General features: G+C 39.4%; 1 protein-coding gene and 1 long non-coding RNA gene across 2 annotated transcripts; one reads left to right on the top strand and one right to left on the bottom strand.

The window, feature by feature from the left end:
* Positions 1 to 2,866: 2,866 nt before the first annotated feature.
* Positions 2,867 to 38,634, top strand: LOC311486874 (uncharacterized protein; the record flags this gene model as incomplete). The annotated part of the gene is made up of 15 exons (XM_084542891.1): positions 2,867 to 3,047; positions 8,747 to 9,070; positions 9,652 to 9,690; positions 10,532 to 10,810; positions 22,430 to 22,708; positions 25,168 to 25,260; positions 27,504 to 27,533; positions 28,652 to 28,705; positions 30,275 to 30,304; positions 31,423 to 31,476; positions 33,047 to 33,076; positions 34,195 to 34,248; positions 35,818 to 35,847; positions 36,966 to 37,040; positions 38,612 to 38,634. Exons 1-15 carry the CDS (start codon positions 2,990 to 2,992, stop codon positions 38,632 to 38,634), a joined length of 1,452 nt encoding a protein of 483 aa, XP_084399017.1. The 5' UTR covers positions 2,867 to 2,989.
* A 6,118-nt stretch (positions 38,635 to 44,752) lies between these two features.
* On the bottom strand, positions 44,753 to 45,897 carry LOC311487572. The gene is made up of 2 exons (XR_014699040.1): positions 44,865 to 45,897; positions 44,753 to 44,832 (listed from the first exon to the last, which is right to left on the bottom strand). It is a non-coding gene; the product is annotated as an uncharacterized lncRNA (long non-coding RNA).
* Positions 45,898 to 63,563: the final 17,666 nt, after the last annotated feature.

Below are 63,563 nucleotides of genomic sequence, written 5' to 3'. Positions count from 1 at the left end.
ATGACTTTTTATTTTTTGTGGAAAAAAATGTTTTGCCCCACCTTTTGAGAGCTTGTGGGTCCCTGATGACATATCAAAAAAAAAAAATTGACACCCCGACCCCCCCAAACCAGAAATCAGTACGTTGCCTCAGGGCAACAATGCGCAACAAGGGTAGTAAAACGTCAAGGTTTTATATGTTCAGTTTTGTAATGAAAATGGAACAAAAAAAGGGAAATTATGCAAGATGTATATCAACAATGTTTATTTTGTGCCATCAAGTTCATTTCCATACATATCAGTTATAAAAAAAAATCTAAATTGATACTGTTTACATGTATATTTGTGTATCTTTAACTGTTCTGACCTGTATCTACAGTACTGACCTCTGACCTGTATCTACAGTACTGACCTCTGACCTCAATCTACAGTACTGACCTCTGACCTCTGACCTCTATCTACAGTACTGACCTCTGACCTGTATCTACAGTACTGACCTCTGACCTCTGACCTCTATCTACAGTACTGACCTCTGACCTCTGACCTCTATCTACAGTACTGACCTCTGACCTGTATCTACAGTACTGACCTCTGACCTCTGACCTGTATCTACAGTACTGACCTCTGACCTCTGACCTGTATCCACAGTACTGACCTCTGACCTGTATCTACAGTACTGACCTCTGACCTCTGACCTGTATCTACAGTACTGACCTCTGACCTCTGACCTGTATCTACAGTACTGACCTCTGACCTGTATCTACAGTACTGACCTCTGACCTGTATCTACAGTACTGACCTCTGACCTCTATCTACACTACTGACCTTCATGCTCAATCCTCCCATAAAAAGTTCTCGTATCCATTTCCTGTAAGTTTATACAAGTTCTTATTACATGCATAGTTTTTCTTCACTATTGTCACAATCACTCAATGATCAATCATGGTACTAAAACTCCAGTGGTTCTCAACTTCACTGGGGTCCATTTTTACCTGTTCTACACCTTATCGATATAGTTATAACATTCTGCCACTGTTTCATAAGAATTGAATTATTTGTGTCAGTATTTTGTAGCAGGGAGGACTCAAACATGCAGAATATGTGGTCCCAAAGACCAGAGTTGAGAAGCACTGCTTTATCATTATTGCCTTTAGCAAAGTGACCTAACTGCACAATGTTGCCCTCAGGCAACGTACAAAAAAGATCTGTTTTAGTAAATAAATAAAAACAAATTTTGTATTAAAACAACTAAATATGGTTATTTATATGTTCATGTACATGCATACATTTTTGTTTATTAGATTATTTCATATAAAATAAGTAAAAAAAAAATTATCTTACCTCTTGTGGGTGCAGCGCACCATGCGGCTTCGCTTCCTGGAAGACTTGACCCACCCCCTAGACAAAGGCCAAGCCCACTTCTACTCATGATTTTATTGAACAGATACATGTCATGTGACATAGTATTTTTTTAAAAAATGAAATAAAATTTAAAAGGCCACTGTAATGACCAAAAAAGTGGTGCGTTGCCTGAGGGCAACACCATGCCATAGAGTGTTTTAAGAAGCTTCAGGGACCAGAAAAAGGTCAACGTCAGGTGTTTACTGACATCAAATTCAGAGCAAGAAGCAACAAATGTAAAGACAGTTCATTTCCTCCTTGAACTCTTGTCTTTTCAAGCAGATCAACATGTTCTTAATGGTTTTTACTGGCAGCTCTCGAATAAATGAGGAGGAGCTTCTTCTTCACCAAAAAGAGACGCTTCCAGCCTAATCAAAACTCTACTACTGCCACCTATTGGTCTAACAGTGCTACAGCATGAAATTATTTAGTGGACAAATAGCTAATACTGCTCCAAAAAGAGGTCAATATTAAAAATAAAATACAATAAAAACAAATGTGATCATATTTTGTGTGGGTCACATATTATTAGTTTTTTCTTTCTCTCTATATTCTTAAAATCCCTCCAGGTGATCACACTTTCATACTTCTCTTTATGGATAAATCATCCAGCCTTCTTTTCAGATAATTCCATACACATATGCTGTAAAATAAAATAAGATTAGAATTAGGTTTTATTTGCCACATCCACAGTTATACATAGTACAATGCACAGTGAAATGTATTTTAGTACCTGCAGCCAGTAGTAAAAGAACAAAACAGTAATAATTTCACTAATAGTTTCACCCAGCGCACAAGGTAAAAAAAATAAGTATAAATGTACAGAGACAGGAAAATATAAAATTAAATAAAGGAGAATAAAATAAAATATAAACTGTAAACTTAAAAGGGGTAGCTGTTGTATACGTACATTTAGAGTGTTGCAGTTGTGTGAAAACCATACAAACCACATGTATGCTGATATTACTTAATGACAGCTGAGACAGTTCAGGGAAAGGAGAGACATTTATGCCACATTGATTGACTTTCTTTGAAATGATGTGCCTTGTTATCACACATGTACAAGTTCACACTCTGAAATCCTATAGATGTTAAAATATGGAATGAAAGTTGAGACATCCCAGTTATGTCTCCACATAAAAACTAAAAACCAGGCTCAGGTTTTTGCAGCACATGTTCTATGTTGGACAGAAGTTCCCTGAGAATCTCCAGGTTTTAAATATTTCTCCAGCATCAGAGTAAGTCAGTGATATTTGTCAGTACATCCAACAGTACACAGCAAAGAATGAACAACAGATAGAAAACAGGACTCATGTTGCTGCCTGCAAAGCTGCTCACTGAAAGTTTAAATAAAGGTAAAAGTATCCATGGCAAGACGTTACTGTTCAAACTAGCAGAAACGTATTTGTTTATTTAATGATTTTTATAATTTGCTGGGAAAAAAACAGCTCTTCTATCGATGTCCACGCTCATGTTCGTTACATTAGACGTCATACGAGCTGACGAGCTTTTATTTTGAAGAAATTTAAGTGAGAGAAAAACGAAACCGAAACTCACCTAGTCTAATCTAACTAGTCTCCATTTTGTCTTGGTGAAAATACGCAGCATCATGGCGCTTCTAGTGTTTTATTTTCTGACTTTGGCTGGAATAATATGTTGTCAAGAAGGTAAGAGTTACTTCTTAAAGAGTCAAACGGTCTTTTACGGTCATATATTTAGTAATTATTGTTAAAATAATCTGACAGTACTCTATATCGTGTTGTAGGAGTAGGCCTATAGTATATAGTAGAATAATTCTCCATTACTGAAGTAAAACTCCAGTATTCCTGTGTGAGGTGTAGTATCCTGGTATCGACAGATAAATGAAACATGAGCTCTGAGGTTCGTCAGGCTCCAGGATTTATGAAAGTTATAAAGTAGAAATAAAAGAGGAAGTCAAGTAAACCTCGTCATACTGAGGTGTTCCTGACTTTATTTATTTCAGTCTCGTTACAAATATACTCATCAAGGTTCTGTGTGAATGTGGTGTGACTACAAAAGATCTCCTTTACTGAGAGAAAACGTTTTATGTTTACAGACATTTTAGTGACTTCATGCTCGTCTCTGTTTAACGGTACAGTCTATGTGACACACCCGTCGCGGGGCCGCGCACAGTTAAAGCGGAAGCTGCTGTTTTATTTGAGTCTAAAGTTACTGTTTGAGTCTGAAGAGAAATACAAGCAGGAAGAATCAGCTGCAGAAACAACTCTGCCAAATAATACTCCACATGAATTTCAAACGTAACAAGAAGGAGATGATGTAATGAGAGAACACCTGCACCATGTTGTAACTTTATTTCTGTTGATTAACACGATACTGTTACAATAAAATCTGAACAAACAAATATGAAACAGAACTAAAAGTCAAATCTGACTGAAAATCATTGGAGCTATGTGGTTTTTAAACTTAAACTTCATACTTCAAACACTATAAATAGGACATGGAATTGATTCTTCAGTCTGAAATTTAATTTTAAAAACAACAGTAATTTTAATTTTCATATTGAAAATAAAAACATTATGTTGTAAAAGTGACAAATGAACTCTGTCTCTGAATAAATCAGATGTTTTAGAGTTAAATCTAAACTTCCTACCAACTCTCTTAGTGTCATTCTCTGTGTTTGTTCCAAAGTGAAGTCAGCAGTCCTGTCTGTGTTAACAGTGGATGGTGGTGAAGCTGCTCTCAACAACACCAGCAGACAACTGAACTTAAACAGGGTGATGTTTAACCCTTTCCACCCTGGAGGTCCCTTTATCTGTTCTTAAAGCCTCTGTCATTTCAGGAGGATGCAGAGTGTGCTACATGCTCATTGTTGTGATGCATCAACTTTGGTGCAGTTGCAGATTTCTTTAGATCAGGTTCAATAACATCAGTGACTGGTTGTTATCAGGATGTTAGAAGGATGATGATTTGATTTAGTGGAAGTAAAAATGTCTCTTTTTCAGATGTCTCTCTGTTCTGCTGATGGAGACACAGATTTATTGGATTTCAGCCACAGAGCCCACGTTGTTCAGTTTGATGGAAGTTTGATTTTTAACATGTGGAGATTTAATAAAAAGCTTCAGTTTAAAGCAGGGGTCGCCAACACGGTGCCCACGGGCACCTGGTCGCCTGCAGGGGATGTTCTAAAAACAATACTTGTCGCAAGTGCCTCTAAAATTTGTATTTAATTGTGTCGCTGTTCTTTTTATATCAGTAACACTTGTATTACTGTAGAGTTGAACATGGTATTATTTAATATAAAATTATATATATGTTTTATTTATATATGAACTCTGACCTCATCTGGTGTCAAAGTTCAACATCAAGTGTAAGACAAACCTCCATCTTTGTATGGAAGCGGCCGCGGCTACGTTGAGGAGCTAGATGAGGGTCAACAACATAAAAACTGGGAAGTAAAGCAAAAGATAACGAACCATGTTGTGGGACGTCCCAGCAGGGGCGCCGAAAAGGGGGGGTAAAGGAGACGGATTCTAGGGGCCCATGATTGAGGGGGGCCCAGAGAGGCCCCTAATGATGATGAAATTATAATACAGAAAAAATAATGACACTAAGTTATTAACTAACATATAATCACAAATGTTTTATTTTCAGTGTCCTGGTAACAATAACTTTATTTGTTTTGGAAACATCAACGCCTGCAGCCCCCCCCCCCCCCCCCATTTATGTAAAATGGTTCAGTCCGACTGGATCAGCTGCAGGTAGCGCACCGGCGGTTTGTCACACAGCGCCACAGCGGGCAATGAGGAGGAGACGGCAGTATGCCTCAAAAATCAGGCAGCCACAAAAAAAAAGAAAAGAAAAGATTAAGAGAGGAGAAGGAGTTGAAGGGTCGACAATATGTTCACCCAGTATTTAAAAAAAAAAAAGGTGGGTTTGTTAGTTGTGGTGGAAAGTTATGGAATATTAACTTTGTCCCTGTCTGTGGTCGCTTTGCGCATATTTTGCACCCTGTCAGTTACTGTTGCTGGTGGTGAGAGAGCGTTCAGTAAACCAAAAATGATAAAAAACTATTTGAGGTCCACAATGTCTCAGGAAAGACTTTGCAGTCTTGCCATGCTGTCAATTGAGAGTCTGATGGCTAGAAAGCTGGACTTCAAAGACCTGATAAGTGATTTTGCACGTGAGAAGGCTCGGCATTGGGCTTTTGGTGAAAAACGTTGAGCAAGGACCAGTGATTCAAAGGTTGCAAAAGGAAGCTGGACTCAGTCGGCAACGTTATGTATTTGCCATTCTTTCATATATTAAGTTCTACTTAAATGATGAGAAATCATATATGGCCATTTTGTATTTTGATGGAGTTTTTGTTTTTGCTGAGGTTTTTTTCTCTCCACTGATTATAATTGCTATTTTTTTCATGGAGTTTATTTCCAATTTAAGAATCAGTGTTGCAGCAAATAAATGAATCAAAATGAATTCCATTGTATTCAGAGTGCTCAGTTCTTCCCCTACTGTAACATGTCAACTGTCATGTTGTTCTTCTTTCACAAATATTGTAATGATAGTCAAATTATGCAATTAAAATGCATAATTGTATGTAAAATAGCATCAAAAATTTTCGCCGCTGTGTTGGGGGGCCCTGTAAAGATTCTTTTCATGGGGCCCAAAATCCCTAGCGACGCCCCTGCGTCCCAGTGAGTGGGAAGAAGCGTTCTTTTTTACCACAGTAAAAGAAACGTGCGTATATCTCATTTATGGGGTTATGGGGTTACTGTGGCAACGGCAAAGCGCACAATGAGGAGAGACACTTCAGTTCAGGACGTGTCCCGCTAGCTTCCATGCTAACTGCTAACTCCCCTCCTGGCAGCGCACTAGGGCGGGAAAAGGCTGTGAGTTAAAGGAATGTTTCAGAAGATGTCAGTTCATGGTCCTAGCCTATTTTATTAGATTATTGTGGTTTGATTGGTTGTTTAGGACAGTGGTGTCAAACTCAATCAGCGGAGCTAACCACGGGGCTAAGTTAGCATGCTAATGCTAATACCGTGTTAAACATGCTGCTGTTATTTAGCTAACGGTCACTTTCAGTGTGTCTGTATGTTAGCATCTATGCTAACAGACTGGTGTTTAGCTGCAGTGGTGTTGTCATTTATAGTCAGTTTCCTGTTAGCCGTGTGTGCTAACTGTCTGCTAACTGGTACAGCGTTACTGCGTCTCTGTGTCAGGATCTCCGTTAACATATTTTAGTATTTAGTTCTCTAATACTTGTAGCAGAGCGCCGCGCTGCCGTACCGATATGCTGAGCGGTTGCCATGGCAACAATGAGACTGACGAGTTTGTCAGTAAAGTTGGGAGGAGGAGCTAAATGACGTACCTACCTGACGCACGTAAAACACCTGCGGGTCAGTTGTGATAGATATAAATATTATCTACCCTGATACAGTTATGGGCCTTGAGTTTGACATGTGGTTTATGAATGATCATTTATTAATATACAGTAGAATTAGACAATATAAATATTATATATGGTCATTTAAAAAAACAAATACTAATAGATTAACAGTTATTAAATAAACAAATAAATAAATAAATACAATTTTGTTAAAAAGTTAATTGGTACAGATTTCATTTAAGATTTAATTAGCTGCACTTTATAAGAGAATGTGTTTATTGTTAATAAAACATTTCAAGCTTTAAATATGACTAATTGCTTTCTTGATCATCCCTTTACTAAAAACACCAGCACTAAATAAAACATGCCACTGCTGCGGGCCCCCTGCCCCACAGGAGTCGTCCCGTGGTGGTCATGGCCCCGAGGAGCCGTGGTGGGCGTCCCTCCCTTATTTTCATTTCTGAAAGGTGGCAACCCTAAGTCTAACAGATGTAATGTTTTTGTTAAAATGCTACAGATTTGTACAAATGTGATATGATTCATTTAAATATGTGAAAGAATGTGTGTGTTTTTTAATATTACATTACTGGTAGATTGTACAGACATGGGACAAAATTCATGATTTGTTCAAAAATGTCATAAAGGTGTAAATTTGAACAAAAATAAAACAGGTGACTTTAAACAAAGTTCTGCAAATGTGCTCATTGATACAGAGCAGTGAAGAAAGAGAGATGAGTCAGAGAGACATGATAGCTCAAATGTTGAAACTGAATTATAGGAACAAAAATAATGAAACATGTTGTATGTTTAAATAATTAGGTTTCTACCATGTAAATCATTACTAATATTTATTGTGAGGATTCATTAACAACAATATGATATAACAGCAACCACTAACATGAGCAGACAGCCTCATTATTATTATTATTACTGTTCTAATTATTAAAGGTGAACTCTGTTATTCAGTAAGTTTGTATCAAAGGTAGCCCTTCTAATTACTCGGTACCCTTGAAGTAGCTCTCAGTTTCAAAGAGGTTGGTGACCCCTGGTTTAAAGGGTTGACACCATGTTTGACATGAAGCTGATACTGACACAGAAGTTCTGTCAGTGACTGTTGTTGACATTTTGTCCTGGTTCTTCTGAATATAGTCCAAACAGCATCAGGCTGTGTTTCATGGAGTACTGCTGCTCTATCCATTTCAATATGGAAATGCTAATCACATGGTTCCCACATGGTTCTTACAGACACTGACATTATTTTTGTAACTGCATATAGACAATGCAGTGCAATCTGAATGGGTTGATGGAGAGTTGGATTAATGTGCTTTAGTCATACTGGTCATAGATAGAGAACTAGTCAGGAACATGTCTGATTACTAATCATTTTACTGCTTTGAAAGAGAGACGAGCAAAGATTCAATATCAGTGACTAATGTGATTACTCTTATTGTAAATCAAGTAAAGTGGTTGAGTTTTAAATGGATGAATTCATTCCACATTATCAACACAAAGTCCCCTGCTCTTTATTCTGGATCTGCTGCAGCTACAATGAAACATGATGAACTGAATCACACCAGTTATTTCATTCATTCTGGTCGTCTTTACATCCAAAGTTTCTGATCAATGGAAACCATGTGTTGATTGAACTCATTCTAGATTCTGACAGTGTCCACAAATAAGGTTTAGTTTGGAGCTTCAGGAGAAATCTTGTGTTCTGCCATCTAGTGGTGACTGGTGGAATCAACTCACATAGCAAATACCAGTTAACACAAGGAGAATCCAGTTCATTCAAACCAGATGAACATTTAATGAAGCTGTTGTCCAGTTGTTAACTGAACACTCATATGATTTATATAGTGAAATATAATAATAGTCAAATATTTGTAATATTCTAATAGAAAACCCAATAACGTTGGTGAAACATGTAAACTGTGTTACTGACTGATCACTCTGGATGTGAACACACTGATTAATACAATAAATGTTTTTGTCTTCCAGTCATCAAGATGACAGTGAAAGAAGATGAAGATGTCATTTTACCCTGTTCCTTAGACTCTACCAACATTAGGTCTGAGACCTTTGACTGGAAGACAGATGATCAGAAGGAGGTGTTCATGTACGTTCAAGGCAGTCATTATAATAACGGTCGTACAGGTCAAGATCCACAGTTCAAAGGTCGAGTCTTTCATTTTGAAGATCAACTGCAGTCTGGTAATGCCTCCATAGTTATCAGGAAAACAAAGGTGACAGACAGTGGAAATTACAGCTGTATTTTTCCACATCATCAGCCAAGGATAAGATCCACCATTGAGCTCCATGTTGGTGAGTATTTCCATGAAACAGTTAAAGACTCCTGATTATTTCCAGCAGCGACTGGTTCATGTGTCCCAGATGGACTCAAGTCAAATCATCATCAAACAGTCACAATGACACATCTAACATGGTCCAGGTCCTGCCTCATTGACAGGCTGCACAACATCTTCATCTCCATAATATCAGCTCCATTAGTTGTTCCTGTCTAACAGTGTTTGTCTGGAAATAATCAAAACCCTCTACTGTTTATGTTCTGAGAGTTCTCACTGAATGAAACCACTTTTTGTGTCTTCAGTGACCAAAGTTCCAACAGTTTCATCTCATCTCAGATTCAATTTGAGCCTCTGCTCTTGATCTGTTGCTGTTAGACCCAACTCTGTGACTATAAGCCACTAAACACTGATAGAAACCAGTCTCTTCTGGAAATGTGACAGGACGTTGATGACATCTGTTAATATGACTTTTTTTATCATTAAATATGTCTGTTATAAACAGGATGATAATTTCTTTTCTTGTCCTCAGTTTTATTTACTGTCAGGTTGATGATTTCACACAAACAACTCTAACATATTCTTTCTTTTCTCTTTTAGATTGTACCTTAAAAGACAGAACAGAGGAAAAAATTGCAGGTGAGTCCTGATTGTGATGACGTCACTGATGAATGGATCTCACCTGGATGTGATGGAACTAATCACTGATTATTGGACACATTTATACACCAACATCTCTTTAGTTTGGACCAGTTTTAATCATGTAGAAGGTTTGTAAATAGTTTTATAGAAATGAAGTGACCTGAAACTATAGAAAGTACATTTTTGACGTCTGGATGATTCTCAATACTTTATTTATGATGCACTAATATTGATAAAGGTTTTCTAAACTGGTGTAGCTGTCTAAGTTCAAATCAGATGATCTTTACATCTCCATGTATCACTGATGGAGACACATTAACATCTTTCTGGTTAAATGTTAATGATATATTTCTTAATATTTTACACATCTGTACTAGTGATGTTCTTTATTTCCATTCTAATCAATCCAGTATCAGTCAGTGTATCTGTAATGATCCTCTGACATTGATTTAGTCTCATTTGTCAGTTTCTCCTTTATAAAAGTACTTCAGTCTAATTCTACAGTTCTCCAGTGTTCAGGTCATAATGTTTAGTTGTATGATAATGTGGGTGACTATTTGACGATATTATATGGATTTATTGTGTATTATAAATATCTATTCTATCCTTGGTGATACAAAATAATAATAGTTCACTCTATAAAATGTTAAGATGAAATTCTGTTCAAATATCAAGTTCAAACAAAGCTGAGAGGTTCAGTTCAGGTATATATTGAGTTTTTATTTACTCCTAAACACGTTATAATCCACATATATAGAATCAGAAAGGATGAACCAAAACATTTTACTGTTATATGTCAAGTGTTGTTTTCAATCTGTTGTTTATTCTGTGTTCACAGGTTCATCTCCAGAACCGTATGTCACAAACCTTGATCAAACAAAGGACCAGGCTCTACTGGAGTGTAAAGTTCAAGGTGTTTTTCCAAAACCTAAAGTTGAGTGGTTGGACAGTGAGAACAAGACAGTTCCTGCTAAAGAACCACAAGTCACAGAAAGTGAAGGAAAATACACCATTATCCTCAACGCCATTGTGACAAGGTCTGATTTCTATCGCTGTGTTTCCACACAAGAAGAAATCCATCATCAGATTGATCGAACGATATACGTAGCTTTGCATGGTGAGTGTTTATTTAAATCTTCAGTTGTTCTCATTTATTTTTTTAACTCCATTTTCTCATAATTTCTACTTTTACAAAGTTCATAATGTTTTTGTTGTTAAGCTGTCAGAAATGTGTAAACATGTATTTAATACTGAGGTCATAGTTGAAGTTAGTGTTGTACTAGATTATATTGTATTGAGAGGTGTTCCTAATTTTGTGGCCATCCCATATTAATACATAAGTGGAGCAGTTCCTATTATTTTGACATTGTAGTCAGTGGGCTAGACTAAATAACAGAAACACTTTAGTGTTTGATTCAATCCAGTTTATCATCACCACAAACTCCATCCTCCACAATGATCATCCAGGTGAATCACCACCTTTCTGACACTGATTCAACATCAACTGAACATTAGAACAGTCATGAAGGAGGATTTAATGCAGGACTGTTAGATTAAGATGATTAATTTCTCTAGAATGAACAACCACCTCTATAATATCTATTCTCAATTTTTTCTCAACATGTCAGAAACATTAATTTAATAAAAGATCAGTCGGAGACTTTAGTCTTAGCCTCCTGAGGAAATAGAGACGGCTCTGACCTTTTATGTATATTGAGTCTAGGGCTGGGCGATATGGCTGAAAAATGTATCACGATGTAAGTGTTTAATATCGGTCGATATCGATAATTATTGACTCGTTTTTTTAACCTATTCTAAATGAGGACCAGGAGAAGAAATGCTGAATTTAAATACCTTTATTTTAAACGTAACCTTTAACCTTTATAAAGAGGTCAACACCACTATGAAAAACAGTCAAATAAATAAACATACTGGTCAATGTGCAAATATAGACATTAAATAAATGCGTAATCCAACAAAATGTGCAAAGTATTTTGTGCTTTGCTGACAACATCTCCTTTTCCACAGATTCCTTGCACATCATATAAAGCTTAGGAATAGCGGTTAAGGGTGGGCGATGTGGCTGAAAAATGTATCACGATATAAATGTTTCATATCAGTCGATATCGATAATTATTGATTCGTTTGTTTTAACCTATTCTACACAGACTTCTCAACTGTGCTGAACTCCTAAATCAGTCCTTCGCTAAATGATTCGCCACTGCATCCGTTATTTCTTTATATCGCTTTGATGTTTTGTCGTATGGCACTGCTGCCGTGTACCTCTTGATCAGAGGTTGCGCTAGACTTTTTCGTTGTCAGTCATTTTGACTGACAGGATCATAAAAATCCCGTCATAGCCCATTTTTACCCGTCACTTTAATTTTTTTTTAAATGATAACAATGCATATTCAATAGGATTTAATTTTCATTCATTTTTAATTAATATTCAGTAGCGGTGAAAAAAAAGATTTGGCTCATATAACCGGCCATCAAAGACATGTTGGGTTAACAAGCAAGTTTCAGGAGGAGTTCCTATTTAAACCTCAGACTTCCCACCAGACCCCTAGAACTGAAGAAGCTACTCGGATGAGTTGTGAAACATCTTCTCAAAAAACTCTACAAGTCCAGTTGCCTTTTTTGAACCTTTTTGTATATACCATGACCTGGATGACTGAGAACCTTCACAGACATGTTGTTGTTGTTGATGATGATGCCACCAACCTGGCTTTGCTGGGCCGTGATAGGTCGAGAGGCTAAAGCCCTTCCTCCGCCTACTTCCCCAGAATGACTTGCATTACTGGCTCAGGGTTTTCTCCCTACTTTTCTCTAACGGAGTTCAAGTGAAATTATCGTACATTCTATCGAACGTACAGAACGTTTTCTATTGATATTGATCACGTGTCTATCATGATAGATAGATAGATAGATAGATAGGTAGATAGATAGGTAGATAGGTAGATAGATAGATAGGTAGATAGATAGGTAGATAGATAGATAGATAGATAGATAGATAGATAGATAGATACCCTTACCCTTGACCTTCCTTTATTGGTCCAATATTTCATTCACAATAAAATCACAGGTAAATGTAATACATATAATCATACACATCAACCCTACATGTATTCACTCACCCCTCCATTTTTTTTTTTTTTTCCCTCAGAAAGTCAGAATAGCAATTCATCCATTACACGACATAAAACATCTCCACCTCCCCAAATAGAAATAAATTTGTTCAAGTCTGACACCATCTTGTAATACGCAAACTCTATCTTCAGACGTGCAGCCACCAGACTTCTGAACATCAGTTCAGCGTCTACAGACCCTGTCTCCTTCATTTTATTTCTCCGGGTGAGCCAGATGCTCATCTTCGCTTGACCCAACAAAAAGTTCACCAGACAAATAGTCCTTCGTTGTGCTACAAAGTATCTGGGACCAAAAATAAACAGTTCGTCTCCAAAAACGTGTCCAAATTCACCCACCCACCACCCTAACAAAGAGAAGAGAGGAGCTAGTTTAGAACATCTGAGCCAGAGATGTTGTAACGTTTCCTCATCCTGACAAAAACCACACTGACTTCCTGTTCTATGGTCTTTGTGTGCCACATGTCTGTTTGTGGCCACGGCCCCATGCACCACCCTCCACTGGAGATCCGCAATGCGTTTCTCTATGGGAGGTTTGTACAGGGACCTCCAGCTACCTCTGGGAGATGAACCTGGCGCCAACACATCAACCCACCTCGACTCTCGGACACCGGCCAACATCGCTCTGTTTAGAACCTTCACAGACACAGCATACAGGCTCTTTTTTGATGCTTCAGAGAAGTTCGGTAGTTCAGGTGTTCTGAAAGATAGCAGAACCCCGTCCTCTTCCTCCTGCTCCTCCACTGCAGCACGAATGGACAACTCGGGAAATGTGATCTGGTGCTCCTCTGCAGACTCTGCCCCTAGTGCTCTCCTTAAAGAACCTGGAAGTGTGTTCATGACCTCCTCCAGCAGTTTGTCCATGAAACGCAGAGACTTTATACCAGTATCTTGACACAGCCGAGCAGCAGTTTTCCATTGACCCGCTGACCTCAGTCCTGCCAGCTTCGTCAGCCCAGTTGTTGTAAAGATCCTCTGAACACTGACAGAACTGAGACACCTGCTCTGTATGGCTGGGTTATAGAACAGAGGTTCTTCACCAACAGTCCCATACAACTGAGAGCAGTCTCTCCTCGCGTTTAAAACTGTTCTCCAGGTATGGAGAACCGACTGGTAAAACCTGGAAGTCTGTGATATGTCCACACCATCCAGATCCAGAAGAAACAAGTGCTTGTCATAAGCCAGGGTCTTCACTCTACGCAGCAACGACGATGCTATTTCAGTCCAGGGTTGCTGCGTTCGATAGAGCAAACGCTGTGCGGTCTGAAGCCGAAATGCAGTTATGCGACTCTTGATGTCAATCAATCCCTGACCCCCCTCTGATACAGGTAGAAACAGCACAGCCGATCTAATCCAGTGATATCCATCCCAGAGGAAATCCACCAGTCTTTTCTGTATCTGTGTTATGAGATCGTCTGGAGGAACTACAACAGTGACACAATGCCAGAGCATAGACGCAACCAGATTGTTGGCAACCAAAGTCCTCCCCCTGTAGGACAACTGGGGCTGGACCCATTTCCATCTAGACAATCGGGCACTCATTTTCTCAACTAGACCCTCCCAATTTCTTTTCTGAAATTTCTCATTGCCTAGAAACACACCTAAGACCTTCATCCCTTCTGTGCTCCACTGCAGCCCAGCTGGTAAAGTTGGCTGCTCTTTATTGCTCCACTCTCCCAGTAGAAGTCCCTCACATTTTGACCAGTTGACCCTAGCAGAAGAAGCCTGTTCGTATAATTTTAGTTTCTGTTCAAGAATCTGAATATCATTTTGTCCTTTTATAAAAACTGTGATGTCATCAGCATATGCTGACAAACTAACTGTATTTGTTGTTTTGTCTCCCAAGTTTAACCCTGACAGACTCTGCCTGAGCTTATGTAGGAGAGGCTCAATAGCTAGAGCATATAGCATCCCAGATAACGGACATCCCTGCCTGATTCCTCTCTGAACAGATACTGGTCTGCTAAGTCCACCCCCCACCTTTAACAGTACTGTGGCTCTTGAATACATTAACTCAATCCATGAAATAAAACTTTTTCCAAACCCAAATGTTTTAAGTGTTTTAAACAAATAATTATGATCAACTCGGTCGAAGGCCTTTTCCTGATCAAGAGAAAACAAACCCACATCTAGTTCCTGTAATTGTGATAAATCAACAATGTCTCTAAGTAAAAACAAATTATCCATTATTGTCCTTTCAGGGACACAGTATGTTTGGCTGGCATGTACAACCATGTGCAGACACTCTTTAAGTCTATTCGACAAACATTTTGCCAAGATTTTATAGTCTGTGCACAGAAGTGAAACGGGTCGCCAGTTCTGTAGGAGGCCCAAATCTCCTTTCTTTGGCAGCAAAGTCAGGACTGCCCTCGTACAGCTCGTTGGTAAGGTCCCAGAGTCCAAACATCCTTGAAAAACTTCCATAAAGTCTTCACCCAGTAACGTCCAGAATGTTTTGTAGAACTCTGTAGGAAGTCCATCAATACCAGGAGACCGACCACAGCTGAGCTGTTTCACTGCTGCAGACAGTTCATCAAGGGAAATGATGGACCCCAGTGAGGTTGCATATGCTTCCTCTAGCCGAGGCAGTCCCTCCAGTATCTCATCCACACAGTCAGAGTCACAAACATCAGCACTGAACAGGCTGCTGTAGAAGTCCGTGGCCAGCTTCCTCATCTCTGATGGCTCCGTGGTCACAGACCCATTCGAGTGCTTGAGATGTAACATCTGGTTATGTTTCTTGACCTTCCTTTCCAACTTAAAAAAGAAACGAGTAGGTGCATCTATGTCTCTGATAGACAGGATTCTAGATTTAATCAGAGCACCTTTTGCTCTTTCATGTAGAAAGCTACTTAAAGCTGCCCTCCTTTTCTCCCGAGTTGCATTATTGTTATCTGAGCCATTAATTATGCCATCTTCCATTAAACTGATTTCTTTCTCCAACAGTTCAAAATGATCCCTTTCTGTTGCTCTAGTGTGTGATGTATACTGCTGACAAAATATTCTAATCTGAGTTTTCCCTACCTCCCATCATTGACCTAAATTTTCAAAACCTGGTTTTCTGCGTCTCCATTGATCCCAAAAATCAGAGAAAGACTGACAGAAGGTCTCGTCATTAATCAGTCTGATGTTAAAACGCCAATAAGGAGATCTTTGGGGATGCACCATTAAAGAAAAATGAACGGTTACTAAATGATGATCTGAAAAACCAACAGGTGATATGGTGGCTGCAGTTAACCTATTGCTGTATGTTTTATTAACATAGAACCTATCCAGTCTGGCTGCACTAACCCTGCCCTCAGTGATTTTCACCCAAGAATACTGTCTGCTAGTTGGATGGAGTTTCCTCCAAACATCCACAAGATCGTTTTCCAGAATTACACTGGATAAAAGAGAGGCTGATGATGGATGAGGCTCTCTTGCATTCCTATCAACTGAATAGTTAGTAGTGCAATTCCAGTCTCCTCCCACCACTACTACTGAACTGCTGCTGAACTGTTTTAATGTGTCATTGAGTTTATGAAGAAGGTCTATACGGTCGACAGCAGAGGTGTAAGCATATACGTTAACGAACACAAATGGTGTTTCTCTGATAGTTGCTTGTATGACTTGTATCCTGCCCTGCTCTACATCAGAAACTACAACATGTGATAAAGCAATGTGCTGAGAAAACAGGACAGCTACACCTGCACTCAGATTAGAGCCGTGGCTCAGGAAACAAGATCCCCCCCACCATAAGCCCCAGTCTGTCTCATCTGCTTGAACAGTGTGTGTTTCCTGTAGGAATAACACATCAATCTTTTTTTGAGTTGCAACCTCAGATATTAAAGCCCTCTTATGTCTGTCCCTCCCTCCATTAATGTTTAGAGATCCTATTTTTAGGTCCTGCATAGAGATGTTAGAAAGAGGAAACATACAAGCTGAAGCCAACAGAGAGCAGTAAAAAAGAAAAGAAGCCACCCTGTGATGATGCATTGTCTTTCTATTTCTTGGCTTTTTTAACAGTTTTTCCTCTCTGTATTTTTCTCAGGATTGCGAGATGTTTATCAAGACGGTACCTTTTCTTTTCATCCAGGAGGTCATGGCTAACCCGTCTCTTTAACATACTGACAGATTGAATGAATTTGTTTGTGTCCCCAAAGTAATCGCTCACTTTAACTGATTTGTTAAATGTTTCATCCAGAAACCCATTTATTTCCTCTAAAGAGTAGAGATCAGCCTTTTTGTTTGAAACATCACTGATGGATGCTGTGTCTGACTCAGACTCATATTCCCTGTCCTCTCCTTCACATGAAATCTGACTACAGACTTCACCCTGTCCTGTAACACTGGTGGAAGCTCTGTCCTCAGCGGTTTCTACTGACATTGACTCACTCAAGCTCTCTATAGTCACAGAAGGCTGCTGCTTCTCCAGCTGACTCGGTTCTTTTCTCTCATCCGCACCGCTAGTTACCTCTGCTACAACACTACAACCCGCTACCGCAGCGTCCTCACCGGGCGTCGGGTCCGCGGCGCTAGGTGTTGGGTCCGCGGCGCCGGGCGCAGGGCCCGCAGCACCCGCAGCACCGGGCGCAGGGCCTGCAGCGCTACGCGCAGGGCCCGCAGCACCTGGCGCAGGGCCCACCAGCTTCGTCCACTAAGTGAGAGTCTGTCTGCTGTTTATGCGGACATGCGGCTCGAATGTGTCCCACGTCTCCACACTCAAAACATTTCATGTGTCCCGAGTCTGTGCAGGTGATTCTAAGAACATGAAAACCTGCCGCCTCAGAGACTGAACATGCTTCAGTTTGGGATCCTTACATCCCAGACTGACTGTTCTGAATCCGCTTGCCAGTTTACCAAACCTGCGGAGCTCGTTTTCCAACAGCATGTTCGGTATAAACGGCGGAACACCGGATACGGTGATCCGCGTGGATGGCACTGACAGCGGGGAGACCTGCACGAATAAATCCCTGATCACCACCCCGCTCTCAATCAGCTGATGGACACGAGGCTCGTCTTTCAAAAAGACCACGACTGCCATGTTCATGCGGGAAGCATAAGACAGTTTATCATGGCCTACCTGCTCACCGACAGCCAACAACACCTCCTCCACAGTTACAGAGCCATCCGGCGGGACGATCCGCACTCCCTGCCTGATAGACGGAGGAGGCGTCTCGGAGGACGCCATACCTCCCGGAAAAACACCTGACGAACCTACGGATCACTCTGCTGAACAAACCTTAGTGAAATAATCAAATAAATCTTACCTGATTAAATGCATGTAGGACAGAAACCACAGAAAAACCAAGCAGACCAGGAGAAAAGAAAAAACACCAGTTCAAAACTCCGCGCCACTCTCACATCCACCACCACCCTCACTCACCGGAAACGGAAAGAGATAGATAGATAGATAGATAGATAGGTAGGTAGATAGGTAGATAGGTAGATAGATAGGTAGGTAGATAGATAGGTAGGTAGATAGGTAGGTAGGTAGATAGGTAGATAGATAGGTAGGTAGGTAGATAGGTAGATAGATAGGTAGACAGGTAGGTAGATAGGTAGGTAGGTAGGTAGGTAGGTAGGTAGGTTTTATTTGTCACATGCACAGTTATACATAGTACAATGCAGTGAAATGTATTGTTGTACCTGCAGCCAGTAGTAAAAAATATAAGTACCATATATAAAATATATAATATAATATAATATAATATAATATATAAAATATATGTATAGATATCGTTATCATTTTATCATCCAGCCCTAACTGAGTCTATGTTAGCCCACCAGTCCAGTTTGTGATCCAGATGTAGACCCAGGTACTTCTAGGTCTGAACCACCTCTACACACTCCCTGTTGATGGTTACAGGCTGCAGGTGGAGCCTGGACCTCCAGAAATCCACTACCATCTCCTTGGTTTTAGCTGGATTGATCTGAAGGTGGTTCTCTCTGCACCATGAGACCAAGTTGTTCACTAGATTCTTGTCCTCCTGCTTAGGTCTGGGCGATAAAACGATAACGATATAAATCGCGATAGACACGTGATCAATATCAATAGAAAATACGTTCAGTAGAATGTTCGATAATTTCACTCAAACTCTGTTAGAAAAAAATAGGAAGAAAACCCTGAGCCAGAACTGCAAGACATTCTGGGGGATGTGGGCGGAGGAAGGGCTTTAGCCTCTCGACCTATCACTGCCAAGCTAAGCCAGGTTGGTGGCATCAACAATAAAAAAAAAAAGAATGGCGTGGAATGAAAGGAGAATATGTGTACGACAGCGCGAAAAAAAAAAAGGAAAGTTCACGTCACCAGTTTGGTAATATTTTGGTTATTTTAAGTCTGACAAGAGTCAGACTGATGTTGTCTGCTAACTTGGTGGAGAGTGAGCATATTAATTGGCTCTTGTCTCTTGATTAGTGGTGTAAGAGTCGGTTAAGAGTCGTTTCTCTGCGTATTGTGCTTAAGTGAGTGAGTGTCTGAGTGCCTTAGTTTGCCGGTTATATGAGCTGAATCTTTTTTTCCACCGCTACTGAATATTAATTAAAAATTAATGAAAATTAAATGCTATTGAATATGTCATTGTTATCATTTTTAAAAAATTACAGTGACGGGTAAAAATGGGTTATGACGGGATTTTTATGACCGTGTCAGTCAAAATAATATGACACTAAGTGTACGTGTCACTGACATGATTCAGTCCTGACAATAAAAGAAGTCCTCAAACTATCGTCAACATGTCAGACATCAACTTTGACATGAAATCTGACTACAGACTTCACCCTGTCCTGTAACACTGGTGGAAGCTCTGTCCTCAGCGGTTTCTACTGACATTGACTCACTCAAGCTCTCTATAGTCACAGAAGGCTGCTGCTTCTCCAGCTGACTCGGTTCTTTTCTCTCATCCGCACCGCTAGTTACCTCTGCTACAACACTACAACCCGCTACCGCAGCGTCCTCACCGGGCGTCGGGTCCGCGGCGCTAGGCGTCGGGTCCGCGGTGCCGGGCGCAGGGCCCGCAGCACCCGCAGCACCGGGCGCAGGGCCTGCAGCACTACGCGCAGGGCCCGCAGCACCTGGCGCAGGGCCCACCAGCTTCGTCCACTAAGTGAGAGTCTGTCTGCTGTTTATGCGGACATGCGGCTCGAATGTGTCCCACGTCTCCACACTCCAAACATTTCATGTGTCCCGAGCTGGCGTACACCATATATGACCCGTCTCCGTGTTTAACTCTAAATGACACATCCAGAGTCTGTGCAGGTGATTCTAAGAACATGAAAACCTGCCGCCTCAGAGACTGAACATGCTTCAGTTTGGGATCCTTACATCCCAGACTGACTGTTCTGAATCCGCTTGCCAGTTTACCAAACCTGCGGAGCTCGTTTTCCAACAGCATGTTCGGTATAAACGGCGGAACACCGGATACGGTGATCCGCGTGGATGGCACTGACAGCGGGGAGACCTGCACGAATAAATCCCTGATCACCACCCCGCTCTCAATCAGCTGATGGACACGAGGCTCGTCTTTCAAAAAGACCACGACTGCCTTGTTCATGCGGGAAGCATAAGACAGTTTGTCTGCTAACTTGGTGGAGAGTGAGCATAATAATTGTCTCTTGTCTCTTGATTAGTGGTGTAAGAGTCGGTTAAGAGTCGTTTCTCTGCGTATTGTGCTTAAGTGAGTGAGTGTCTGAGTGCCTTAGTTTGCCGGTTATATGAGCTGAATCTTTTTTTCCACCGCTACTGAATATTAATTAAAAATTAATGAAAATTAAATGCTATTGAATATGTCATTGTTAAAATTACAGTGACGGGTAAAAATGGGTTATGACGGGATTTTTATGACCCTGTCAGTCAAAATAATATGACACTAAGTGTATGTGTCACTGACATGATTCAGTCCTGACAATAAAAGAAGTCCTCAAACTATCGTCAACATGTCAGACATCAACTTTGATTTAAAGACATTTAAAGGTTGATCAAACGTCTTCAATGTAAATGTGTTCATGTTCTGATATGAGTCAGAAATAGTGTTTACTGTGGTGATGAGTTTCTAAATCTGGAGTTAAATCTGCTTTAAAGCTGAAATCAAACACTGCTGAGATGAATCAGCTGTAATTATGTGCTGCTTTTATATCCTGATGTTTTACTGAGTTTCTCTTCAATATGTTGTAAGCCTCATAAACAAGCAGAGAAGAGATAACAACAGGACATCACTGAGTTATACACTCACTTGCCACTTTATTAGGTACACTAGTAAAAACAAATGCATTGTAATCCAACAGTCCTGCTCTAGATCATCCAGGTGAATCAGCACCTTTCTGACGTTGTTTCAGCCATTACTGAACATTAGAACATTTGTTATGGCTACTCTTGCTTTCAAAAAAGGGTAAAAAACATCGGCGTAGTTTGTGAGGAGGAGGTCTACGACTCACTAAATAATAAGCACTCACGGAGAGGTTTCGGTTCCAACAAAAGGGTTTTGGATTTATTTACAAAAACAGAAATATTCTCCGGGTTGACTTCAAACAATAAGCAAAATAAAAAACTTAATTTAGTGGTTGATAAACTATTTCACTCCTCACTCCCTTCACTCCTTCAACAAAAAACAGACTAAAAGAAAACCAGCTGTCCTCACTCCCTAATCACAGGAAGAGGATGGCCTGACTAGGAGGAGGGACCTGAGCAGCAAAAAACAATTAGAATAAATAATAGTTCATCTACAATAGTCATCATTATCCTTAGCATTTCCAAAATACAAAGAATCAATAGGCTCCAACATCATTAGTAGGAGGATTTAGATCAGGACTGTTAAAATATATTCAAAAGTGTACCTAATGAACTGTCCAGTCAGTTATATGCAGAGGTGGACAGAGTACACACCTTCACTACTTGAGAAAAAGTACAGATACTCCTTGTCAAATATTACTCCAATACAAGTAAAAGTAGCTTAGTCAAAATATTACTTAAGTAAAGTACTAAAGTATTTAGTAAAAGTATACTTAAGTAAATACTTAAGTGAAAGTATTTAAAAAGTATCTCAGGAAATAAAGGAAAGTAGCTTTATTGTCATTATATAATCCACTCTACAATCCACAGCCTCTCTCTCTCTCTTTTTATACAATTACGTTTAAAATGTTCATCAGCAATTTAACAAACATTAAGCTAGCTAACGTCAGTAGCTACTTTACATACCGCGACGTGCTTTTTCAGGTTGGAAGACGAGTTCTTGTAGGCCGTGATATAATTTGTTCGCAGTAAGCACAACAAACATTTAAACTGAAAAGTTTTTGTGGCAGAAATCTCAAACATGGGTTTGAGATAAGGCCACGGGTGCTCGGTGGGAGTTTCTCCAGGTGTTTCTCCAGTTTCTTCCTGCATTGTATGGATTGTATGGCATGACGTAGTACAGGTACGGCAATACGACTAAGATAAACCATATGCGAATCAGCAGAAACACTTTATTTTCTCTGAATTTTGAAAAAAATTAAAAAAATTATCAGCCGACGTAAGCTCAAAAGTAGCGAGTAACGAGAGCATCAACAGAAATGTAGTGGAGTAAAAAGTACAATATTTGTCCTTCAAATGTAGTGGTTGTTGTTTGTGTTCACAGGTGCAGCTTCTGAGCCGTCTGTCTCAATACTAGAAGAAACAAATGAAGGAGTATTGCTGCAGTGTGAAGTTCAAGGTGCTTCTCCAAAACCTAAAGTAGTCTGGAAGGACAGAGCTGGAAACATCCTTCCTGCTAAAGAACCAGAGGTCACAGAAAATAAAGGCAGCTACAACATCATCCTCGAAGCTACTGTGACCAAGACTGACAACTATCGCTGTGTATCTACACAAGAGGAAATCAACCATGAGGTTCATGCCAAGATCTATGTACCTGTTCATGGTAAGTTTTCTCCTTCTTATGACACATTATCCATCTCCAGTAATGTTAAATTGTGTTCAGACTAAAGCAAACTGTGATTCAGACATAAAATGATTACCTCCAGTCAGATTTAAACTGAGTCTCTTAGATTCATTGACGTGTGTCTGCAGAGATAAGAGGAAGAACTAGAAGCTGTGATAGATTTATAAACAGCTGCTGAGACATAAAAACACCACATGAAGATTTAGAGACTGAACTCATCAGAATCAGAGACATTTCTGTTCCAACAGTGAAACTAAAAAAGCTGCAGAGTCTCTGTGGAGCTCTAATGATCTGGAGTTTGATTAGATAGAGACACAGAGAGCTTTACAGCAGCCAGCTCACCCAGGAGTCACACTACAAACTACATGAAGATCAGACTTAATTCTTTTATTACAGGAACGTAATCTCACCAACTGTTGGCATCTAGAAGCCACAGAGGCTAGCAGTTAGCAAGCTAACAACCAGGTAACTTAATGTAGGAAATGTTAAAGTCATATTAAAAGGATGAGGCCGTTGTGAATATCAACATTATCCTCAGACATATTATAAAGATAAAACTCTACACGACTAAATTACAATCTATAAATGAATATATAATTATCAAACACATCACAACTGGTGAACGTGGACCTCACAGAAAACTTCCAGCTACAAGGTTGTTAATAGCACAAGAGGACGGCGCTTCACATGGACTCAATGCAGCATGAAACTATTAGAGAACAAATCAAAACTAAAGTTGAACAAACTGACTCTGGAAACTAAAGTGAAAACTAACAAAACTATAAAGAGTCTGACTCTGATTTGTATTAAACACTGTTCTGGTCATTAAAGCCTGTAGACTGATTGAACCAATCACAGCTGCTGTTTGATATCAGAATAAGACTGTAGCTCAGATACCACAGCAGATTGTGATAAACAGCTGATTTTACAGTCACATGTGGACAGAATAATAAAACATAGAATTATAGAAAAGTGTAAAAAGACTGAACTTAGATTCTTCTCCTGTAGATGAAACAACTCTCTCTGTTTATTGATCTGAAGTTAATAACTCAGTTTGACCCTAGAACCAGTTTCTGAGACCTCTGCTCCACCAACATGATCAATACTTCACTGAAAAACCTGTTGGAAACAATAATGAGACTTGTCATCTGCCCCCTGGTGGATTTATCCAGGCTCTGCACTCAGTGGCTTTTGGCAGCCATTTCCAAGATGGCCGCGTTCATGGAGCTGATAGATTTTGTTTTCAGGGAAATCTTAATTCATTTTAAAAAGGTTACGTTTAGAATATAATTTCTGTTGTTGCTGATATTTCAATATGAATATTTACTTTATTAAATCAACCTTTAATTACTTCATACTTTATACATTATGTTATAGTAAAATCATTGTGGATTAAATCTGAATCTCTGAATAACTTTTATTTATTGACATGAATGAAAGAAACTGAACGTAAATGTTTTTTATTAATGAGTTCAAAGTGTATTTAGAGCTTGAAGAGGCTCCTGCTGACCCAGCACCAAGAAACACTTCATGATTTAAATCTTTACTCTGCACAAGTCAGTGGAGGAGGAAGTACTCAGATTCTTTACTGAAGTAAAAGTACTATTAAATACTACAATGAAAAAAGATCTGCGTTCAAAAGTCACCTTAACAAATAAGAATGAACAAAACCAACTTAAAGTAGAATTAAAAAGTATTCTAAATGTGGTCAATTAAAGTATAAATGAGTATAAATTGTAATTGTTAGTATCTTTAAACTGTACTTGGAGTAGTTGAGTAATTGTACTTAGTTTGTCTCCAGCACTGACAGTCGTGGTTGTAACAGAGCTGCAGCAGAAAGTGGAGTCAGATGTTAACATGTTAGTGTTACTGGATGTCTCAGTCTGCTCAGTGAAGCATGAACCTTGTTAAGTGGAGAAGATTTGATCTGAACAAAGCTCATCAATAGTAGCTCCAATAAGAAGCATGATGAGATGAAGATGTTTCTGAGATGTAGTCCAGAGTCCATCATCACAGCCTCGGCTCAGGGTGGAGAAAACCTCCAGACAGACTCAGACATGTTTTCAGATCAGGTCAGGATCACAGCAGGAGGAAAAGCACAAGTCACATGGAAAAGCCTAAAGTAGAGAGGCAGGACAGAGATTCAAACATCCTTCATACTGATGAACAACACGTCTCAGAAAGAGGAGGATGCTACAACATCAGCCTCCTCACTACTGACACCAAAACCTAAAGCAAGCTGTTAGCTGTGAAACCAAGCAGGAGGAAACTGGACATTAGATCCATGCTAACATCACTGAGCCTGGTTTTAATCTGCACTGACTGCTAGAGTTTAGATTTCAGGAGCATGTACACGTGGTGGTGTTCTCTGAGGATGAGGAACTTTCTGTTCATCAAACTGTAGGAGTGTTACATTAACTTTATGTCTTCTGTTTCAGGAGTACCTACTGGATTGGTTGTTGCTCTTGTTGCACTTGCAGTTGTCAGTGTTCTTGCTGTTGTTGGTTTTGTTCTTTACTTCAGACTGAAACGTAAGTTTAAATAATTCTTTCTCTCAGTAAATCTGATCAGACAACACCATCTTGTTTGTGTGTTTCCATGCTCAGAGTCTTGACAGTAGTTTAGTCAGAAATGAAACCTTCTGTTCATATTTCCACTCATGATCACTGAACCTGTTTCTGATTGCTGTAATCCTTCCTCCTGTTCATACTGATCCTAACATGGACAGGACACAATCTCCAGTCCTCATTCTATTCTCTGGAGTTAATGTGAGGCTTTCAGCAGTCTGACTTCATCCACTGGATATTTGTCAAAGTTTTCTCCTTCATTAAACCAAATGTCCTTTCAGTGTTTCTGTTCCTTTCAGTTCTAAAGTGACAGTAACTTCTGAAGAGACCCACTTGATTTGAGTCTGACTGAGACTGATGAAGCTTCATCTGAACTTTAGAATCTGTTTTAGTTCAGAATGAGGATTGTGGATTTTGACCACTATCACAGGAGGAAGTATGAACAAGAGGAGTGGATCAGAACAACATGATTTAGTTCATTTCTGATACTAAAACACTTTGAGAGTCAGACACACAAAGAAATGTTGTGTCAGAGGAAACTCAGGGGAAATAATTGTGTTTTCTTTCTGCAGCCAAACTAAAAGTCATGACAGCCACCTATAATGCAGTCAAACAGAGCCATGACTAAGTCTGATGGTAACATATCTTGAGTGATTTGTGTGTTCCATCCTCGTCTGCTTTTATTCCTCTGAGGACCACTTTGAGTTTCAGTGAAAACATTTGGTGATAATCAGGACGTCTTGACTGATTTTCTTTCTTTCTGTATAAACTTCCATAAACTTCCTTCCAAACACATTTCTGTCAAATATAATCAGACTTCAAATCCTCCAATCAGTGGACAGAACAGTTTTAGTTAGAGGAAGTTAAACATACTTCCACAGTCTGACATACTTTAACCTGACTGGGACAATTAATGAATAAATCTGAGTGTGTATCCATAGAAAACTCCCAGGTCATAATATCAATGAGATTTAAATGTTGCTGTGATCATTCCTTCTCTCCACGCTGACAGCTGGATAAGACTCTATAGACGACACAATCCACAGTTCATCCTCTGTTCTTAAACACTTATTTCCTGATCACCATCAGTTTCCACATTGTCCTCCCCCATATGAGCTTTGACTGTTGCTGGTTTTTATTTCATGGTGTTGCGTCCCCTTCTTCTTCTATGGTTTAATGATGCCTGAGGCTATATTTAGTGCCTCTGACTGTTTTTCTAATGTGATGACTATACAGACAAAGGTTTTATCAGCTAAAGTGACAAATCTGGGCTTCAGCAGTCTTCACTTATCAAAGGGCTCGTAGAGCTGAGGCAGGAAATGCTGGTGGAGGATTCAGAGCTGAGGGTCAGGCTGTTAGCTGAGATCTAGAGGCTTGATCTGGGGGGCCTGACTCCCCTCCTGTCATTAAGTACATCTGTGAAGCCTGGAGGTGGAAATGTTGTGGTTTGGTTGCTTGGCTGCCTCAGAGACTGGACAGCTTTCAGTCATTGATTCAACTCTGAACTCTGCATCAATATCAAAGAGTGATTGGAGATAATGTGAGGCCATGTGTCTGAAAGATCAAGTCAACCTTTTAACAGAGTAATGATCCTAAACTAACAAATCCACCAAGGAACAGCTCAGAAAGATGAAATGGAGCCCAGATTTGAATCCATTAAATGCTGTGGAGGAATTTAAGACCACGAGAAAACCTTCAAACATTTTAAAACTGAAGGAATTTTGCTGGAAGAGTCAAAATGTCTCAGTTCCACATAAAACCTACAAGAAGTTAAATCTGCTAAAGTTACTTGAATATTCCATCTGTTGATATTTCTGTTCAATAGATGATTTAAAAAAGAAGAATTGTCCTTGTGCTGTTGTTCAAATATACCACATTTATCTGTAGAGCAGTTTCAAAGAGCATCAAATACTAGTTTGTCTAAATATGTCAAATGTGATGAACTTATTTCATCCACAATGACTGCAGCTTCCTAACAGCTGCTTCATTCACTGCAGCAGAGCGTCGCTTGATCACAAGAACTGAAGGAAAACCAAAATTAGGTTTTGACTTAAAGAGAAGATGGACATAAAATAGAGCTGATAAAATATCTGTGGAATAAACAGAGAAACACTTTATTTTATTTTCCTCACTTTTATCTGTTAAGTTGATGATTTCACACAAACGTGTCTAACATGTGTTTTCTTTTCTCTTTTACATCTTTGAAGACGAAGATCCACCATATGATTTATTCCCAGGTGAGTCCTGATTCTGATGTTACTGAAGATCTCACCTCTATGTGATGTAGATTCACCTCTTGTCTTGTTAGGAGTTTTATTTTCTTGACATCTAAATTATTTAGAACATTAATGGTTTCTAGTTTTAAAGGAAATAGAAAATAAAATAAAATACACTCCAGTTAAATCTTTGATCAGCTGCTGTTTGGTTCAAATTAATAATTACAACTCATTTATTATGTGAACAGTTTCCATTTAAATTTATAATTCATGATCTAAAAGCTCCAATAAGAAGCATGATGAGATGAAGATGTTTCTGAGATGTAGTCCAGAGTCCATCATCACAGCCTGGGCTCAGGGTGGAGAAAACCTCCAGACAGACTGTCAGACATGTTTTCAGATCAGGTCAGGATCACAGCAGGAGGAAAAGCACAAGTCACATGGAAAAGCCTAAAGTAGAGAGGCAGGACAGAGATTCAAACATCCTTCATACTGATGAACAACACGTCTCAGAAAGAGGAGGATGCTACAACATCAGCCTCCTCACTACTGACACCAAAACCTAAAGCAAGCTGTTAGCTGTGAAACCAAGCAGGAGGAAACTGGACATTAGATCCATGCTAACATCACTGAGCCTGCTTTTAATCTGCACTGACTGCTAGAGTTTAGATTTCAGGAGCATGTACACATGGTGGTGTTCTCTGAGGATGAGGAACTTTCTGTTCATCAAACTGTAGGAGTGTTACATTAACTTTATGTCTTATGTTTCAGGGTTATTTATTGGATTGATTGTTCCCACTGGATATTTGTCAAAGTTTTCTCCTTCATTAAACCAAATGTCCTTTCAGTGTTTCTGTTCCTTTCAGTTCTAAAGTGACAGGAACTTCTGAAGAGACCCACTTGATTTGAGTCTGACTGAGACTGATGAAGCTTCATCTGAACTTTAGAATCTGTTTTAGTTCAGAATGAGGATTGTGGATTTTGACCACTATCACAGGAGGAAGTATGAACAAGAGGAGTGGATCAGAACAACATGATTTAGTTCATTTCTGATACTAAAACACTTTTAGAGTCAGAGACACAAAGAAATGTTGAGTCAGAGGAAACTCAGGGGAAATAATTGTGTTTTCTTTCTGCAGGTGGACGTCTTCCAGTCAACTTTGAAAAAGAAATTATGATGACTAAAATTGGTGGTAACATATCTTGAGTGATTTGTGTGTTTCACCCTCGTCTGCTTTTATTCCTCTGAGGACCACTTTGAGTTTCAGTGAAAACATTTGGTGATAATCAGGACGTCTTGACTGATTTTTTCTTTCTGTATAAACTTCCATAAACTTCCTTCCAAACACATTTCTGTCAAATATAATCAGACTTCAAATCCTCCAATCAGTGGACAGAACAGCTTTAGTTAGAGGAAGTTAAACATACTTCCACAGTCTGACATCCTTTAACCTGACTGGGACAATTAATGAATAAATCTGAGTGTGTATCCATAGAAAACTCCCAGGTCATAATATCAATGAGATTTAAATGTTGCTGTGATCATTCCTTCTCTCCACGCTGACAGCTGGATAAGACTCTATAGACGACACAATCCACAGTTCATCCTCTGTTCTTAAACACTTATTTCCTGATCACCATCAGTTTCCACATTGTCCTCCCCCATATGAGCTTTGACTGTTGCTGGTTTTTATTTCATGGTGTTGCGTCCCCTTCTTCTTCTATGGTTTAATGATGCCTGAGGCTATATTTAGTGCCTCTGACTGTTTTTCTAATGTGATGACTATACAGACAAAGATTTTATCAGCTAAAGAGACAAATCTGGGCTTCAGCACTCTTCACTTATCAAAGGGCTCGTAGAGCTGAGGCAGGAAATGCTGGTGGAGGATTCAGAGCTGAGGGTCAGGCTGTTAGCTGAGATCTAGAGGCTTGATCTGGGGGGCCTGACTCCCCTCCTGTCATTAAGTACATCCGTGAAGCCTGGAGGTGGAAATGTTGTGGTTTGGTTGCTTGGCTGCCTCAGAGACTGGACAGCTTTCAGTCATTGATTCAACTCTGAACTCTGCATCAATATCAAAGAGTGATTGGAGATAATGTGAGGCCATGTGTCTGAAAGATCAAGTCAACCTTTTAACAGAGTAATGATCCTAAACTAACAAATCCACCAAGGAACAGCTCAGAAAGATGAAATGGAGCCCAGATTTGAATCCATTAAATGCTGTGGAGGAATTTAAGACCACGAGAAAACCTTCAAACATTTTAAAACTGAAGGAATTTTGCTGGAAGAGTCAAAATGTCTCAGTTCCACATAAAACCTACAAGAAGTTAAATCTGCTAAAGTTACTTGAATATTCCATATGTTGATGTTTCTGTTCAATAGATGATTTAAAAAAGAAGAATTGTCCTTGTGCTGTTGTTCAAATATACCACATTTATCTGTAGAGCAGTTTCAAAGAGCATCAAGTACTAGTTTGTCTAAATATGTCAAATGTGATGAACTTATTTCATCCACAATGACTGCAGCTTCCTAACAGCTGCTTCATTCACTGCAGCAGAGCGTCGCTTGATCACAAGAACTGAAGGAAAACCAGAATTAGGTTTTGACTTAAAGAGAAGATGGACATAAAATAGAGCTGATAAAATATCTGTGGAATAAACAGAGAAACACTTTATTTTATTTTCCTCACTTTTATCTGTTAAGTTGATGATTTCACACAAACGTGTCTAACATGTGTTTTCTTTTCTCTTTTACATCTTTGAAGACGAAGATCCACCATATGATTTATTCCCAGGTGAGTCCTGATTCTGATGTTACTGAAGATCTCACCTCTATGTGATGTAGATTCACCTCTTGTCTTGTTAGGAGTTTTATTTTCTTGACATCTAAATTATTTAGAACATTAATGGTTTCTAGTTTTAAAGGAAATAGAAAATAAAATAAAATACACTCCAGTTAAATCTTTGATCAGCTGCTGTTTGGTTCAAATTAATAATTACAACTCATTTATTATGTGAACAGTTTCCATTTAAATTTATAATTCATGATCTAAAAGCTCCAATAAGAAGCATGATGAGATGAAGATGTTTCTGAGATGTAGTCCAGAGTCCATCATCACAGCCTGGGCTCAGGGTGGAGAAAACCTCCAGACAGACTGTCAGACATGTTTTCAGATCAGGTCAGGATCACAGCAGGAGGAAAAGCACAAGTCACATGGAAAAGCCTAAAGTAGAGAGGCAGGACAGAGATTCAAACATCCTTCATACTGATGAACAACACGTCTCAGAAAGAGGAGGATGCTACAACATCAGCCTCCTCACTACTGACACCAAAACCTAAAGCAAGCTGTTAGCTGTGAAACCAAGCAGGAGGAAACTGGACATTAGATCCATGCTAACATCACTGAGCCTGGTTTTAATCTGCACTGACTGCTAGAGTTTAGATTTCAGGAGCATGTACACATGGTGGTGTTCTCTGAGGATGAGGAACTTTCTGTTCATCAAACTGTAGGAGTGTTACATTAACTTTATGTCTTATGTTTCAGGGTTATTTATTGGATTGATTGTTCCCACTGGATATTTGTCAAAGTTTTCTCCTTCATTAAACCAAATGTCCTTTCAGTGTTTCTGTTCCTTTCAGTTCTAAAGTGACAGGAACTTCTGAAGAGACCCACTTGATTTGAGTCTGACTGAGACTGATGAAGCTTCATCTGAACTTTAGAATCTGTTTTAGTTCAGAATGAGGATTGTGGATTTTGACCACTATCACAGGAGGAAGTATGAACAAGAGGAGTGGATCAGAACAACATGATTTAGTTCATTTCTGATACTAAAACACTTTTAGAGTCAGACACACAAAGAAATGTTGTGTCAGAGGAAACTCAGGGGAAATAATTGTCTTTTCTTTCTGCAGGTGGACGTCTTCCAGTCAACTTTGAAAAAGAAATTATGATGACTAAAATTGGTGGTAACATATCTTGAGTGATTTGTGTGTTTCACCCTCGTCTGCTTTTATTCCTCTGAGGACCACTTTGAGTTTCAGTGAAAACATTTGGTGATAATCAGGACGTCTTGACTGATTTTTTTCTTTCTGTATAAACTTCCATAAACTTCCTTCCAAACACATTTCTGTCAAATATAATCAGACTTCAAATCCTCCAATCAGTGGACAGAACAGCTTTAGTTAGAGGAAGTTAAACATACTTCCACAGTCTGACATCCTTTAACCTGACTGGGACAATTAATGAATAAATCTGAGTGTGTATCCATAGAAAACTCCCAGGTCATAATATCAATGAGATTTAAATGTTGCTGTGATCATTCCTTCTCTCCACGCTGACAGCTGGATAAGACTCTATAGACGACACAATCCACAGTTCATCCTCTGTTCTTAAACACTTATTTCCTGATCACCATCAGTTTCCACATTGTCCTCCCCCATATGAGCTTTGACTGTTGCTGGTTTTTATTTCATGGTGTTGCGTCCCCTTCTTCTTCTATGGTTTAATGATGCCTGAGGCTATATTTAGTGCCTCTGACTGTTTTTCTAATGTGATGACTATACAGACAAAGGTTTTATCAGCTAAAGTGACAAATCTGGGCTTCAGCACTCTTCACTTATCAAAGGGCTCGTAGAGCTGAGGCAGGAAATGCTGGTGGAGGATTCAGAGCTGAGGGTCAGGCTGTTAGCTGAGATCTAGAGGCTTGATCTGGGGGGCCTGACTCCCCTCCTGTCATTAAGTACATCCGTGAAGCCTGGAGGTGGAAATGTTGTGGTTTGGTTGCTTGGCTGCCTCAGAGACTGGACAGCTTTCAGTCATTGATTCAACTCTGAACTCTGCATCAATATCAAAGAGTGATTGGAGATAATGTGAGGCCATGTGTCTGAAAGATCAAGTCAACCTTTTAACAGAGTAATGATCCTAAACTAACAAATCCACCAAGGAACAGCTCAGAAAGATGAAATGGAGCCCAGATTTGAATCCATTAAATGCTGTGGAGGAATTTAAGACCACGAGAAAACCTTCAAACATTTTAAAACTGAAGGAATTTTGCTGGAAGAGTCAAAATGTCTCAGTTCCACATAAAACCTACAAGAAGTTAAATCTGCTAAAGTTACTTGAATATTCCATATGTTGATGTTTCTGTTCAATAGATGATTTAAAAAAGAAGAATTGTCCTTGTGCTGTTGTTCAAATATACCACATTTATCTGTAGAGCAGTTTCAAAGAGCATCAAATACTAGTTTGTCTAAATATGTCAAATGTGATGAACTTATTTCATCCACAATGACTGCAGCTTCCTAACAGCTGCTTCATTCACTGCAGCAGAGCGTCGCTTGATCACAAGAACTGAAGGAAAACCAAAATTAGGTTTTGACTTAAAGAGAAGATGGACATAAAATAGAGCTGATAAAATATCTGTGGAATAAACAGAGAAACACTTTATTTTATTTTCCTCACTTTTATCTGTTAAGTTGATGATTTCACACAAACGTGTCTAACATGTGTTTTCTTTTCTCTTTTACATCTTTGAAGACGAAGATCCACCATATGATTTATTCCCAGGTGAGTCCTGATTCTGATGTTACTGAAGATCTCACCTCTATGTGATGTAGATTCACCTCTTGTCTTGTTAGGAGTTTTATTTTCTTGACATCTAAATTATTTAGAACATTAATGGTTTCTAGTTTTAAAGGAAATAGAAAATAAAATAAAATACACTCCAGTTAAATCTTTGATCAGCTGCTGTTTGGTTCAAATTAATAATTACAACTCATTTATTATGTGAACAGTTTCCATTTAAATTTATAATTCATGATCTAAAAGCTCCAATAAGAAGCATGATGAGATGAAGATGTTTCTGAGATGTAGTCCAGAGTCCATCATCACAGCCTCGGCTCAGGGTGGAGAAAACCTCCAGACAGACTGTCAGACATGTTTTCAGATCAGGTCAGGATCACAGCAGGAGGAAAAGCACAAGTCACATGGAAAAGCCTAAAGTAGAGAGGCAGGACAGAGATTCAAACATCCTTCATACTGATGAACAACACGTCTCAGAAAGAGGAGGATGCTACAACATCAGCCTCCTCACTACTGACACCAAAACCTAAAGCAAGCTGTTAGCTGTGAAACCAAGCAGGAGGAAACTGGACATTAGATCCATGCTAACATCACTGAGCCTGGTTTTAATCTGCACTGACTGCTAGAGTTTAGATTTCAGGAGCATGTACACATGCTGGTGTTCTCTGAGGATGAGGAACTTTCTGTTCATCAAACTGTAGGAGTGTTACATTAACTTTATGTCTTATGTTTCAGGGTTATTTATTGGATTGATTGTTCCCACTGGATATTTGTCAAAGTTTTCTCCTTCATTAAACCAAATGTCCTTTCAGTGTTTCTGTTCCTTTCAGTTCTAAAGTGACAGGAACTTCTGAAGAGACCCACTTGATTTGAGTCTGACTGAGACTGATGAAGCTTCATCTGAACTTTAGAATCTGTTTTAGTTCAGAATGAGGATTGTGGATTTTGACCACTATCACAGGAGGAAGTATGAACAAGAGGAGTGGATCAGAACAACATGATTTAGTTCATTTCTGATACTAAAACACTTTTAGAGTCAGAGACACAAAGAAATGATGTGTCAGAGGAAACTCAGGGGAAATAATTGTCTTTTCTTTCTGCAGGTGGACGTCTTCCAGTCAACTTTGAAAAAGAAATTATGATGACTAAAATTGGTGGTAACATATCTTGAGTGATTTGTGTGTTTCATCCTCGTCTGCTTTTATTCCTCTGAGGACCACTTTGAGTTTCAGTGAAAACATTTGGTGATAATCAGGACGTCTTGACTGATTTTTTCTTTCTGTATAAACTTCCATAAACTTCCTTCCAAACACATTTCTGTCAAATATAATCAGACTTCAAATCCTCCAATCAGTGGACAGAACAGCTTTAGTTAGAGGAAGTTAAACATACTTCCACAGTCTGACATACTTTAACCTGACTGGGACAATTAATGAATAAATCTGAGTGTGTATCCATAGAAAACTCCCAGGTCATAATATCAATGAGATTTAAATGTTGCTGTGATCATTCCTTCTCTCCACGCTGACAGCTGGATAAGACTCTATAGACGACACAATCCACAGTTCATCCTCTGTTCTTAAACACTTATTTCCTGATCACCATCAGTTTCCACATTGTCCTCCCCCATATGAGCTTTGACTGTTGCTGGTTTTTATTTCATGGTGTTGCGTCCCCTTCTTCTTCTATGGTTTAATGATGCCTGAGGCTATATTTAGTGCCTCTGACTGTTTTTCTAATGTGATGACTATACAGACAAAGATTTTATCAGCTGAAGTGACAAATCTGGGCTTCAGCACTCTTCACTTATCAAAGGGCTCGTAGAGCTGAGGCAGGAAATGCTGGTGGAGGATTCAGAGCTGAGGGTCAGGCTGTTAGCTGAGATCTAGAGGCTTGATCTGGGGGGCCTGACTCCCCTCCTGTCATTAAGTACATCCGTGAAGCCTGGAGGTGGAAATGTTGTGGTTTGGTTGCTTGGCTGCCTCAGAGACTGGACAGCTTTCAGTCATTGATTCAACTCTGAACTCTGCATCAATATCAAAGAGTGATTGGAGATAATGTGAGGCCATGTGTCTGAAAGATCAAGTCAACCTTTTAACAGAGTAATGATCCTAAACTAACAAATCCACCAAGGAACAGCTCAGAAAGATGAAATGGAGCCCAGATTTGAATCCATTAAATGCTGTGGAGGAATTTAAGACCACGAGAAAACCTTCAAACATTTTAAAACTGAAGGAATTTTGCTGGAAGAGTCAAAATGTCTCAGTTCCACATAAAACCTACAAGAAGTTAAATCTGCTAAAGTTACTTGAATATTCCATATGTTGATGTTTCTGTTCAATAGATGATTTAAAAAAGAAGAATTGTCCTTGTGCTGTTGTTCAAATATACCACATTTATCTGTAGAGCAGTTTCAAAGAGCATCAAATACTAGTTTGTCTAAATATGTCAAATGTGATGAACTTATTTCATCCACAATGACTGCAGCTTCCTAACAGCTGCTTCATTCACTGCAGCAGAGCGTCGCTTGATCACAAGAACTGAAGGAAAACCAGAATTAGGTTTTGACTTAAAGAGAAGATGGACATAAAATAGAGCTGATAAAATATCTGTGGAATAAACAGAGAAACACTTTATTTTATTTTCCTCACTTTTATCTGTTAAGTTGATGATTTCACACAAACGTGTCTAACATGTGTTTTCTTTTCTCTTTTACATCTTTGAAGACGAAGATCCACCATATGATTTATTCCCAGGTGAGTCCTGATTCTGATGTTACTGAAGATCTCACCTCTATGTGATGTAGATTCACCTCTTGTCTTGTTAGGAGTTTTATTTTCTTGACATCTAAATTATTTAGAACATTAATGGTTTCTAGTTTTAAAGGAAATAGAAAATAAAATAAAATACACTCCAGTTAAATCTTTGATCAGCTGCTGTTTGGTTCAAATTAATAATTACAACTCATTTATTATGTGAACAGTTTCCATTTAAATTTATAATTCATGATCTAAAAGCTCCAATAAGAAGCATGATGAGATGAAGATGTTTCTGAGATGTAGTCCAGAGTCCATCATCACAGCCTGGGCTCAGGGTGGAGAAAACCTCCAGACAGACTGTCAGACATGTTTTCAGATCAGGTCAGGATCACAGCAGGAGGAAAAGCACAAGTCACATGGAAAAGCCTAAAGTAGAGAGGCAGGACAGAGATTCAAACATCCTTCATACTGATGAACAACACGTCTCAGAAAGAGGAGGATGCTACAACATCAGCCTCCTCACTACTGACACCAAAACCTAAAGCAAGCTGTTAGCTGTGAAACCAAGCAGGAGGAAACTGGACATTAGATCCATGCTAACATCACTGAGCCTGGTTTTAATCTGCACTGACTGCTAGAGTTTAGATTTCAGGAGCATGTACACATGCTGGTGTTCTCTGAGGATGAGGAACTTTCTGTTCATCAAACTGTAGGAGTGTTACATTAACTTTATGTCTTCAGTTTCAGGGTTATTTATTGGATTGATTGTTCCCACTGGATATTTGTCAAAGTTTTCTCCTTCATTAAACCAAATGTCCTTTCAGTGTTTCTGTTCCTTTCAGTTCTAAAGTGACAGGAACTTCTGAAGAGACCCACTTGATTTGAGTCTGACTGAGACTGATGAAGCTTCATCTGAACTTTAGAATCTGTTTTAGTTCAGAATGAGGATTGTGGATTTTGACCACTATCACAGGAGGAAGTATGAACAAGAGGAGTGGATCAGAACAACATGATTTAGTTCATTTCTGATACTAAAACACTTTTAGAGTCAGACACACAAAGAAATGTTGTGTCAGAGGAAACTCAGGGGAAATAATTGTGTTTTCTTTCTGCAGCCAAACCTGATGGAGACACAACAGACAAAGATAAATCAGGCAACCAGGAAGAGATGGAACTGCTGAACAAAACTGGTGCTAACATATCTTGAGTGATTTGTGTGTTTCACTCTCGTCTGCTTTTATTCCTCTGAGGACCACTTTGAGTTTCAGTGAAAACATTTGGTGATAATCAGGACGTCTTGACTGATTTTTCCTTTCTGTATAAACTTCCATAAACTTCCTTCCAAACACATTTCTGTCAAATATAATCAGACTTCAAATCCTCCAATCAGTGGACAGAACAGTTTTAGTTAGAGGAAGTTAAACATACTTCCACAGTCTGACATCCTTTAACCTGACTGGGACAATTAATGAATAAATCTGAGTGTGTATCCATAGAAAACTCCCAGGTCATAATATCAATGAGATTTAAATGTTGCTGTGATCATTCCTTCTCTCCACGCTGACAGCTGGATAAGACTCTATAGACGACACAATCCACAGTTCATCCTCTGTTCTTAAACACTTATTTCCTGATCACCATCAGTTTCCACATTGTCCTCCCCCATATGAGCTTTGACTGTTGCTGGTTTTTATTTCATGGTGTTGCGTCCCCTTCTTCTTCTATGGTTTAATGATGCCTGAGGCTATATTTAGTGCCTCTGACTGTTTTTCTAATGTGATGACTATACAGACAAAGATTTTATCAGCTGAAGTGACAAATCTGGGCTTCAGCACTCTTCACTTATCAAAGGGCTCGTAGAGCTGAGGCAGGAAATGCTGGTGGAGGATTCAGAGCTGAGGGTCAGGCTGTTAGCTGAGATCTAGAGGCTTGATCTGGGGGGCCTGACTCCCCTCCTGTCATTAAGTACATCCGTGAAGCCCGGAGGTGGAAATGTTGTGGTTTGGCTGCTTGGCTGCCTCAGAGACTGGACAGCTTTCAGTCATTGATTCAACTCTGAACTCTGCATCAATATCAAAGAGTGATTGGAGATAATGTGAGGCCATGTGTCTGAAAGATCAAGTCAACCTTTTAACAGAGTAATGATCCTAAACTAACAAATCCACCAAGGAACAGCTCAGAAAGATGAAATGGAGCCCAGATTTGAATCCATTAAATGCTGTGGAGGAATTTAAGACCACGAGAAAACCTTCAAACATTTTAAAACTGAAGGAATTTTGCTGGAAGAGTCAAAATGTCTCAGTTCCACATAAAACCTACAAGAAGTTAAATCTGCTAAAGTTACTTGAATATTCCATCTGTTGATATTTCTGTTCAATAGATGATTTCAGAAAGAAGAATTGTCCTTGTGCTGTTGTTCAAATATACCACATTTATCTGTAGAGCAGTTTCAAAGAGCATCAAATACTAGTTTGTCTAAATATGTCAAATGTGATGAACTTATTTCATCCACAATGACTGCAGCTTCCTAACAGCTGCTTCATTCACTGCAGCAGAGCGTCGCTTGATCACAAGAACTGAAGGAAAACCACAATTAGGTTTTGACTTCAAGAGAAGATGGACATAAAATAGAGCTGATAAAATATCTGTGGAATAAACAGAGAAACACTTTATTTTATTTTCCTCAGTTTTATCTGTTAAGTTGATGATTTCACACAAACGTCCTAACATGTGTTTTCTTTTCTCTTTTACATCTTTGAAGACAAACCACCAGGTGAGTCCTGATTCTGATGTTACTGAAGATCTCACCTCTATGTGATGTAGATTCACCTCTTGTCTTGTTAGGAGTTTCATTTTCTTAACATCTAAATTATTTAGAACATTAATGGTTTCTAGTTTTAAAGGAGATAGAAAATAAAATAAAATACACTCCAGTTAAATCTTTGATCAGCTGCTGTTTGGTTCAAATTAATAATTACAACTCATTTATAATGTGAACAGTTTCCATTTAAATTTGTAATTCATGATCTAAAAGCTCCAATAAGAAGCATGATGAGATGAAGATGTTTCTGAGATGTAGTCCAGAGTCCATCATCACAGCCTCGGCTCAGGGTGGAGAAAACCTCCAGACAGACTGTCAGACATGTTTTCAGATCAGGTCAGGATCACAGCAGGAGGAAAAGCACAAGTCACATGGAAAAGCCTAAAGTAGAGAGGCAGGACAGAGATTCAAACATCCTTCATACTGATGAACAACACGTCTCAGAAAGAGGAGGATGCTACAACATCAGCCTCCTCACTACTGACACCAAAACCTAAAGCAAGCTGTTAGCTGTGAAACCAAGCAGGAGGAAACTGGACATTAGATCCATGCTAACATCACTGAGCCTGGTTTTAATCTGCACTGACTGCTAGAGTTTAGATTTCAGGAGCATGTACACATGGTGGTGTTCTCTTTGATGAGGAACTTTCTGTTCATCAAACTGTATCAGTGTTACATTAACTTTATGTCTTCAGTTTCAGGATTATTCATTGGTTTGATTGTTCCCAGAGTCAGACACACAAAGAAATGTTGTGTCAGGGAAACTTCAGGTGAAATAATTGTGTTTTCTTTCTGCAGACAAACCTGAAGATTGTCAACAGAACACACAGTATTATCGGCTGGAAGCTAATGGTAACATATCTTGAGTGATTTGTGTGTTTCACCCTCGTCTGCTTTTATTCCTCTGAGGTCCACTTTGAGTTTCAGTGAAAACATTTGGTGATAATCAGGACATCTTGACTGATTTTTCCATTCTGTATAAACTTCTATAAACTTCCTTCCAAACACATTTCTTGCTTCAGGTCCTTCCACAACATTTCTATTGGATTAAGGTCAGGACTTTGACTTGGCCGTTCCTAAACATTCATCTTGTTCTTCTTTAACCGTTCTTTTGTAGAACCACTTGTGTTCTTGGGCTCGTTGTCTTGCTGCATGACCCAGTTTCTCTTCACATTCAGCTCATGGACAGATGTCCTGACATTTTCTTTTAGAGTTCACTGGCCATTAAATCTAGAAATATTTCCATTGTTAAAGGTAGTAGTTAAGAAGTTTGTTATAAATGATGAGGTGCTTGCCACAGTGCTGGAGAAGCCAGTGAAGAGTTTTGAGAGATGGTATGATGCAAGTCTCAGTGATTAGGCGCAATTTGAAGGGTTGAGGCAAGAAATGATGTAAGGCATTTCAAGCATAGAGCGGTCAGGGCTACCAGGGAAGTTAAAATTATGGTGCTTGCAATTTGATTTACTGCCCTTGCTAATGTGGCCGCTGACGGTGTATGAGGTTCCTCTTTCAAAGGTAGAAAAGTTAGAAAGGATGATTAATTCATTCATCAGAAAGTGGCTTGGTGTCCCACGCTGCTTAAGCGGCGCAGCCTTGTAAGGGAAAGGCATATTGGAGCTCCCAGTTACCAGCCTAATAGAGAAGTTTAAGTGTGCTAAAGTTAGACTGGAAATGACTCTCACTCAGTCAAAGGATCCACTGGCCCACAGGAGTGCAGCGCCCACTGTTAAGACAGGGAGGAAGTGGAACCTAAAAGAGGCAGTACAGCAAGCACAGGCAGCTCTTAGGCATAGGGATATCATAGGTCATGTACAGCAAGGGCGTGGAGGCCTGGGGCTGTGTGCAGGGAAACCTCTGTGGAGCAAGGCATCAGCAGTGGAAAGGAGAAAGATGGTAGTGGAAGAGGTACACCTGGCATCACAACCAGGTACTGAAATGTTTAGCAGCTGCAATTGAGGAAAAACGGGTGAATGTAAATTCCATGGCCGTTAACAGAGAGAATAGACGCATTAAGTTTGTACAAGAGGGAGAAAAGGCTAGACCAGCAGGCATCAGGCATAACACGGGACAGCTAAGAGTAGGAGGAGCCTGGCAGATGAGAGCGGATTTAAATGGACAACTGGTTATTAGAGGTTTGCGATTTGGTATCAATCTGATACCAAGTAAACACAGGGCCAGTATCACCGATGCCGATACCATACCGATTCAACTCTGAACTCTGCATCAATATCAAAGAGTGATTGGAGATAATATGAGGCCATGTGTCTGAAAGATCAAGTCAACCTTTTAACAGAGTAATGATCCTAAACTAACAAATCCACCAAGGAACAGCTCAGAAAGATGAAATGGAGCCCAGATTTGAATCCATTAAATGCTGTGGAGGAATTTAAGACCACAAACAAGAATTAGGTTTTGACTTAAAGAGAAGATGGACATAAAATAGAGCTGATAAAATATCTGTGGAATAAACAGAGAAACACTTTATTTTATTTTCCTCAGTTTTATCTGTTAAGTTGATGATTTCACACAAACGTCTCTAACATGTGTTTTCTTTTCTCTTTTACATCTTTGAAGGCAAAACATACTGTATCGCTAAAGGTGAGTCCTGATTCTGATGTTACTGAAGATCTCACCTCTGTGTGATGTAGATTCACCTCTTGTCTTGTTAGGAGTTTCATTTTCTTGACATCTAAATTATTTAGAACATTAATGGTTTCTAGTTTTAAAGGAGATAGAAAATAAAATAAAATACACTCCAGTTAAATCTTTGATCAGCTGCTGTTTGGTTCAAATTAATAATTACAACTCATTTATAATGTGAACGGTTTCCATTTAATATTATAATTCATGATCTAAAAGCTCCAATAAGAAGCATGATGAGATGAAGATGTTTCTGAGATGTAGTCCAGAGTCCATCATCACAGCCTCGGCTCAGGGTGGAGAAAACCTCCAGACAGACTGTCAGACATGTTTTCAGATCAGGTCAGGATCACAGCAGGAGGAAAAGCACAAGTCACATGGAAAAGCCTAAAGTAGAGAGGCAGGACAGAGATTCAAACATCCTTCATACTGATGAACAACACGTCTCAGAAAGAGGAGGATGCTACAACATCAGCCTCCTCACTACTGACACCAAAACCTAAAGCAAGCTGTTAGCTGTGAAACCAAGCAGGAGGAAACTGGACATTAGATCCATGCTAACATCACTGAGCCTGGTTTTAATCTGCACTGACTGCTAGAGTTTAGATTTCAGGAGCATGTACACATGCTGGTGTTCTCTGAGGATGAGGAACTTTCTGTTCATCAAACTGTAGGAGTGTTACATTAACTTTATGTCTTCAGTTTCAGGGTTATTTATTGGATTGATTGTTCCCACTGGATATTTGTCAAAGTTTTCTCCTTCATTAAACCAAATGTCCTTTCAGTGTTTCTGTTCCTTTCAGTTCTAAAGTGACAGGAACTTCTGAAGAGACCCACTTGATTTGAGTCTGACTGAGACTGATGAAGCTTCATCTGAACTTTAGAATCTGTTTTAGTTCAGAATGAGGATTGTGGATTTTGACCACTATCACAGGAGGAAGTATGAACAAGAGGAGTGGATCAGAACAACATGATTTAGTTCATTTCTGATACTAAAACACTTTTAGAGTCAGACACACAAAGAAATGTTGTGTCAGAGGAAACTCAGGGGAAATAATTGTGTTTTCTTTCTTGTAGAGGACATCCTTTTGGAATGTAATATCCCGTATGAGGAAGACAACCCTGAAGACCTTGGATCAACAGAACGGTGAGCCTATGATGAGTAAATCTGATGGTAACATATCTTGAGTGATTTGTGTGTTCCATCCTCGTCTGCTTTCATTCCTCTGAGGACCACTTTGAGTTTCAGTGAAAACATTTGGTGATAATCAGGACGTCTTGACTGATTTTTTCTTTCTGTATAAACTTCCATAAACTTCCTTCCAAACACATTTCTGTCAAATATAATCAGACTTCAAATCCTCCAATCAGTGGACAGAACAGTTTTAGTTAGAGGAAGTTAAACATACTTCCACAGTCTGACATCCTTTAACCTGACTGGGACAATTAATGAATAAATCTGAGTGTGTATCCATAGAAAACTCCCAGGTCATAATATCAATGAGATTTAAATGTTGCTGTGATCATTCCTTCTCTCCACGCTGACAGCTGGATAAGACTCTATAGACGACACAATCCACAGTTCATCCTCTGTTCTTAAACACTTATTTCCTGATCACCATCAGTTTCCACATTGTCCTCCCCCATATGAGCTTTGACTGTTGCTGGTTTTTATTTCATGGTGTTGCGTCCCCTTCTTCTTCTATGGTTTAATGATGCCTGAGGCTATATTTAGTGCCTCTGACTGTTTTTCTAATGTGATGACTATACAGACAAAGATTTTATCAGCTAAAGTGACAAATCTGGGCTTCAGCAGTCTTCACTTATCAAAGGGCTCGTAGAGCTGAGGCAGGAAATGCTGGTGGAGGATTCAGAGCTGAGGGTCAGGCTGTTAGCTGAGATCTAGAGGCTTGATCTGGGGGGCCTGACTCCCCTCCTGTCATTAAGTACATACAGTACCACTTACTGTATCCTGAAGTCCTGAAAGTAGACAAAGAGAAGAGTTTTATCTGTTAAGTTGATGATTTCACACAAACGTCTCTAACATGTGTTTTCTTTTCTCTTTTACATCTTTGAAGACAAACCACCAGGTGAGTCCTGATTCTGATGTTACTGAAGATCTCACCTCTATGTGATGTAGATTCACCTCTTGTCTTGTTAGGAGTTTCATTTTCTTGACATCTAAATTATTTAGAACATAAATGGTTTCCAGTTTTAACGGAACAAGAAAATAAAATACACTCCAGTTAATTCTTCTTTTTTAAATCATGTGAACGGTTTCCATTCTGAATAATAATTCATGATCTAAAAGCTCCAATAAGAAGCATGATGAGATGAAGATGTTTCTGAGATGTAGTCCAGAGTCCATCATCACAGCCTCGGCTCAGGGTGGAGAAAACCTCCAGACAGACTGTCAGACATGTTTTCAGATCAGGTCAGGATCACAGCAGGAGGAAAAGCACAAGTCACATGGAAAAGCCTAAAGTAGAGAGGCAGGACAGAGATTCAAACATCCAATGTTACAATAACTTTATGTCTTCTGTATCAGGGTTATTTATTGGATTGATTGTTCCCACTGGATATTTGTCAGAGTTTTCTCCTTCATTAAACCAAATGTCCTTTCAGTGTTTCTGTTCCTTTCAGTTCTAAAGTGACAGGAACTTCTGAAGAGACCCACTTGATTTGAGTCTGACTGAGACTGATGAAGCTTCATCTGAACTTTAGAATCTGTTTTAGTTCAGAATGAGGATTGTGGATTTTGACCACTATCACAGGAGGAAGTATGAACAAGAGGAGTGGATCAGAACAACATGATTTAGTTCATTTCTGATACTAAAACACTTTGAGAGTCAGACACACAAAGAAATGTTGTGTCAGAGGAAACTCAGGGGAAATAATTGTGTTTTCTTTCTGCAGCCAAACCTGAAGAAGACACAACAGACAAAGATAAATCAGGCAACCATGAAGAGAATATACTGATGAGTAAAACTGATGGTAACATATCTTGAGTGATTTGTGTGTTTCACCCTCGTCTGCTTTTATTCCTCTGAGAACCACTTTGAGTTTCAGTGAAAACATTTGTGGAATATTGGGACATTTTGACAGAATATTTTCTCGATCAGAGGATAGTTTCATTGTTATTTAAATTCAAAATGCCAAAAACCTGTTGGTTATATCGTGATGACAATAGAACAGGTGAAAAAAATTCCTGAATGAAATCTGTGAAAGTTCAGCTTTAGACGAGCAGAACTGATCAGAAGTGTTGTAGATATTATCTGTAACTTTGTTAAAATGTAAATGTATGAAGACAGCTGGAGTCACAGAGAGGACATGTCTCTGATACACAACCTGATGGAGACAAGGTCACAGCATCCTCATCAGAGAAGGTTGACATCAGGTTCAGAGTCTGACTCCCTGCTAATCAAAGGAAGCAGCAGACAGTTAAAAGACAGACTACACCCAGCAGCTGGTTAGCTTAGCTTAGCATAAAGACTGGAAACAAATGGAAACAGCTAGCCTGGCTCTGTCTGAAGGTTCAGGAATAAAGTCAAACCTCTGTCTCCTGAGCTCAGTGACTTCCTACAGTCTTGTCATCACAGCACCATCAACCAGTGGAGACTGGAGGAGGAGGTGACTGCTCCTTGATGATCCTCCACCTTTGGACAGAGTCAGGCCAACATGTTCTGACATGTGACACCTCATCACAACTACAGGAAGTTGTTTTACCACCTGAGTTAGAACATGTTGACCTGTGAGCTTCAGAGGTGCTGGTAGACAGACTAACTGTTTCCCTCTGTTTCCAGTCCTGATGCTGAGCTGAGCAGAAACTCTGCTGCTTGGAGCTTCATGTTTAACAACAGATCTGACATTTACCTGCTCACAACATGTCAGACTGTTCCTTTAAGATGCACATTCACCTAAATCCTGGTTTCATCTGAATAGATTTTAAATTTTGAAACGAATGTAGAGAAAAAAGAAGCAAAGAAAAATCTGATTGACATCAGTTTCCATCCTCCACTGTTCTGTGACGTGTTCTTCTCATGTTTATCGTGGAGATAAACAGCAGCTGGAGCTGAGTTTAAGGATGAATGAGACGATGAGTTCTTCATCTGCTCATTTATTATTCTGTTGTTTTCTTGATTTGATCTCTGGTTGTTTTTCTTTTTAGTTTTCTCTCTTTGTTCATTGTTGTAATTCAAGAAAATCTTCAACTTCTGTTATAATCTGTGTGATTTTAACTTTAACCATTACTTCATCTGATGTTTTCATCTATTTTATATCAGTTCTTCATTTTTACTCATTTATTATTGTTTCCTGTTGTATTTTATCCTCATACAGTATTGTGATGTTTTAGTTTGAACTTTAAGCTTCAACCTTGTTTTTTATTCTCAAATTAAAAGTGTACAGAAACATATGGAATGAAACCATCATGTGTTAATAATTGATCTTCACTTGTTTTTAGTTTGTTGTAATCAAAGAATATCCAAGAAAATGTAAACCTTGGAGCTAACCTTGATATAAATAATATTGGTTATGGTTGTTTGTGTGTTCATTTAAAAAATAAAAGGAATGAAAGTGATTTTATCTTCTGCATCAGTTTCTATAATGACTTCCATCTGCAGCACCTGTTCAGACAACCATTCACACTCACTAACACCCGTCAGTAAAGTTAGCTGGGTATAACTTCACTGCTGTATCCTGGTCCTGCTGTGGCACCACTCAACATTATCAGCCGCTGGTATTTTTTGTGTAAGAGGTAAGAAATCTTCATGACTCCTTAATCATAAAGAAATATTTATAGATTCAGCACAAATTTTAATGAATGTTGAAGGATTTCACTCACAAGTCTGCAGACTACATTGGGAATTGTGACTCTTTTCCATACTGACAACGTCCTTGTGACTTCCATCTGCAGCACCTGTTTTTATGCTCCAAGGTTTACATTCATTAAATATAACATTACATTTAGATCAAATAAGCTGTTTCACTATAAATAATAAAAACTAGTCTGGGTCAGTGTATTTATCCAGATTTTATAGAACAGAGTTTCTAACGTATGAACAGTGGAGGAGTAGATGATGATGATGAGTTAAAAATGTTTACGTGAAACTGCAGTCATTTGACTATATTTATCTTTTAATTCAAACTTTCTGTTTGTCTTTTTGCAGTGGTTTTATTTTTGATATTAGTGTTATATACATTTTATTTAATTTAAAACAACCAATGCCAAGGAACCATTTATGTAGTTTCAGGTTTATTTTTAATATTCACATTCATATTATTTTATGATATTGTTGCTATGATGCTTCAGTTTGCAGCCTTTTACTGTTGCTGATGTATCAGCTGCTCCAGGTGGGACGAGCTTGAACTTCTTCATAATAACAGGAAGCTTTTTAGATCTTGTGGTTTCTCAACATGAGGTTTGTCACCAACAAGAGGGTCCAAAGATAAATCAGAAGGACTTTGTTCTAAAAAGATGTTTCAGCAGTAAAATATTTTTTGTCATGATAAAGTGTTTTTTTCAGAAACTCTTCACAAACCACCTACCACTTCTAGGAGGACAAAACATTTCACTGATTCTGTCTCACATCAACAATAATATGCACAATGTTTGAGGTAAGTTCAGTTTGATTTAGTGACCTACACAGGTGCACAGCCTCTTTTTAGTAACAGCTCCTTTCATCCACTAGGTGGCGCTGTTACCTTTTTGATTCCTGCTCTTAGATTCTGTCAGTTTTTAGAGTGGGAGGTGTGTGGCTCAGTAAACTCTGCAGGTTTTCTCCTCTACAAGTCATCTCTGCTTCATCAGTCCTCATCACTTCCTCCCTGTCTTAACAGTGGGCGCTACACTCCTAACCACTGGATCCTTTGACTGAGTGAGAGTCATTTCCAGTCTAACTTTAGCTCACTTAAACTCCTCTGTTAGGCTGGTTAACTGGGAGCTCCCATATTATGGCGTTATTTATGAGCCTCATTCTTGAGCGAACAGAGGGCCGTTCTGAGCGCAGACAAATATGTTTTGCAAGCACAAAAGTTAATGTTTGAGCAGATAATATTTTCACTCAGAGATAAATTTAATCTGAGCAAACAATAAACTATTTTGGGCACACAAAATGCATTTCTGTGTGTGTTCAGATCTGTGCAGAGACACGACAGCTAAAACTGCCTCTCAGGTTCACTTCAAGGCGCACTCGCTCGGAGCAGCGTCTGTGCTCAATCCTGTCAACACGCTCGCTCAACACGGTGCCAGAGAACGTCTAATATGGGGAGAAGTTCCACTCTCACTGAACTTCCGGGTTCTGAACTGTTGCAGTTCCACTCTGATTCCATATGAGGGCGCTCTCAGGACGAGTGCAGAATGAATGGCGGTCTATGGAGCAGTACCCCTTAAAATCCACTTTTCTCAGGATATAATTTTTTGTGCAGTAATTTGAATATTGAATTTGAAAGGAGATGCAAAGAAATTACACACTGCTGGGTGTTAGATTTTTTAGAGTCACTTATTTTGCTTTAAAAAGTATTTTAAAATGTCAATGACGTCATACACATCGTACGACCAGATACTGCTTTACGGCAATCCTTCAGTCACTGCTTTGGTGCTTTCGCGCTCTGCACTTTCTTTTCTCTCGAGGCACGGACAACACAGCTGACACGGGTAAATAATCATGCTAGAAGAGTTTCTGTTTCGTTGTTTTAAAAGACCGGGCCGAAAAAAAAAAAACTTGGGCGAAAAAGTCCGCCTTAACATTCTGGTCCCGCTTCGGATGCCACGATGCCGTCAAGCGGGATCTGGTCGTAATCAGTCCTTCACTGACCAATCAGCGTTCATTAGCACAATGCTAGCGTGTTATGGGCAACAACAACTCAACCTGTAAGAAAACGAAAGGACATAAGTTCTCGTTCATTCAACTTTTGACCTATAACCCATGTTGAACTTGCAAAACCTACAATCAAATCTGAGATTTCTCAACGACAATCGGGTGAAAGAGACACATTTAGCCGTTTAGCTCCATAGAGTCCCATTCATGTTGCACTCATGGCGATCGCCCCCAGTGGAAATCTGGTGGAACTGCAACCAAAATTCGTTACAATGGGACTTAATAGAGAGTGGGAAGGCTCTCCGTAGACGGGCTCTGACGGTGCAGTGAAATATTTGTGCCACTATTCCAACCAATCACAAGCCTCGGATAGCGTCATCCTGATTGGCTGCTTCGCAGCGTCCTGACAACACTGTAAAAGGTGGTTTACAGCAGTGCCGCTGGTGGGATCTGAAGGCGAGAGGAGTTCATCGGCTTAATCGTCACTACATTACGTTTTCGGTTAGTTTTATATTTTCATAGTATTACATAAATTATACATTTATCACCGTCATATGAAGGAATTCCAGGTGATTTGACATCATGTTGGCTAACATACAGGGAAACTGGTCATCTGTCCTTGCTAGCTAGCTGTCGCAGGAGATGTGTGAACCAGAAGGGCGACAAGAAAACTTCACATCACGGCCACATGTAAGTAGTAGTTCATATTGCTTGGTCTAGTTTCTTACAATTCTTTGTTATGTTCAACAAATATGGTTCAACATGGTTATTTTCTTCTGTCTGAGAGCTCTTTTTTGTTACTGCCGCTAAATCAACGAAGTAACCAACGTAGCCTATGATGCTAAGATAACATGTTTGCTAGCTACAACAGCTGAGACCAATGCAGTTAAAAAAATTAAGAAATTACTAATGCATTTAGTATTGTATTACTAATACGCTCTTAGACCTTATGAGTTTATCCTGACTGTCTCTTTCTTTTTCCAGTCAGAGGTGATCTTCGTTTAGAACGTTCAATGAAAAATAAATATGGAGGAAAAAAGTGAACACATAAACAGTAATACACCACAACGTCAGGTGAGCTGCCTTTTTTTGTGTGTGGCTTAATTACCATTATTTCATCTGTTCACATAGTTAATTATTCTGGTCTCAAAATTGGATTAAGATTATAGCTAGCTAGCAAGCAGGACAATGGACCTATAGCTAATTTGTCAGTTTCGATTGATTATCATAGTATGTTTTTTTTTTTTTTTTTTAAACTAATTTTAGCATTTTTAACTTATAATGTTATTCTTTTCCCGTTTGACTGATTAAGGATCATGGTGCGGTGGAGTCCGCAGCCAGAAACCTCTATGGAGAGCCATCTCTGTCAAAATGAAATAAATAAATAAAAATGGAAATAAATAAATAAAAACTGAAATAAATAAATATACCTCTGAAATAAATAAATATACCCCTGAAATAAATAAATAAAATTATTTTTTAATGACACTTTTATTTTTTTAAAGACACTTTTTTTTATTTCAGGACACTTTTATTTCCAAACGCCACATTTATTTATTTCAGGGCACTTTTATTTCCAAGCGCCACATTTATTTATTTCAGGGCACTTTTATTTCCAAACGCCACATTTATTTATTTCCGGAGACTTTTAATTTGAAACGCCACATTTATTTCCGAAGGCCACATTTATTTCCGAAGGCCACATTTATTTCCAGGCTCTTTTTATTTCCAATCCTTGTATGTAAATGAGGGGGCGTGGCTAACCATAGAACCAGACCGAAGTACAGAAGCTAACCTGTCGATCGCGCTCACTGAGGGACCGCGTTCGCGGTATATGCATGTTCGAGAGATATGAAGGTATGTTCCAGACCTTTTCATTTGGGTGAGTGTTTTGATTGTTTACTATTGGTCATGTATTAGCGCAAAATGCGATTTTACTTCATAATCATTGCTACCAAGACAGCCAGTTAGCCAGCTGGCTAACTAACCAACTGAGATAACCAGCTAACTAGCTGGCTAACTGGCTGTCTCTAGTTGGCTAGTTAGCCAGCTGGCTAACTAACTCAACTGAGATAACCAGCTAACTAGCTGGCTAACTGGCTGTCTCTAGTTGGCTAGTTAGCCAGCTGGTAGATGAGTAGATCGATAGACATTCACTTTTCTGTTATTTGCGGATATTTAGAGTTTTGATATATGTCGTTTTACCACAGGTAACCCAGCATATGAAATGAATGAGTCACACCCCGACAGGGCTCCATCCCTGCGCCTGGGTTACCCCGGAATTCTACAGAATGTGTGTGCGTTGTGTCTGCGCTCCGGAACGGCAGCGGAGCCGATACGTTTCAATTCTAGTCAATGTGTGTGCTTCCATCACGCTTCCAGGCGCTCCGGAGCCTCCACAGCAGATACGCAGAACTTGGATTTTTGCTGGACGCCGGACCACAACGCAGCAATTCAGCACAGAGCAGATCGTGCGGGACAGGGAGTCGTGCGCAGAAACATAACAATAAAACATCCGGTTAATTTTCAAAATAAAATACGCCGTGTTCACAGCGGACCATATTTCGCTGCACTACACCAGAGAACGTCTAATATGGGGAGAAGTTCCACTCTCACTGAACTTCCGGGTTCTGAACTGTTGCAGTTCCACTCTGATTCCATATGAGGGCGCTCTCAGGACGAGTGCAGAATGAATGGCGGTCTATGGAGCAGTACCCCTTAAAATCCACTTTTCTCAGGATATAATTTTTTGTGCAGTAATTTGAATATTGAATTTGAAAGGAGATGCAAAGAAATTACACACTGCTGGGTGTTAGATTTTTTAGAGTCACTTATTTTGCTTTAAAAAGTATTTTAAAATGTCAATGACGTCATACACATCGTACGACCAGATACTGCTTTACGGCAATCCTTCAGTCACTGCTTTGGTGCTTTCGCGCTCTGCACTTTCTTTTCTCTCGAGGCATGGACAACACAGCTGACACGGGTAAATAATCGTGCTAGAAGAGTTTCTGTTTCGTTGTTTTAAAAGACCGGGCCGAAAAAAAAAAAAAAACTTGGGCGAAAAAGTCCGTCTTAACATTCTGGTCCCGCTTCGGATGCCACGATGCCGTCAAGCGGGATCTGGTCGTAATCAGTCCTTCACTGACCAATCAGCGTTCATTAGCACAATGCTAGCGTGTTATGGGCAACAACAACTCAACCTGTAAGAAAACGAAAGGACATAAGTTCTCGTTCATTCAACTTTTGACCTATAACCCATGTTGAACTTGCAAAACCTACAATCAAATCTGAGATTTCTCAACGACAATCGGGTGAAAGAGACACATTTAGCCGTTTAGCTCCATAGAGTCCCATTCATGTTGCACTCATGGCGATCGCCCCCAGTGGAAATCTGGTGGAACTGCAACCAAAATTCGTTACAATGGGACTTAATAGAGAGTGGGAAGGCTCTCCGTAGACGGGCTCTGACTACACCTTGAAAACATAATGAGCGGAGGCAGGCCTGAATTCAACAGGTCAGAGGTTTTTGTGGTTCTTGTTATAGGAACTATATCCTGCTATATAACTGATTGATTCCTGCTGTCCGGCGGAGCCGCACCGCAAGCGCAGCCGGTGGGTGTTGACGGACGGCGGTGCACGGAGCGGACACGCAGCGCAGCCGTTCCACCATGCACAGCATCCAGTGGAATTCCGGGGTTACTCTGATGTTACTCAGTCGGACCGGTACTCATGCAGATAAGAGCGACTTAAAGGAAGAAAAGACCAGGCAAACACACATATGGCAGAAAATGAGCAAGATGGAGACAACGCAGAGGCCCTTACCTGTATGCAACACATCTGTATATCTTTGTGTACTTATGTTTTTGTAATTGTTGCTGTTATACCATTGTGTTATCAGTGTATATAAGTGGTGTAATTCTTTGACAATAAATGTAATTCTGATTTTGATGGTCTGACTGTCTTTTATTAGAAATGCCATTGTAATTGTGCAATTGTTTGGGTGCATGTATAACAAGTATTACAGAACAAATAATGCAAAGAATTGTGCTAAAGAATAATGCAATGCAATCAAAAAGTGAAGCCCTTTCAGGTAAACAATTCACAAACTACTACTTGCATTAAAAAAAATTGCAAAAGTTGACATAAGTAAATACACCGATCAGCTATTACATTGTGACCATTTGTACAATATAATGTGATCCAATACAACAGCTGTGCCATAAATTTTGCCTTTGCAAAGATAATGTTCAGTTTTTGATTGACATGGGCAGAGAATATTAGACTACATGGTGATTACTGAAGTTGTATTTTGAACTGGAACAGAGCATTAACATGAGAGCAGGTCTCCGCAGCTCCGGCCGAACAGGTGCAGTGGCTTTGAGGGCGGATCGCCGAGGCGCTGCGACTTCAATACCTAAGTACATAAATAACAACAGGAAATGAAAAGAATGAGCACAGAATGAACAAGTGATGTATTCTCATTAAACACTAACTAAGCATGCTAAAGGAAAGGTAATAAGTTAAGGCTATTTACATACCTTTCATCACTGACGATGTTCCCGCAGTTCGCCAGTTTATAAATCTCCAAGTCTTGAACCCATCCATTGATAAATTGAACGTGGACTTCCAACAACTTATAAGAGAGAAACTGCTCGCCGGTGTAAGCACTCACAACACAGACAAAATACCCGTACAAGTCTGGGAAAGTACTGGTACTGTAGCTGTTTACCTTGAGAAGCAGCTAGCGTTCGTTATCGACAGGTTAGCTTCCGTTGCTTCGGTCTGGCTCTATGGTTAGCCACGCCCCCTCATTTACATACAAGGATTGGAAATAAAAAGAGCCTGGAAATAAATGTGGCCTTCGGAAATAAATGTGGCGTTTCAAATTAAAAGTCTCCGGAAATAAATAAATGTGGCCTAACAAAATAAAGGTCTCTGGAAATAAATAAATGTGGCGCTTGGAAATAAAAGTGCCCTGAAATAAATAAATGTGGCGTTTGGAAATAAAAGTGTCCTGAAATAAAAAAAAGTGTCTTTAAAAAAATAAAAGTGTCATTAAAAAATAATTTTATTTATTTATTTCAGGGGTATATTTACTTATTTCAGAGGTATATTTATTTATTTAAGTTTTTATTTATTTATTTCCATTTTTATTTATTTATTTCATTTTGACAGAGATGGTTCTCCATAGGTATCTCTGTTACTTAACACCATGGCTTCAAATGCTTCACCAAGTTCAGCAGAGTTGGGACAGGGAGAGACTAGAAATGTAACGGTGCAGCAAGAAATGACCAGGTTCGTGCCATCTCATTTTATATTTTTATTTGTATATTTGCAGATAAAATATTCATATTCATTTAGTATAACATCAAATACTTTTATTTAAATTGTAATGGACAGGACTGACAGGTCTTGCACTGTTCATTTAATTTGATCGCTAAAAACATTTTTGCCCAACAGAGCTTTTCCAGGATATTTCAAATCAAACTTCAGTCGTGGTAAAAAGAGGCTCTTATCTTCCACAAAGCAGCTTTCTAAAATATCTAGTAAGATCGTCGCCCTGAATTTTTATCTGCTGCAAAAAAACACATCCCATACACCAATGCCAATTCTTGTGGTTTAATGCATGTAAGCCAGTGCCTTTGAGCACATGCTATGCCAATTGTCACCTCACGTGGTGCACTCTTTTTTCCGACAGGTGCCCTGTGGGGCGTCACGTGATATAAGTCATCCCAACTATTTCCCTCATTGTCTGATGAAGATCCCATAGGATCGAAACGTTGCCTGTTTAAAATAAATAAATTGCACTTGGAGCATACACAGTGTGCAAATCTTATACGCAGCTGCCTTCATATGACTCCAGACAGAGGTTACGCTGTTGCCAAGCAGTTGCTTAAAGAGCATTTTGGAAATGGATTAAAGGTAACAGCAGCCTATATGGAAAAGATCACTGGATGGCCAAGTGTTAAGTCTGAGGACATTAAAGACTCCAAGCATATGCACTTTACCTGCGTGAATGCTCCAATGCTATGGAGGAACTACAATACGTGGAAGAGCTAAACATGCCAGCAAGTATGAAAACTGTGATTCAGAAACTTCCATACAAACAGAGAAAAATGGAGAGCAAGAGCATGTGATATTTTGGACGGAGAGGATCGAAGAGCTTGTTTCACAGACATTGTGAAATTCATTGAGCAACAGGTCAGAATAGCTTCAGATCCAGTCTTTGGTGACATACAGGACACTCCGTTTGTTAAAGGAGGAATCAAAAGCAAGCCTCAAATGAAATCACAGTTCAAAAGAAACAGTTTTGCAACTCATGCTTCAATTACTGATGAATTTAAAGCAGATGCTCGCACTAAAAGTTCAGAAGGAGGTTATCTCCTGTACAAAGACAAGCCCTACTACCTGCCTATATTGTTCTTGTGGTCATGCATCGGAGCTGTGTCCACAACTAGGAAAAAAGCTGCACAGAGAAAGGTTAAACTTTCTAAAGGAGAAAGATCTTTGTTTTGGTTGCTTGTGCACTGGGCACTTAAGCAAGAACTGCGACAGGCGCATTACTTGCAGACATTGCAACCAAAGTCATCCCAGTATTTTGCACATTGAAAAAAGGGAAAGGCTTATCCATGGAGATACAGGTTGAACATTGAAGGACGAATAACTAAAATTCATCTGCGCACCATGGGTCATAATAAGGCAGTATCAAGCTGCATTGTTAATGGCTTGGATATCTCAGCATTTTCTGGCAAGCACTTCTACAATCTTCCCGATGTGTTTACCCAGAAAGGGCTGCCTGTATCAACAGACAACATTATCAGTGATGAGGAACTTGGTAAATGGCCTTATCTCAAAGATATTCAGATTCCTCGGATAAGAGCTGATGTTGACTTGTTAATTGGCACCAATGCCTCCAAATTGATGGAACCTTGGGAGGTGATTAACAGTCAAGGGGATGGACCATATGCCGTCAGAACCTTACTGGGGTGGGTAATTAATGGTCCACTTCAAGGAAATAATGACAAGCAGAGTTGAAGAGGCTACCCTGCGCTTACTGTTAACAGAACTGTTGTTGACAGAATTGAGGAATTGCTAATCAACCAATACAACCATGATTTTAATGAAACGACTCCCAACGAACAAAGAGGAGATGTCAAGAGAGGAAAAGAAGTTTATTGAAATCGTGGAAAACTCTGTTAAACTTCAGGACACTCATTATAAAATGAATTTGCCTTTCAAAAGAGAAAATGTCACCATGCCAAACAACTTCTGTGTTGCCAAGCAACGTATTCACAGTTTGAAAAGGAAACTTCAGAAGGATGCTAATTTTCATAGTGAGTACACAAACTTTCTTTCTGATGTCATTAGCAAAGGCTATGCTGAACCAGTGCCACAACATCAGTTGGAACCATGTGAGGGCAAGGTATGGGATATACCTCCTGTGGTGGCCTGAAGGTAACCTTGAATGTGGTCTTGTAGAGCATCGCATGACTGTCCATTTATTTGGGGCAGTGTCTTCACCCAGCTGTGCATGCTTTGCCCTTAGGAGGACAGCTGAGGATAACCAAACCAGCTTTCCAGCAGAAGTGAGTGACACAGTCAACAGAAACTTTTACATGGACGACCTTCTGAAGAGCCTGCCTTCTGAAGAGGATGCCATCATCATGGTAAAGAACCTTATAGCTCTTTGCCTAAGAGGAGGTTTCAATCTCACCAAATGGATCAGTAACAGTCGGAAAGTGCTTCAAAGCATTCCAGAAGAACACAAGTCAAAGAACCTGTTCGAGCTTGATCTGGACAGAGACAAGCTACCAATGGAGAGAGCTTTAGGTCTGCAGTGGTGCATAGAGACGGACACTTTCAAGTTTAAACTGAAAGTCAAGGAGCAACCCCATGCCAAACGTGGCATGTTGTCTGGGATTCATCGCACCTCTCATGCTCCCAGCTAAACTGTTATTCCAGGAGTTATGTAGAAAAAAGTGCGACTGGGATGATCCGATGCCTCAGACCTTTCAGCAGAAATGGATCAAGTGGCTAACAGAGCTTGAAAAAGTGGTATATTTCAAGATCAACAGATGTATCAAGCCCAAAGGATTTGAAAGCATCGTAAGTGCTCAATTGCATCACTTTTCCGATACCAGCGAGAATGGATACGGTACCGTTACCTACCTCAGAATGCTGAACGTTGAGAAAATCGTTCATGTTGCATTTTTGTTTGGTAAAGCCAGAGTGGCTCCACTGAAGCCTATTACCATACCTCGTCTGGAACTCACAGCTGCTGCTGTTGCTGTTAGAGTTGATAAAATGCTTCAAGCAGAGCTGCAGCTTCCCTTGGAAAAGTCAAACTTTTGGACTGACAGCACTTCAGTTCTGAAGTACATAAAAAATGAAGACAAAAGGTTCCAAACCTTCGTTGCCAACAGGATATCTACTATAAGAGACCATTCAGATGTTTCACAATGGAGATACGTTCCCACATCACAAAACCCTGCTGACGATGCTTCAAGAGGATTGAAGGCTGAAAATATGGTCAAAGATGGATTGAAAGCCCAAAGTTCCTGTGGGAGCCCGAAGAAAAGTGGCCAGCATTTCCTGTGGATTCCAGTGTCGCCTCCGACGATCCAGAGGTTAAACAAAATCTCCTGGTAAATATGAGTATCGTCGATACTTTGGATGCCACAAACCAACTGATAGCTTATTTTTCTGACTGGCAGAAGCTAAAAGTTTCAGTTGCATGGATCCTCAAACTGAAACGAACGTTGTTAAAATTGAGTGAGAAAAGAAAACAGTTGCAGCTTGAAAATACTCATGCTGATGGAAAGCTGTCACTGGATGTTCATAAAGAAATGCAAGCCTTCAGAGCTTCATTTGGATGTCAGAACTTGTCACTGGAAGATCTCATTGAGGCTGAAACCTCAATAATTTCCTTTTGCCAGCGAGAGAGATTCGCAAATGAAATTGCTGCATTAGCATCTGGGAAATCAATAGTAACAAAAGGCAGCACCATCTACAAACTGGATCCAATTCTGGAAGATGGCCTTATAAGAGTTGGAGGACGACTAAATAAGGCAGCAATGCCCGAAGACATGAAACATTCTCTCATCTTATCTAAAGATCAACACATCTCAAACCTTATTCTCCGTTATTTTCATGAACAGCTTGGCCATGGGGGAAGAAATCATCTACTTTCCACCGTAAGGAGAAGATATTGGATCACAAATGCCAATGCTAAAGTGAGAAAAATCATCGCAAAGTGCAGATTCTGCAGGCGGTACAGAGGAAAGACTGGAGAACAGAAAATGGCAGACTTGCCCACTGAGCGAGTTATCCCTGATCTCCCTCCATTCACTAATGTGGGTGTAGATTACTTCGGCCCAGTTGATGTGAAAAGAGGACGTAACATCGTGAATTGATACGGAGTAATCTTCACTTGTATGGCAAGTAGGGCTGTTCACCTGGAGGTAGCATTCATGAGCACAGTGGTTCTTGTGTGGGGCTGTTTTGGAGCAGCCACTGCTGTGGGAGGGGTGCTGCGGGACAGATGTTGCTCCAGGATGGGGGTGTACGAAACTGGGAGGGGAAAAAATCAGAGCACACCCACTAGAATAAAGTAGACTACATCACTGCGTCCAGGCTCATGTTGGTTACATAAAACGTCATTAGGAGCGCTTTCATTTTAAAGAAAGGTAAATAAGAGACATAATAAGAAAAACTAAACTGAAGATAACCAGTCTCCATTTTATCTTTTAAAGTGAATATAAGGAGCATCATGGAGCTTCTACTGTTTTATTTTCTGACTTTGGCTGGAATAATATGTTGTCAAAAAGGTAAGAGTTTCTATTTAAAGAGTCAAACGGTCTTTTACGTTCATATATTCAGTAATTATTGTTAAAATAATCTGACAGTACTCTATTAGGCTATTAGAATAATCGTCATACTGAGGTGTTCCTGACTTTATTTATTTCAGTCTCGTTACAAATATACTCATCAAGGTTCTGTGTTAATGTGGTGTGACTACAAAAGATCTCCTTTACTCAGATAAAACGTTTTATGTTTACAGACATTTTAGTGACTTCATGCTCGTCTCTGTTTAACGGTACAGTCTATGTAACACACCTGTAGCAGGGCCGTGCAGATAAAACAGAAGCTGCTGTTTTATTTGACTCTAAAGTTACTGTTTGAGTCTGAAGAGAAATACAAGCAGGAAGAATCAGCTGCAGAAACAACTCTGCCAAATAATGCTCCACATGAATTTCAAACGTAACAAGAAGGAGAGGATGTAATGAGAGAACACCTGCACCATGTTGTAACTTTATTTCTTGAGATGAATCAAATGGTTTCATTCATGATGAGGCTGTTTTGTAGAGTTTGAATGAAAAGTATTTAATTATGACCTAAGCTGAAACACATTGGATGCAGTACTTGGATATAATCAACAGTGTATCATATGTTATGAAGCCCACATTATATCTCTGAATATTTCTGTCTGAATACATTTCTGTTGATGAACATGATACTGTTACAACAAAGACTGAACAAACATGAAACAGAACTAAAAGTCAAAACTGACTGTTGTGTTCATCTGTCAACCTTGAACTGAACAAATATTTACCTGCTCTGTTTAAACTGCTCAGTCAGTCAGGTTAAGTCAATCAGTAACAGTCCATTCAGTGCATTTCTGCAGATAAACAGGATACTGTTATAACATCATAGAACAAAAATATAAACCTGACTGTTCTCTAAACTGTTCATGAACTGATTGTTTTCAGTCTAACTGTGGTGAAACATGTAAACTGTGTTACTGACTGATCACTCTGGATGTGAACACACTGATTAATACAATAAATGTTTTTGTCTTCCAGTCATCAAGATAGGCGTGAAAGAAGATGAAGATGTCATTTTACCCTGTTCCTTAGACTCTACCAACATTAGGTCTGAGACCTTTGACTGGAAGAAAGATGATCAGAAGGAGGTGTTCCTGTACAGTGAAGGCAGTCATTATAATAACGGTCGTTCAGGTCAAGATCCACAGTTCAAAGGTCGAGTCTTTCATTTTGAAGATCAACTGCAGTCTGGTAATGCCTCCATAGTTATCAGGAAAACAAAGGTGACAGACAGTGGAAGTTACAGCTGTATTTTTCCTCATCATCAGCCAAGGATAAGATCCATCATTGAGCTCATTGTTGGTGAGTATTTCCATGAAACAGTTAAAGACTCCTGATTATTTCCAGAAGCGACTGGTTCATGTGTCCCAGATGGACTCAAGTCAAATCATCATCAAATCACTAGTAAAATGATTCAATTAGAGCCTCTGCTCTTGATCTGTTGCTGTTAGACCCAACTCTGTGACTATAAGCCACTAAACACTGATAGAAACCAGTCTCTGCTGGAAATGTGACAGGACGTTGATAACATCTGTTAATTTGTCTTTTTTCCTTTTGATCATTAAATATGTCTGTAATAGACAGGATGGTAATTTCTTTTCTTGTCCTCAGTTTTATTTCATATTTTACACATCTGTACTAGTGATGTTCTTTATTTCCATTCTAATCAATCCAGTATCAGTCAGTGTATCTGTAATGATCCTCTGACATTGATTTAGTCTCATCTGTCAGTTTCTCCTTCATAAAAGTACTTCAGTCTAATTCTACAGTTTTCCAGTGTTCAGGTCATAATGTTTAGTTGTATGATAATTTGGGTGACTATTTGTGATACGATATGTAATTTATGGTGTATTATTAATATCTATTCTATCCTTGGTGATGTACATTAATAGTAGTTCACTCTATAAAATGTTAAGGTGCAGTTCTGTTCAAATTTCAAGTTCAAACAAAGCTGAGAGGTTCAGTTCAGGTATATATTGAGTTTTTATTTACTCCTAAACACATTAGAATCCACATATATAGAATCGGAAAGGATGAACCAAAACATTTTACTGTTATATGTCAAGTGTTGTTTTCAGTCTGTTGTTTATTCTGTGTTCACAGGTTTGTCTCCAGAACCTTCTGTCACAAATCTTGATCAAACAGATGACTGGGCTCTGCTGGAGTGTAAAGTTCAAGGTGCTTTTCCAAAACCTAAAGTTCAGTGGTTGGACAGTGAGAACAAGACAGTTGCTGCTGAAGAACCACAAGTCACAGAAAGTGAAGGAAAATACAACATTATCCTCAAGGCCAATGTGACAAAGTCTGATGTCTATCGCTGTGTTTCTACACAAAAGAAATCTGTCATCAGATTGATCGAAAGATAAATGTGTATTGGAGCGGTGAGTTGTATTTTATTTAAATCTTCAGTTGTTCTCATTTATTTTTTTTAACTCCATTCTCTCATAATTTCTACTTTTACAAAGTTCATAATGTTTTTGTTGTTAAGCTGTCAGAAATGTGTAAACATGTATTTAATACTGAGCTCATAGTTGAAGTTAGTGTTGTACTAGATTATATTGTATTGAGAGGTGTTCCTAATTTTGTGGCCATCCCATATTAATACATAAGTGGAGCAGATTATTAAGAACTCCACTCAGGATAAAGCAACACAACACATGACTGATTGTGACCTCAGTAGTACAACATAGACTCAGTGGCCAGTTCATTAGGTACAGCAGTGAATTCATTCTAATATAACAGTCCTGCTCTAAATCTAGTCTTCATGAAGGTTCTGGTGTTCAGCTTTAGTTTCTAATCACTGACAGAGATGTTCATTCAACTGTGTTTTCATTTTTGACTTCTATTGAATTGACACGTGTTCCTATTATTTTGACATTGTAGTCAGTGGGCTAGACAAAATAACAGAAACACTTTAGTGTTTAATTCAGTCCAGTTTATCATCACCACAAACTTCATCCTCCACAATGATCATCCAGGTGAATCACCACCTTTCTGACACTGATTCAACATCAACTGAACATTAGAACAGTCATGAAGGAGGATTTAATGCAGGACTGTTATATTAAGATGATTCATTTTCTCTAGAATGAACAAACACCTTTATAACATGTCAGAAACATTACAGGCGTCATAGAAGTTCATTTAATAACAGATCAGTCGTTTGAAATCGTATCTTAATTGTAGAAATGATTAATTTAGGTAATAATAATAATATAATAATACATTTTATTTCTAGGCGCCTTTCAGAACACCCAAGGTCACCGTACAGGTAAAACAGGGTTTAAAATACATTACAGAAATCAAAAGCATTTAACAAACTATAATACACTAAAAGATACAACAAAGAGATAAAAGATTTGGTTTAAAAATTAAAAATCTGGAGAGAGTGACAGTCAAGGAGGGTATGATTGGAGAAAAAGGTGGGTTTTGAGATGAGATTTGAAAATTGCCAAAGTGTCGATGTTGCGGATGATGGGTGGAAGGGAATTCCAGAGGCGGGGGGCGGAACGGCTGAAGGCTCTGGACCCCATGGTGGTCATGCGGGCAGGAGGGATGGTGAGGCTGATGGATGAAGATGATCTAAGAGTCCGGCTGGGTGTGTTGACGTGGAGAAGTTCTGTCAGATAAGGAGGGGCGAGGTTGTGGAGGGCTTTGAATGTTAAGAGCAGAATTTTATAGGTGATGCGGTGGGTGATGGGAAGCCAGTGAAGCTGCTGGAGAATAGGGGTGATGTGATGAGAAGAAGGGGTCCTGGTGATAATCCGGGCAGCAGCATTTTGCACAAGCTGTAGTTTACGGAGGGACTTGAGGGGGAGACCAGTGAGAAGTGAGTTGCAGTAATCCAGGCGGGAGGTGACGAGGGAATGGACCAGGATGGCGGTGTTGTCGGCGGTGAGGGACTGGCGGAGACGGTTGATGTTGCGGAGATGGAAATATGCAGACCGGGTAATGTTATTAATGTGAGAGTGGAAAGACAGAGTGCCGTCCAGGACGACACCCAAACTCTTGACTTGAGGGGAGGGGGAGACAGAGGAGTTGTCAATGGTGATGGTGAAACTGTTAGCTTTGGAGAGGGTGGATTTAGAACCAATGAGAAGAACCTCAGTTTTGTCACTGTTCAGTTTGAGAAAGTTGGAGGAGAACCAAGTTTTGATTTCTTGGAGGCAGTCACAGAGGGAGGTGGGAGGGAGGATGGAGGTGGGGTTAGAGGAAAGGTAGAGCTGGGTGTCGTCCGCATAGCAGTGAAAGTGGATATTGTATTTATGGAATATGTGACCAAGGGGGAGGAGGTAAATAATGAAGAGGACTGGACCGAGGACAGAACCTTGTGGTACACCAGAGGAGATGGGAGATGGCTGGGATGCAAAAGTTTTTAGTTGAATGAATTGAGTTCGGCCAGTGAGATAAGAGTGAAACCAGTCCAGGGGTGTGCCAGATAGTCCAATGGATGCCAGTCTATGGAGAAGGATGGAGTGGGAGATAGTGTCAAAAGCTGCGGTAAGGTCAAGGAGGATGAGAATAGTTAGGAGTCCAGAGTCTGCTGCCAGGAGGAGGTCGTTGGTTATTTTGAGTAGAGCTGTTTCAGTGCTGTGATGGGGACGAAAACCGGATTGGAACTGTTCGTAGAGGTTATTGTCGGAGAGATGAGAGTGGAGTTGGGATGCAACTGTTTTTTCAAGGATTTTAGAAAGGAATGGCAGAGGTAAGAACATGAAGATAAAGGAAGAAATAAGAGGAGGAAGTATGAACAAGAGGAGTGGATCAGAACAACATGATTTAGTTCATTTCTGATACTAAAACACTTTGAGGTGACATAAACGTCTTTGTATCTTGAAGACCTTTCACCTCTCGTCCTCTTGTCTTTGTTTTAGTTTTCTGTTCAATATACCATGACCTGGATGACGAGACTCTTCACAGACTTAATTTTTGTTAACATCCCAATTGGAGTCACTGTCTGTCCATACATTAAGCCAGTGTTCATTGTAGTATAACATGAATATGTTAGACAGGACTGAGTATAGATAGGTAAAACTGATGGTGACAGATCTTGAGTGATTTATGTGTTTCACCCTCACCTCGATTAGGCTGAGATTCAGTGGAAATATTCTGACAGAATATTTTCTCAGTCAGAGGTAGTTTCATTTTTATTTGAATCCAAAATGTACAGAAGTTGATCCATGGTACTAATGTGTATTTAATTGTAAAATGGTGAACGCTTGCATACATAGTGCTTTTCTAACGTGTAGCAGCAGACAGTTAAAAGACAGTAGCACAGAGATGATTAAAAAGAGGCACGCTATTAATAAGTACAAATAAATAGAAAATTAAATACAATAGAAATCGTATATCTATTGCTGTCCATGTGAAAGAGTAGTTTCACATTTTGGGGAACACGTCTTCTCAGTGTCTTGCTGAGAGACGAGCAGATTAATACCTCTCATATGAAGATACACCCAGCAGCTGGTTAGCCTAGCTTCATAGCAAATCAGAGTATTTCACAGCATGTCAGTGTAACCTGTTGAAAAAAAAACCGAACAAACCAAC

This window comes from Chelon labrosus (assembly GCF_963514085.1).
Source record: "Chelon labrosus genome assembly, chromosome: 4".
NCBI lineage: Eukaryota > Metazoa > Chordata > Actinopteri > Mugiliformes > Mugilidae > Chelon > Chelon labrosus.
Note: the sequence above shows the minus strand (reverse complement) of the source record. Positions and strands in the feature narration are given on the sequence as shown.